Source organism: Bidens hawaiensis, unplaced genomic scaffold (assembly GCF_021521415.1).
Source record: "Bidens hawaiensis isolate Kalapana, Puna unplaced genomic scaffold, B.hawaiensis_p1.1 tig00024226_1, whole genome shotgun sequence".
NCBI classification, from domain to species: Eukaryota; Viridiplantae; Streptophyta; class Magnoliopsida; order Asterales; family Asteraceae; genus Bidens; species Bidens hawaiensis.
Window position 1 is genome coordinate 31,452 of NW_027493805.1, and position 72,089 is coordinate 103,540.

Here is a 72,089-nt window from a genome sequence, read left to right on the forward strand (position 1 = left end):
GGGCATTGATTTCATGGGACCGTTTCCATCTTCGCGTGGGAATAAGTACATACTCATGGTCGTCGATTATGTTTCAAAGTGGGTTGATGCCAAGGCTTTACCCACAAATGATGGTCGAGTTGTAGTCCATCTTCTTAAGAGTCTATTTGCTCGTTTTAGTGTCCTGAAAGCCTTGATAAGTGATCAAGGTACTCACTTCTGCAATGCACAGATGGAGAAGACGTTGCAGCGCTATGGGGTCACCCATCGGGTTGTGACCGCCTACCACCCACTGACTAGTGGGCAGGTGGAAGTGAGTAATCGGGGAATCAAACCTATCCTTGAGAAAACAGTTGGTTCGAAACGTCAGGATTGATCCGACAAATTAGATTATGCTTTGTGGGCCTTTTGTACAGCCTACAAACCTCTGACCGGTTCCACGCCATTTCGGATGATTTATGGGAAGGCCTGTCATCTTCCTGTTGAGTTGGATCACCGTGCTTCATGGGCCCTCCAGAGGGTTAATCTTGATTTATCAGCCGCTGAGGGCACTCGTTTCCACCAGTTTCACAAGTTAGAGGAGCTCCGGGATCACACGTATGCACAGTCGTTTAGGTATAAGGAGCGGACGAAGGAACTGCATGATAGAAAGTTGAAGGACAATAAGCAGTTCAAGTGGGGGGATCTGGGTTTATTGTATAACTCCCGGTTGAGGTTTTTCGCGGGAAAGTTGAAATCCCGATGGTCGGGACCGTTCACAGTCTCTGAGGTATTCCCGTATGGCACTATCAAAATATAAGATAAGAGCGGGAAGTCTAAGGTGAACGGTCACAGGCTGAAGCACTACATAGGCAAGTCGGTTGCTGATCATACAATCGAGAGTGTTCTACCTTGACTCATTCGCTGAGGCATAGACGTGTTGGATGCATCACTCGGGAGACAGCTCGAGTTGTAGAGTGTGTAATAAGATTTTCTTTATTATCTGTTTTATTTATTTTATTTTTGTTAGTTATAATAAAAACAAATAAAAAAATACAAAAACACAAAAATATGTTTATTTCTTATGTTTTGTTTTCTGTTTTGTACGCCGCTACATGCGAGCGAGTTTGAGTTATTGCATGTATTATTATGCGCATGGTAGCTCTAAAGCACGATTAGCTGAAATGTTAATCAAGAAGAATGATTCAAAAGAAGACTGAATCGAAAATATATACTAGTTAACATCAGTAAATGTTTAGAATACAGAAGTAAGGTAAATAATTAAACACAACTTGCCATTGTGCTTAGAAATTTACAATTACTTATGATCTTCTATATCATTAACTGACTGCATCAATTACATATGAAAAAACGTTAGAATAACTTCTCTTAAGAATCTCGAGGACGAGATTTATTCCAAGATGGGGAAAATGTAACATTTCCAAATTTTCTAAAAACATATGGTGGAAAATATAAAATAAGAAAATGGAAATACCCCACTTTGAATAAATGAAAAGATGGGTTCATCCCACATTGAAAGATGGAAAAATATGAAAGTTCTCACATGGGTATAAATATGGAATGGAATTTGATCCCACATGGAAACTTGAATGAAAATGGAAGCTATTTATAAGGAAATGAGTTTCCATAATAATATTCTTATATGATTGGTCACTCTCAAGTGGTCCTAGCGGAGGGTGCGTAAGCACCCGAACGCGCACGGGCACAGACTCGGGCGAAGTGCGATGGGCGCAATATGGCGCTTTGATGGCGCACTTTGCACTTCGCACGCTCGCATCTCCGCGAGCCGCTTAAGATCCGCCTTAGTATTTTTGTGGAAAATTAAAATTTTTATAAATCCATCCATTGCGATACGCGACAGGTTTAGTTAGCCTCGTCGCGTTACGTGATAACGTGTAGTTTATCCATAAGCTTACGTGTCCATCGCGATACGCGATGAACTCCCAAAGTGACCCGTCGCGATACGCGACGTGGAAGTTAGGCAGACTTGCCACGTCACCTGACACGCGTCAGAATTGGGGATGACTCATCAACCCATCGTGATACGCGACGCCCGCTTATTGAACCCATCGCGATACGCGATGGGTCAGAAAATCAGCTATAAAAGGGGGCAGAATCAGCCTTCATTCCCTACTCAAATTTTTATTTCTCTCTCAAAATTTCTTAAGGATGTTGGTATAATACCTGAGTGGTCGTAACGATATCCTATCCGATCGAAAGAAGCTTTTTATACACGAATCCAAAAGCTCTACCTGAATAAGGTAAGACATTGTGCCATTGTGTAAAGTTTCTAATCTCGTGATTATCATTATGATTATGGGTTTATATTAACTCAGTTATACTACATGGTATTTAACCTAGGTTCTTAATACCAAGAAGCTTATAAACCGTAAACTTGCAAGGTGAGACATTCAAGTTTTTGTACCACTCACATTTGCGTGAGACAACTGTTTTTCCGACAATGACATGATGATTTAAAAACTTATAAAACTCATGGCAGATGGTCTAAATGTTTTCAAATATATTTTTAAAGTATTTTAAATACATTACAGTGATTAAGTCTCTATAGACTTACGGGATGATTACTACTAGTATTGTGGGGTTTTGTATATAAGGCTTGCCTACTGGGATATTACACGTTACTTATTGGACAAGTGTTAACCAATAAGTAATATGACCACATCATAGATACGGTTGAGTGACAAGTACCTTTCGGTAATTTGTAAGCAAGCAGGTGTAAAAACATCTTAATGCTGTAATTGGATATGTGCCGTTACAAATGAATGTACTCACCAGTATCTTCTGCTGATTAAATATTTTTAAAATACATGTTTTAGGTGACATGATAAAGATAAAGGAATGGTGCCCGTGGGCCTTCCAGCTTAAATAAGTGGCTTATCACCAGAATAAAAAAACATGTTTTTTTTTGTAAAATAGGGTTTATCCCTATAAAAAATTTGTAAGGATATAAATGGGTTTTATCCAACCAGATGAAATGAAAATCATGGTGTTTTACACTCTGATAATTTTTTCTAACTACGGTCCTGATGAATTTTCCGCTGCTAAATAATAAACACCGATACCACCACTCGCATTCACGGCTCCCCTCCCGGGGTATGGGTTCGAGGACTGTGACATATGGGATATCCATTTACCTGAAAAATGAAATTGACTGTGGCGACTGTTGTGTGTTTTGTTCTTTCGCTGAAAATTATGTCGCCTACTTAAGTTCGAGGGACATATACTTGTATATGTTTGGTCCCGTTATCTACCTGTAGACATACGGGATAGCCATTGACCCGAAAAATGAAAGTGACTGGGGCGACTGAATTTAAAAAAAATGTTTAAAAAAAATGTCCCTTGAAATTTGTTTTTCTTCTAACACTTCATAAAATGCAGAATAACCTGGGAAAATTGAACACTTATGATGTGATCTAACATTGCAGAATAATTTCTAAATTGTTCAATTTTTCTGTTTAGTTCCACCACTTTTACCTGGTAATCAGCTATTTGTTTATCTTTTTCAGCAATTAGTTTGGTCTTTTCTTCTAACACTTCATAACTAAGATCAATTATTTGTATTTTTTCAGCTAGAGTGGCTTTAAGACTTCTGATATCCTTTTCACTTGCTTTTATTACCGAGTAACTATTTTCTTTAGTTTTAGAATAGTGATGTTCTTCTTTTAAGTTTTTAAATTGAGTGTCCAAACTAACAAACTGATCATTTAATGTTTTCAATTGATTAGACAGTTTTCACATTGTTCACAATGAGAGTCAGAACTTACCTCTGAGAGTTGATCGTTCACTTCTGCCATGTATGCTCGATCTTCCCCCGTCTCTCTCTCACTTCCTCCAGTTTCAATGTTTACCAGATTTTCCTGTTTGAACACCTCCTCAACTTGTATATTCCAGTTGTATCCACCGTTCTGTTGAGATACCATAGCCTTATTTTCATTACCACCCCCATTGTGTTGAGCAGGCCTGTTCTGGCTTCGTTCGACTCTCTCATTTGTACATTCTTTAGCAAAGTGACCATTTTGTTGACAATTGTAACAACGAACTTTTGACTTATCAAACCCCGGTCTTTCTCCAACAAAATTTCTACCAGTTTTCTTCATAAATCTCTTAACCCTTCTTACTATCATTGCCATCTGCCACTGCAAATCCATTTCCTCCAGATCATCAGCTTCGATCTGATCATAGTCTTCATCCAACGTTGCAGGGTCAACTATTTTACCTTTGATGTAATTCTCATAATATGCAATGAAGGATGCATAGAGAGCGAACTGTTGTTCAGCTGATTTCACACTCATAGGCATATGTGAGTAGTTCTTGCTTGTAGCACTGGATGAGAAGTTACCAGTTGTGGTTTGAGGTTTTGAGGAACTACTACCTCCTGCTACGAAACATACGTCACCATCCATATTGAGAATCACATGACCATCTGGAGTAGAGTTTGATTCTCCCTTTGAGTAGTAGGCAGTGGATTCTGATTTTGAACTTGAGTTTGGAGTGACTTTCGCACCATACATTCCCGGATCCTGAACCTAATCAGTTGGTGTCTCCTTTCGAGCCATGTTAAGTTCAAAATTTCGTAACTTATTTACCACTGTTTCCAAATCAATCTTGTCAAAGTCCTTATCTTCTCTCATCAGAACAGAGTACATCTCCCATTTTGGTGGGAGAGCATCAAGAAGTTTCTCTACTATCTCTTCTTCCTTGTGTTCAATGGAGTAGTTATTTAGCTCGGTCATCAGATGATAATATCGTGTGATGATATCATCAAGTGATTCGTTTTTCATATACTTGAATACGGAGAATTGAGTTTTTAGCAGCTTTGTCTTGGAGGTACGAATCCCAACATTACCTTCATATCTATTTTCTAGTGCTTCCCATAGCTCTCTAGCAGTTTTGTATTTCTTGAAGGTATGAAGAATTTCTTGTGGAAGTGCCATTGTTATAGCTGCATGCGCTTTACTCTCTGCCTCGTACATTTTCTTTTCATCATCTTCCATCTTACTGTACTTCTTAATCTGTTCACGACCTTCAAACATGGATGTTGGTGGAACGTATCCGTCTTGAATGTAAACCCACATCTTTGCGTCTTGATACTTCACATATTGTTCAAACCGATCTTTCCATGCAACGAAATCAGTACCTTTCAGTAGTTTTGGAGCTTTCGTTGCAGAACCAGCCTCAACCTCCATCTTTACCAGTTCTGTGATGTTTATCGAAGTCATACTTGAACTAGACGAGACTTAGAATTTAAAATTAGGATTCTGGGTGCAGTAGGCAGCGAAGTTACTACAACTTCGCCTGTAGAACTTCGCTTAAATACAACTTCGCCTGCCACACAAGTTCGCTGCTATACAACTTCGCTAGTTACTTAACTTCGCAGCTAATCAACTTCGCCAAACACTTATATGTTCGCTTAAACCCTACTTTCTGTGACGGCAAGTTCGCCAGAAGAACAGCGAGTTTTGCAGGTATAGTTAGGTCGATTGCGATGGATGCGAGGGTGATTTGAAGGTATATTTGATGAGGGAAGATGGGCAAAAGACAAAAACAAGGTATTTCAACGTAATCTCGTTCCGCGAATAGTCAAACGAAACGATCTTAACACCCGTGTGATAATCCCGAACCACACAATCACGAGCAAAATGCTCTGATACCAATTGTAGGTTCCCAGCCGGATCTACACAGGAGAATCTCGTAACACGAGGGTGCGGAATCCCCACGTATACGATACGAGCGTTGAGTCGATTAATACGTTGAATATATATGTAAAACACGAGATTATACTATAGAACTTGATATATTGCAAGAGCCAACACGTGATACTCAAGATCACCAAAACACGTCGTCCAGAAAAAACTCATACAAAAAGGCCGAAGTTGAGGTATTTATAAACCTCGACAACTTCGCCTAACATCCTAGGCGAAGTTGTCATAACTTCGCTATTCCCCAAGTTCGCCTAAACATACTAGCGAACATACTATAAACTGTGTTTAAACACGAAACAAACAAACTAAACGATTACAGACACAGACAAACACAAGATACTGAACTACTGACATCATGAACCAACAGTTTCTAACATCAAGTTCGCTACTTTAATACTCGTTTATACCCGATCTATCCTAGGTTCGGGTTTCAAGGCTAACCGTTCATAAAAACGTGAACTTTAAGGTCAAGAACATACCTTTACGTGTTTTACAGTTTAGCTTGGTTACGAACTTTAGGTCTTGTATCTATCTTGCACTATGAGGATCTATTAAGAATCGACGTTCGTTTGGCTCGGATCTCACATCTCTCTCTCTCGGCCGTATATAGTGGTGTAGGATGTGTGTGTGTTTTGAGTGTGTAGAGATTTATGAAAGATGAAATGATAGTTAGGGTTTTAGAATGGTTTAATGGGATATTTATATCTCTTAAAGCCCATGGACCTAAGGCCCATTACCCTTTAATCCACCATAGTTAATCCAAGTCCATGATCTTTCTTCATTTAATATTAATTAAATATTAACACTCGTTTTAAATCATAGACCTCTTTTATTTATCGTTACAGAATTCGGGATGTTACACATAATTAGTTTCAATGGAACCAGGCTGAGATGGGAAACTAGACGAGTATGTGGCGTTTGCTAGTCAGATTCTTCAACTAAACGGGTTTTTATCTCACCACATTGCCGTGCCTTCTGGCGAGCGTTCACATGCGTTGGTTTTAGGTGAGAGCTTTTCCCGGATCGAAATGCGAGTATACCCCTATGTGATGAATTTAGCCGGTAGGATTCGTAGCCATTAAAAAAATGTGTTTGTTATCTCATCCAACGACAATTCTCGTGTATTGTGACTTCATTTTTTCCTGAAATTTCCCAAATTACTTCATGAATTGATACATGTTTCCTTTGATTTTTAATACTCATTACTTATGGGGTTCAAATTACTTTATGAATTGATACATTAATGTAGGGATATGTTTATTCATAAGTATTTGGTGGAGTGGTTTGACATTGAATTTTCTTTGCTAATGCTAAAGAGTTTGGTGTGACTGACTGGCTTTAGAATGCCCAAAAGTGTGCACTGCGTGGCGAGAAATTTACAAGCTAGGACCCAACCATGTGGAGGGACAATGCATTCCTACCTCCAAATTACCCACTTGTCGATTTCTTGTTAACGACCTATTCACATGCGGATTGTGGTGGGTTCCGGATTCCAAAGATCCTTGTCGGGCTACTGTGATTATATGAGTAGCAACCTAGTCTCATGGTTCTCTAAATCCAAGCAACCATATCACGTTTGAATGGGATTGCTAATGAGGTTGCGAAACAAGTTAGATTCGTAATTTACTTCTTAAGCTCAATGTTATGACTAGGCGTGCTACAATTATATATTGTGGAAACATCCTCATGGTCTACCTATGCAAAAACCCCGTTGAACATCAACGAACTAAGCACATTGAATTAGAAATACATTTTGTTTGTGAATAGGTTCGTGTCGTTGACATTCAAGTTTTGCACATTATTGTTGACTATTAATATACAGACATATTTGTGAAAGGACAACCAAAACAACTATTTATCAGATTTCGTACTAGTTTGTGCCTTCGTTCGGGTACAATTCAAACTGCGGAGAAGTGCTAACCGATATTATAATGTAATTACATTAAACTAACTTTTAGCCACGTGTTATGGGTGTTTATTTAGGTTTTTGTTTCTAATTGGTTTTCTATTTTATTTTTATAATGATGTGTTATATTTTTAATAGAGTTTTATTTTGATTTAATACATATATATTAGTTTGTTACGTTTATTATATCTTTTAACATTTGATCTCTTTCAACAGAGATGGGTAGGCTTATAGTTGGGTTTATAACAGAGGATGTATATATGGTACTATAATAATATATACTTTTACTATTTTAGTGTAAAAAATAGATAAATTTTTTTATGAATAATAACACTAAAATGTAAAATCTGATTATCACATCTTCATATCTTATTTATCAGATTCAAGAGACCTTCAAGAATACCTAATGTATGCAACTTTTTCCACACCCAATCCTATTTTGACCCATTACCTGACCTAATCCGAACCAAATTGTAATCCTACAATAATCGAAACAACCCGTCTAATAAAAACTGGTGTAATACAACTTACGTAAAAAAAATAAATTAAATTCAACCAAAATGTAATGTTCACATGATAATATTTTGTATTTTGATTAGACCAGAGAGATGCAAATGTTGTGAATTATTGTTACTGTTCAAACGTTAAATAACATTGTTGTTTGATCACATTTATTTTACTTATGACGTGTGACTCTAACCCAACTCTAAACCTAGCTCATTTTGGTTCAAAGCATTATAAATTTATAACCATGCATCTTTGGCTTCATCTCATCGCCACATAATCTATAAATTTTCAGGTTAAACCCACCAAATGTCATCTTTATTAAATTAAATTTGAGTGTTTAACAAAATCCTCAAAATCAAGAGAAAACTTTTCTATAACAATTCATCAATTTCTATAATTAAATGCAGCCAAGTATATGCATGAAAACGATACTAAAGTACCAAATCGTCAATTTATTTGTGAGCGGATGAATGTATGTTGTGGCGTTTGAGGAACTCTCTAAATCCGTACTTGCTGACATCACAGTTAAACTTAAACTGGAAATACAAAGAAACCATAAGGATGTTAATTACAACCCTACATTTAATGATATTAGAAAATTTGTTATTACTAAATTTGAATTTAAACAAAACGGGCCAAAAGAGTAATTTTATAAGACAAAAATAAATTTGGACCAAATAGTAAGAAACCGTTTCAAGCCTAGATCTTCTATATATGCAAAACTTACTTACATTCAACAGACAATACAATGCATAATGATCATTAAACCACTTCACAAATATTTTAAAATATTCTATTCATTAAATAATCTATAATATATTTCATTTATTAAATTATTAAGAAAAATATTTAGTAATGTTGTAAATATGACCAAATGGGCTTAATTAAATATTTTATAATATTTAAGTTAAATTATGTTAATTTGTGCGATTGGAGCAACTTTAATCTTTTTTAGTTATTGCATTCGTACTTTTCATTGATCATTATGTATAAAAAATGGTCGATGGGATTCAGTTCAAGCACTACACACTGTCTTTATAAAGGTAGGGTACCAAAAAGACCCAAATACCCTTAAGTACCACTCGCGGATCGTAGAGAAACCCCTAATATACCACCCGTGGGATATACGGATCATCCGCATAACACGGTTGAAGAAGAACGTCCTCACACCACACGCGGAAGCATCCAGGCACCCTCAGAAGTCATCCGCAAGATAGGACATCTGTCCGCCAAAATGACCGGAAGACAATGCCAACTGGACAGCTGTCATGAACTTACTACGATTGTTACTTGAAGAATACGTGACTCGCCAGCCAATGAGCAAAGGACACCTGGCCAAGTTGTTATAACCGTGCACATGGCCAAGGTATGATCCATCCTATCATAAGGCGACGCGTGTCCAGGTTGTTATACCAATGCACATGGGACGTATAGCTCAACCTATCACAAAGGGAAACACGTCCAGGCAGTTACCAAGATCTTCTAGAAGAGGACAGCTGGCCCAATCACCTTCCTACATCCTTCGGCTATAAATATCTTGTCAACCTGCATGAGGTATTCATTCATTCACATTCACTCTGGCTCACATATACTCTGACTATACTTAGTCTGTGTACTTCAGTACTTTCTTCTTTACGAACGATACTGATTCTCATGCTGGAGGGTGGTTACAGGAAGACCCCCCCTCTTTTCCTTCCTATAACGAGACTCACGGTGTCTGTTTTGCAGGTTCCGGTCTTTGGACTTCGGGAAGTTGTGCTCATACTGTGTAGTAGTTATTGTATTTTACCCTGTGGACTCATTGGATCCAGGACCCATACCCGGGGATCGGATCCGTGTTTCTTCATTGGCGTCATCCGTTTTGGTGTTAGAACGACACAAATTTTCGTTGGTTTTTCGGTTCGTTTAAAGTATAAGTAAACTTCCTAAGGGGCCGACGGGAAATCCTGCACTTACGTTACCTGTGACTAACACTGAAATACCTGAAGGCTTTGCCTCGAGTGTTTTTGCACGTGTGATAGCTCCGGGTTCACGAACAACCGAAATAACACCAGGCGGTCGTACCCTTGAGCGCATCACTGCACCAACTGGGCCAAGTCCTACTGATTTAGGACATGTAACGGCTCCAGAAGGTTCTAATCTAGGTGACCTTGGACGAATCATGAGGGAGACCCGCCAAACTCTATCAGTATTGGACCCGGAAGATGATTCCGGTGATTTTGATATGGCAAGGTCTCACCGTCATAATTCCAGATCCGGCGGACTACTATCCCCGGAAGAATGGCTTCATGTCCAGCAAGAGAACCTGAAAGCGGAATATGAGCGTAGAGTGCGGAATGAACATCTTCACGCCCGCGCTCTGACTTACGAAGAATCTCCCCGGAGATCTCTTTCTCCTCCTCCAACGGTGAGGGGAAGTCTGATCCACCACAGTCAACAGACTGAGCAAGAATTTATTGAACCACGAAGAATGCGCCCTCTTCCTCGCATGGACATGCAGATGCCGTTTTACTTCGATGAGTATGACAGCTATGATTCAACGTATCACCCGGGAAACTACAGTTTCTACACGGGTGATAGCATAATGAGTTCAAGGGAAAGAAGCAATCGTCTGCGGGACGTAGTCCGCCACACCGAGTATCACAGTGATGCTGAGGAAGATTTCACCAAGCCATACCGTCCGGCAGCCTTTGCCGAGAAGTCGAAATTTATAGCTAGCATCGCGACAGCGCCTTTTCCTATCAATGCTAAGATACCTACAACGTTGGGTAGATACAATGGCATGACTGATCCAAGTGATCTTCTCCAAAACTTTGTGGCGGTAGATGGTGTGAGACGATGAACGCTCCCTTATTGGTGTCACATGTTCGCATTGACACTAACAGGGGCAGCGAGGGAATGGTTTGAAAAATTACCTGACGGTAAAATTTCTAGCTGGGACGACCTGGTGAAGAAGTTCTCACAACAATTCAGCCAGCAGAAAAAACACACACGTGACCAGTCAAAAATTCTGGATGTTGTCCGCCGTGATAACGAATCCATAGAGGACTTTATTACCAGGTTCAATGACAAAAGTCTGAACATTGGTGGGATCAGCAAGGACATGCTTCGTGGTGCCTTCCGCAAGAATGTCAAATGTGACGAGTTGATCCGCACACTCACTGGTAGGGATGGAATGCCAAAAGAATGGGACGATCTTATGACTGCGGCAAAGTTGGTTGCTAACACTGAAAAAATATTGGGTAATAACAATTCAAAACAAAAGTTCAAAGTTGAGTTTCAAACTCCACGACCCAATAAACAGGTAAAAGGGCCAATCTGGTCAAGACTTCAGTCGAATACGGAAGCATCAAAGCCATTCGATGCAAGATCTCTCATTGGCAACAAGAACAAAGCAGGACCCTCAAATCGAGGTCCTAACAGGTGGACTCTTCTCTCAAAGACTCCCGCTGAAATTCTCACCACAGAAAATGTAAATTTTCGGAAGCCACAGCCACTCACAAGGAGGTCATTCCTTGAAACCAAAAAACATTGTTCGTATCATAATGACATTGGTCACAACACGAACGAATGTAATGCTTTGAAAAGCGAAATTGAGGTGGTTGTGAAGTCCGGGGAACTTGGACACCTGGTGAAAGATGGAAAATCCGGGACTGGTAAAGCTCCTGTGCGGGACAACCAGGGCCCATCCAAAAACCAAGTCAAGGACTTGAACGTCCATATCATCCAGGGCGGACGTAAGATGGTAGGAAAGAGAAGAGAGTTTGACGAAGTGGAATGGAAAAATGAACCAGTAATTTTTCCACGAGTTAAGGGAGGTCCCAGTAACAAGAACCCCCTGATTATCACCGCCCTCTTCGGTCATTATCGCTCCCAATATGTTTTCTTTGATACTGGCAGTACATCGGACATCATGTACGAACAGTGCTTTGAACAACTTGACGAAGAGGATAAAGAAAGACTGAAACCCATCCATGCTCCCGTGTCAGGATTTGGAGGAGAGATAATGCACCCGCGAGGGGTGATTTCTTTCCTGGTCACTTTAAGCGATGGAATTCATTCAAGGACCGAGGAGATCGAGTTTTTAGTTTTGCCTGCAACGTCGAAACATGATATCATCTTAGGACGAGAAGCAATTGGAGAATTCAATGCTCATCTGTCTACAGCTCACGGTGCGGTAGAGGTTCCAACCAGCACCGGTGTAGCATTAATTCACGTCAATCGACATTGCTTTGCAACAGAAAGCTCAAAACCCAGCAAGATTCCAAAACTCTCTGAGAACTGAACCAGAAAAATGGGTTTTGAACAAGAAGTTTCCTGATCAGACTGTAACAATTGGACATGCTATCTCTGAGATAGTAAGGACTTTTCTGAAACAATTGTTAACAAAGAATGTTGATGTCTTCGCATGGCAACCCGCGGACATGACTGGTGTCCCACGGAACATTGCGGAGCACAAGTTGAGGGTAAACCCGATGTTTATACCGATTGTTCAGAAACAACGTAAGATGGGTCCGGAACAAACAAAAGCAATGAATGAGCAAGTTCAGGACCTCTTACAGGCTGGAATCATCCGACCAATTCAATATCAGACCATGGGTCGCCAATCCGGTTATCGTTCCCAAAAGTAACGGGACGTGGCAGATGTGCATAGATTTCAAGGATCTAAACAAGGCGTGTCCCAAGGACTTTTATCCATTACCTGAAAAAGATCTCAAGGTTGATGCTGTGGCACCGTTCAAATATAAATTTTTTTTAGATGCTTACAAAGGCTATCATCAAATCCGCCTGTCTGCGGGTGATGAGGATAAAACAGCCTTTCGTACCGATCAGGGCACCTTCTGCTATATAATGATGCCTTTCGGATTAAAAAATGCGGAGGCCACATATCAACGATTGATGGACATAGCGTTTAAAGGTCAAATTGGTCGAAATCTGGAAGTTTATATGGACGACCTTGTGATCAAGAGTGTTGAGGAAGACCAAATGCTAAGAGACATCGAAGAGACGTTCGAAACCCTGAGAAGTATCAACAAGAAGCTGAATCCAGCTAAGTGTTCGTTTGGGATGGAGAAAGGAAAATTCTCGGAGTAATTGTCACGGGTGCGGGCTTCAAAGCTAATCCGGATAAAGTCCAAGTTGTAGCCCACATGCCTTCCCCTTCCTCCCTCAAGGAAGTTCAGACGCTCAATGGTCGATTGGTTGCTTTGAATCGTTTTTTGGCGAATCATGCAGCCAAATCTTATCCTTTTGTTTCAACACTAAGAAATTGCCTCAAGAAAGCACAATTAAAATGGACCACGGAAGCGGAACAAGCTTTTTTGGAGGTTAAAAAATGTTTGATGGAACAGCCCACGTTGACAGCACCTTATGCGGGGAACCTTTAACGTTATATTTGTCGGCATCAGACATTGCTATCGGGGATGTCCTCCTAACGGATCGGAAGAACGTTCAAACACCGATTTACTACGTCAGCAGAACACTGTCAGACCCAGAGACAAGATATTCAATGCTGGAAAAACTTGTCTTAGCATTGGTCTATGTTTCCCGACGCCTCCGCGGGTATTTTCAGGGGCATCCCATCAACGTTTTAACCGGATACAAACTCAAGAACTTTCTCAGTAAGCCGGAATTGTCTGGGCGATTGGAAAATTGGGCCATCGAGCTAAGTGAACGCGCGATAGAATATAAACCTAGGCCAGCAATTAAGGGGCAGGTGTTGGCGGACTTCGTCACTGAAGTCTCGCACCACAAAGAGAAAGAATGTTTGATTGAGCAACAACCCCAAGCACCTCCTGAGCAAGGACAAATTTGGTCGTTGTTCACGGACGGGGCTTCAAGAAGTGAGGGATCTAGCGCAGGCCTCAGGCTAGTCAATCCCGAAGGCCACGAATTTACATACGCCATAAAGTTAGACTTCAAGAGTACTAACAACGAGGCAGAGTATGAGGCTTTCCTGGAAGGCTTACGGATAGCCAAAAATCTTGGGGTAAAACATTTGGAAGCCCGCGTGGATTCCATGTTGATTGCGGGACAGATCAATGGCACATATGAAGCAAAGAATGATATAATGGCTTCGTATGTATCACAGGCGAAAGATTTGATGTTTCAGTTCTCCTCATGCAAAGTGATTCACATAAAAAGAAGCGAGAACAAATCAGCAGATTCTCTTAGCAAACTGGCTTCAACGAATTTTGAACACTTTGCTAAAGACATCCGCATTGAAATATTGGACCGCCCGTCTGTTCCGCAACATCAAGTTTTGGTGATTCAAATCGGAGTGGAATCCTGGATGACACCTATCATAGCATACTTGTCATCAGGAGCTCTGGCAGAAGGAAAAGCTGCGGCCCGGAAGATAAAACAAAAAGCCTTGAACTACCAGATACATGACGGTGTTTTATACCGACGTTCCTTCCTCAGACCACTACTTCGATGTGTGAACGCCGAGGACGCGAATTACTTAATCAGAGAAGTTCATGAAGGCATCTGTGGTCTTCACGCTGGCCCGCGCATGGTCGTAGCAAAATTGATGAACTATGGATATTATTGGCCAGGAATGCATCTGGACGCCGTGCATGAAATCAGAAAGTGTGATTCAAGCCAACGTCATGCTCCTAACACGCTACGACCAAAGAACGAGCTCAATCCAGTCACTTCAGCTTGGCCGTTCCAAAAATGGGCTATCGACATAATGGGACCTTTCCCTGAAGCCCCGGGACGTGTCAAATTCTTAATAGTAGCCATCGACTACTTCACGAAGTGGGTGGAAGCCAAACCAGTTGCGTCTATAACAGCAGCAAGCGTTAAGAAATTCATTTGGGAATTCATCATATGCTGGTTTGGTTTTTCTCTGGAACTCTTTAGTGATAACAAAACTCAGTTCGCGGACAGTGGGCTACAGGAATGGTTGAAAGAACTGCAGATATCTCAAATTTTCACATCTATAGCTCACCCGCAGGCAAGTGGTCTGGTTGAGAGAACCAAACGGACAATCAAGGAAGGAATCAAAAAAAGGTTAGGAACTAAACGGACGGGTTGGGTTGACGAATTGCCCCATGTACAATGGGCCTTCCGCACCCGAAAGAACTCCAGTAATTCTGAGACCCCCTTTAGTCTAACCTACGGCACAGAGGCCATGATTCCGACCGAGATTGGGATTCCATTTGCAAGAGTTTTGTTGATCGATGACAATGATCACGAACTCCGGATGAATCTTGACCTACTCGAAGAGAGGAGAGAACTAGCATCGATCCGCGAGCACAATTACAAACGCCAGTTGCAAAAATAATATAAGTTGCGGGTCCAGAAATGCGAGTTTGATGCGGGAGATTTTGTCTTCCACAACAATGAAGCCTCCGGGCAAGAACCTCCGGGCAAGTTGGCCCCGACTTGGGAAGGATCTTATAGAATTAAAAAAGTGTTATCTAAAGGTGCCTAAAAGTTAGAAAAGTTGGACGGAACTGAGATCCCTAGAACTTGGAATGGGACCAATTGAAGAAGTGTTACATATAGTATATTTTTCTTTTTGGCCTGCGTGCCTAATTAGATATTCACAAGTTATGTAATTTCATCTTTTGTAATTCGGCTATGCCTCATTAATGTAAATTTTATTTCATCAGTTATGACATGTATTGTTATGTAATCCTTTATTGACACACAAAGAAGATCCTACAAACACTTATATTATAAAAGAATAAACAAAGTGTACCGGAAAACAAAGACTTCTTATTACTGATCAAAAGGGATTACAAAGAAATTCAAATTACAAGGAAGGAAAAAATATATCTACAATGCTGCATCTCTATGCCCCGCGTTATCGCCTTCCGCATCATCTGAGTCTTCTTCATCCTCCTCACAAAGGTCAAGAAGATCTTTTAATTGCTCAATGCTATCCTCCTTATCTGCAAGTTCAGATATCTGCTCCGCCAAAGAAAACTTCAAAGAATCAAAATCCTTTGTTTTCTGGATAAGGATGGCAGCAGTGTCTTGACCAGCCAGGACATATTCTTCCAGTAGCATGGATTCGGAAGCAAATTTATAGCCTTCCTGGAAGCCTAGCTGACGGCCAGCTTGCTTACATGCCTTCAGGAGGATAGCACACAGTTCCCAAGCTCATCACTCGCCCGGACATCGGCGATGACCTGTTGGAATAATTAAATATAAGTAATTTTAAATACTTAGATTATTTACAAAACAGGATACATACCTTGGGAATTCCTTCTGCCAGCAGCCACTTTTTATCCGCCTTAGCCTGGACAAGTTCCATCTTGTGACCGGCACACTCCAAGGCCTGACCTCGGCTCTTGGCAGCAAGGTCAGACAAACGCTTATCTTTGGCCGCCGATTCAGCGTGAAGAGTCTTTATTAAATCGGCTTGTTCATCCAACTGCTTCTGGAGAACAGCCTTGGTTTCCTCGGCGGCGGAACGAGCGGTTCTCTCAGCTTCCAGCGCTTGGCGGCTCTCTCTGGCCTCATTTATAGCCTTAAGGGCTTCTTCCGTAGCACCGGACGCTGAGGCCGTCAGTTCGTCCCACTCCTCGTTCATCGGCAACCAGTCCCGGGTTATCTCCCGACTGGTGGAAATAGTATTCGCCAAATGATAAGAGTTTGAGTTTAATAACTCTTGGTAAATACTGCGACGATGTCGCTCCTTTTCAGCGGGAGGAAGACTCTCCTGAAAATACTCGAAGCATACGTCCACGTCGCGGAACGTTGAATCTCGGCGTAAAGACCAACGTGGACGATGCGGAGTAGGATCTTCCTCTTGAGGAGACGGAGAGGTTTGAGGCCCATGAGCGAACATACTCACTCCCCCTTGATCCCTAAAGTGATGAACATTGTAGGAAGGTGACATACTAGCATGTTCAGTATTGTCAACTTCCTTATTCTTCAAAGGAGAGTCACCAGCTACAAAGATTGGATCGTTGGCGGTGTTAGGAGGCGGAGATGGTGGTGGTGGAAGAGGAGTTAAACTCTTTAGACCTGAAATATCTTCAGAAAATCATTCAGAGCCATTGAAAAATGTCAATAATGGATCAGATACGCATTTGATCCATAACAATCGATAAATTGGAAGAACATCAAACTTACCCAAGGAATGGTCTTCCGAGTCAAGCTGATGGAGGCACGCCTCCAAGTCAGCAGCAGGCTTCCGCTTTTTCGACTTCTTCGATGGGGCAACCTTAGCATGTTGAGCCTTGCGTTTTCCGACTGCCTTGGAAGCACCCGCATCAGCAGTTTGATGACCACCCTCAGTGGTGACGTCATCAGATGCGGGACGATTACCTTCCGCATTGTCGTGATCCGTCACTTGGCTGGTAGTGGTTCTCTGATGGGTCAAACCTACAGTTGAGTGCACGACATTAATAGCATCAATTGAAAAACTTCCTTCGCGGAGTGACGACTCTTCACTAGACGAAAAGAGTACAATCACCCTGCTGGAAGTAATAGCAGTCACAGGTCGGGGTTGTAGAATGCCCTCACCTTTTTGAATTGATTCTTGCACATAGTCCTCACCTTTGGCGTACATCGCTTCGGAAACCACGGGTTCCGAACGAAACGCTGTGGGAAATAGAAAATTAACACTCGTGCGTTCCAAAAAGGGCACATCCCTTGGATCGATTGGGCGACGAACCATTTATGCCCCATTCATGGTCCAACAAGGTATCGAAGGCGGAACCTTCACCTGTAAAAACAATAATAAAAATCAGAAATCAGACATCTATCAAAGAATGAAGAGAAGTAACACCAAGCTTACTCTTGTTGGTCCTCTCATAATAAGGCTCCAAGTCAGGGAATGGCCACAGGTGGCTCATCTTCGCACTCACCATCGCCCCTCATGGATGGGGCACATAGGAGTCGGCGTGGCGGTCAAGCTCATAAACCATGGAAGACCCTCATGAGCAGCGGCTGGAACCACTAGCATGACGTCCTCCGCCTTGCGATGAGTTATCACGAACGGGATAACATCCTCCCGGATCCAGAAAAATTTTGGCTTCCAGCCATGAAGGCTACGGATCCATTCCGTACCTATAACTTTCTTACCAACGGAAGCAAAACTGTACCACCCATCGCGGAAGGTCATCTTGTAGAAAACGGCAAACATGCCGACAGAGGGCTCGAAGTCGCGAACCTAACAACAGAATTCGAAATGTCGAATTCTCAACATCCCGAAGGGATGGATTTGTGAGATGTGTATCCCATAGGTCGTCAAGACCGATTGCACAAATCTAGTGACCGGGATCCGGAAGTTTCTCGTGGTGAAATGGTCCACGTACACAGCCATCTTCTTCGAAGGAGGACTGGTTGCAATGGAACCACTTGCTGGACGGTCTGGTTCCCACTCAGACGCCAAACCATATACATTAACAACATCGTCGAAATCCTTCTTCTTAAGGTTCACAACAACCTCATGAATGGCAGGAGCACCCTTCTTATCTCCAGCCATCTGTATAAGAATGATAGTAAGAGAGACGAAGAAATTTCAGAAAGTTCAAGTCTTGAATGTTTGAGAGAAGAAAAGTTCGAAAGCGATAAGAGTTAAATGGAAACCACGAAGGACCTATTTATACTCATCGCATCTTAATGCGACTGTTGGAGTGTCAGAAGAAAGAGAAACCGTGGACCGTTGGATGATTGACACGTCAGGCGGGAGATTCCAGAAAGTGCGAACAGGCTGTCAACGGCGTCATACACGTCTCGTCAGTTGTCCCTTAAAGTTCCTCTCTCCGCCACGTCATCAAAATTATCCAACTTGCAAAAGTTTCAAATTTCAAGAATATCTCTCAAGGATATTTTCCTCAAACAGTTGAATATTCACAAAAGATAAAAAGTTCATTTCCATTAAATAATCATAAGATAATTACAAAACGATCGAAGGACAATTACAAAATATTAAACATCTAAACCTAGCCTATGGGTTTGGAGCTGTCGTGTCTTCCGGAGCTTTTGATGAAGTATCCTCGGACAAGTCGTCCTCAGATTCATCACCCAAATAATTCTTCAATTGCTACACGCCATCACTGGCCAAAGCAAACTCCGAGAGCATATTCTGCAGCGGGAAGACCAGGCCATCATGCTCCTTAATCTGCAAGTCCCGCTCCTGCTTGACATCAAGGCCATGAAGCGGATGATCTCTAAACATGCGACTACTCTGAGCATAGGTCATCCCTTCATTGAAGCCTCTCACACGACCAAGCTAGGAAGAGGTAGTCATCAAGTTGGCAAAGCTGTCAACCATCTCAGGACTCCCCTTGATATGGCGGATGACCTGCCAAAAATAAAGAGATAAGTTATTTAGTATCAAGGCGTGAAGTTTATAGTAAACAATAAATGAGAAAAAACTTACAGAGTCAAGACCTCGAGTGAAGAACTACTGACGATCTTGCTCCGCACGCTCGGCCCTATCTCGGAGCTCTTGAGACTCCTCAGTTGTTTGCTGCTTTTCACTTAAGGCTTCAATGGCACGGCTTCCGCCTCTTCGCGAGCTTGCAACAGGGAGTCATAGGCAGCTTGAATTTCAACAGTGCTTTTGTCTTTAAGCTCAACCTGCTCCCTCTGCAGCTTCAGTTCCGCTTCAAGTTCTTGGATTCGAGTGCCTTGAAGGGTCACTTGATTCTCTAGAGCTGAGTTCGCTTCTTGAGCCCATGCCAAATCATCTTTTTCCTTCTGTGCCTTAGCCCGGGCAGCCTCAAGAAGGGAATTGGCGGGCAGCGGTAGCATTCCGATCCTACTCGCCATTGAGGGCGTTCTCCGCGTCTACCTGCTTCCACTTGGCAGCATTAGCTTTCAAGCGGTGGTCCTCAGTTTCCTTTTTTGAAGCCTCAACGGCCTGATAAGCTTCACCCAGCTTCCCGCCCAAAGTACGCCATTCGTGCAAGATTTCCTGGCTACAGGCCAAAGTATTAGCCAAGGAAAACGACAGATCATTGTGAAGGTCATGGCGGGAGCGGTCACGCTGATGCACCATTTCGGCCGGTGGCACGCAGTGTTTGACGAAACTCATACGGGTCCTGGGATCAGAAAATCGGGACCCATTAGTAATATCCCATGGAGAGACAAACAAATCAAACCTATCCCCCAAGTTCGCATCCCCGTAGTAACGGGAACCTGAAGTTTCAAGGCGAACAGGGATGGAGGATGATTGTTGAGGAGAGGAAGATGAGGAGATTCGTCAGTCCTAAAACCCTATGCATTCACAACAGGGATATTTTCTTGGAAACCACCGGCAGTCCCAGTCTGAAAAAGATAGTCAAAAGAACTATCATTCCCAGATTGGACGTTCGGTCTCTCCAGTGTAGTATCAACCGGGGGAGTGGGTGGCCTTTCTTCTGTTGTCCTCTCTATCAGAGGAGTTGGTGGCCTATCTTCTGTTGTCTTCTCCGGAGGAGGAGACGGTTGTTTCTCAGACGTGGGGGTTGGAGTGGGTAGCCTCTCGGACACATCGTCCCCAAAGATCAATGGATCTGTACAAAAAGCTATACTTAGATGATATTCCAAAACAGTAAAGTACAGAAACTAAAATACATACCTTCTACTTTATGTATGCGTTCAGCAAGACTGTATTGAGGCTTCTTGGGACGATGGGTTTTCCTTTTCTTCTTCGAAGATCCCTCTCCAGCGTTCGCGGTTTTTGCACCCGCATCACCCGCTTGAAAGGATGAAAAAGCTCTCTTCTTCTCCAACTCTGTCAATAAATGAGAGATAGAGGAAAATTCAAGGGCATTATCATCAGAGGTCCTCCCCTCTTGAGAGGTATCGTCATCGTCATCGCTCGATGATAAAATGGTGATCGTCCCATCAGAAGTAAGAGCAATAATTGGAGGAGGGTTTAGAACATACGCACCTGTTTGAAAGGTGGCGTCCGAAATTACAGGTTCAGCCCGCACCTTCGTCGGAAAAAGAAATTGGGCCTTGGTCTTCTCATGGATAGGTTTGTACCCCGCATCACGGATGCTTTTACGAACACAACCCTTATCCTCAAAGAGGGCGTTAAGCATAGAACCCCGACCTGAAAAGATAAAAAGTCAATCATAAAATGCTTCGAGAAAGGGAAAGGGCAAAAAGGATAACTTACGTTCATTCAAATCAATGAAAACAGGATCCATAAATTCATATGGCCATAGACGGCTCATGCCTGCCCACACTAGAGCCTCCTCAGGTAGCGCCCGCATTGGCGTTGGTTCCGCCGTTAAAATATGATACCAATCACGATCCTCGTGAGCGGCCGTGACAACGTCCGGAAGAGCGCTATTAACTGGACGACGGACCATGGTAACGGGCACCACGTCCTCGGATATCCAAAAGAATTTGTTACGCCAGTCTTTGGATCCTTTCTCGACTTCGTAGCCAATGCTCCTATCGGAAAAACCTTGGCATGTAAACCAACCGTCACGGTTGGCAAACCGATAGAAGACCGGAAATCAGTCAAGATGTGGTACCATGTCATGTGTTGTACATACGAATTCGTAATGACGAATTCGCATTACAACACATGGATGCAATTGGGATAAATGGATCCCATATGCAGTCAGCACCTTCATGAAAAATTTCGTTATGGGAAAACAGAAATTCCCATAGACAAAATAGTCAGAATACACAGCCATTTTGCCAGGCGGTGGCAGGCTGGCTATAGAGCTAGGTAATGGAAATTCCGGTTCCCATTCCGGCGGGATACCATAAGTTTCAATAAGTTTCTGATACTCAGAGAGATCCCACTGAACTTCTATTTCATCAACTTCGGTCTGAACGTTCAACATTATAGTAGGATTTGGTGAAATAGCAAGAGGACGTACGAGAAGTTCAGTAGTTTAACAGAGAGAAAGCAAGAAGATAATCAGAAATCAAAGGCGATAAAACTTCGACTAGAAGGTATCTCCCACTATTTATACCCATCGCAATTAATGCGATGGGATATGAACAATGGAGAGAGAAAGTCATCGCCTAATCAACAACCGCCACGTCACGTGGAAAATTTGAAAAAGATAAAAAGTTGCACAGTCGGGTACAATGACAGCCGTCATAAACATTCCATCACCTGTTCACGCGCCTGTGAGTGGTCAACTTGTCCTTTTTTCATAATTATCTACACCAACAGAAGATATTTTCTACCAAACTTCAAAATTCAAAAACCCCCAAAATACATTAAGTCCAAAATTTCACCCGCATAAAGACTTCACGCGGAAGAAACATTGGACTGGGGGGACTTATAGAGGTAGGGTACCAAAAAGACCCATATATACCACCCGCGGGATATATGGATCATCCGCATAACACGTTTGAAGAAGAACGTCCTCACACCACACGCGGAAGCATCCAGGCACCCTCAGAAGTCATCCGCGAGATATGACATCTGTCCGCCAAAATGACAGGAAGGCAATGCCAACTGGACAACTGTCATGAACTAACTACCCTCTAGAAGAATATTCACGATTGTTACTTGAAGAATACGTGACTCGCCAGCCAATGAGCAAAGGACACCTGGCCAGGTTGTTATAACCGTGCACATGGCCAGGGTACGATCCATCCTATCATAAGGCGACGCGTGTCCAGGTTGTTATACCAATGCACATGGGACGTATAGCTCAACCTATCACAAAGGGACACGCGTCCAGACAGTTACCAAGATCTTCTAGAAGAGGACAGCTGGCCCAATCTCCTTCCTACATCCTTCGGCTATAAATACCTTGTCAACCTGCATGAGGTATTCATTCATTCACATTCATTCTGACTCACATATACTCTTACTATACTTAGTCTTTGTACTTCAGTACTTTCTTCTTTACGAACGATACTGATTCTCACGCCGGAGGGTGATTACAGGAAGACCCCTCTCTTGTTCTTCTTGTAACGAGACTCACGGTGTCTGTTTTGCAGGTTCCGGTCATTGGACTTTGGGAAGTTGTGCTCATACTGTTTTAGTAGTTATTGTATTTTACCATGTGAACTCATTGGATCCAGGACCCATACCCGGGGATCCGATCCGTGTTTTTTCAGTCTTGAATAACTGAACTTGTATTAATCCATACATAAAGCATAAACCCTAATTAAGATAGCCCTTAGGCATCTAAACCTTAATTCACACAATCGACAACAATCAAAGTCAAAAACATCATAAAATCCTAATCAGCACACAACAATAACAAATCTATAAACTGCAGGTCAAAAGTAACGAAGAATGTACCAAGTTTTCAGAGATCGAGACAGAGTTTGATTCAGACAAAACGACGATGAATTTTAACAGACAAAAATTGAGTTGGCCGCACATCATATATGATGGTTCAACGGCCATCTTCTGATCTAAATCATAATAATCGAAAGTATGTAGGCGTCATTTAAAAGATGATGTCGCCGAAAAGTCCATATGAGTGAACACCACCGGAGTATTAAAATGACATGTCAAATCCTGCCTCATAAATCACCAAACATTTCTACACATATAAACTCTGGTCCAAAGCCCAAACGGATATGGCGAGTGAAGCAACCAACAAGGAACTGGTTGGAGCTTCCGTCAGATATAATGCTCAATATACTTCAAATACTCAGTGTGTTTAACATCCTTGATAATGTCCAATACGTGTGTACTGCTTGGCGTGATATTTGCAAGGACCCTGCAATGTGGAGGGTTGTTTATATGAATGAATGTTCAGAAGATATTCTTGGAAGGAGCGGATGCAAGGAAAAGTGTAAGGATGTTGTGGATAGAAGCCAAGGCCAGTTGGTCGATTTAACCATCATTGGTTTTTGCGATGATAAGCTTCTTCAGTACGTTGTTGATAGGTACGTGTTTTATCTTTTGGGTAATATTCTTTTCAACATGTTTCCGATATGTTTGGACTGGCTTTCGTTAACAGATCTAGTCAGCTTAGACGTCTAGAAGTCCTACAGTATGATCCTAATGACTGTGAAATCTTAGGTAAAGCTTTCAAGAAATTACCATTATTGGAGGAACTCAGCCTAATCGATACAAGCATTTGGAAAGAAGATATTGAAGTTGCAGGTCGTTGTTGCCCCTTGTTAAAAACACTCAAACTGAACCAACAAGCTGATACGATGTCTGATAGATTATGGGATGAAGTTAGTGATGACGACGACAAGGAGACCTTGACTATGAATGAGTTAGCCTTAGCGATTGGGAAAAGCTTACCTGAGTTAACTCACCTTGAACTCATTGGGAACTACATGACAAACACTGGGTTGCGCGCCATTCTGGATGGCTGCAGTCACCTTGAATCACTTGACCTGCGTCGGTGCTCATACGTTAATCTAAAAGGAGCGTTGGGGAAAAGATGTTCGCAACAGATTGAGTATCTAAAACTTCCCCGTGATTATCTTAAAGGGTGTCCATATAATAATTATGTTCTTGATGATTGGGATTCTGAATATGATGGAAACTTGGACTCTGAATCTGATGTTGATGACTTTTCTAACTTGACCTTTGAGAGTTTGCGTGAGATGATGGTTTTCGAGGCTATCATTTATTAATCTGTCATACTGAGAGGTGAGATGTTGTATCGTTTTTTAAACGTGTCATTCATTCTTAATATGATGCTTGGATGCTAATTGTGGTTATGTTTTTTTTTAAGGTGTAGCTGCAAGAACAGTTTTCTGTTGGGTGTTGCTCAAGCATTGTAAATCGGGTAATCAATACTCTGCTGATGATTTCTCTAGTTTTATGAATCTTGTCAGATGTTTGTTTGTTTGGGAATTTGTTTTGGAGTTAAAATACATTTCTTTGATGGTTGTTTCAGACAGTTCTTACAAAATATGTTACCATTTTTCAAAATGTGATTGACAAGACTTGATTGCATTCACCTTTTAAATGCCATTTATCAATTCTTAGGCATTTGGCTTTTTATTTCATTCGGGCATTGTTTTGATATTAGGCTTGCATAGGAACGATATCATTCTTAGCATGATGTTTGGTGTTGATCTAGGTATGCAGAATTAGATTTTCATGCACTCTGTTCTGTGACCAAAAAAAAAAACCCCACGTATGAGGGTTTTTATTCTAAGGTTTAAAGTTATGTATGTATAAAGATATAGGTTGTTTTAGGTTAAGTAGTGTTTTTAGGGGGTTAACATGTTAAAACTGGGAAATAAAAACCCAAACGGGTCATGATGGGTGACTAATTTCTGTTTTTGAACACTTCTGGTTATTCGTTTATCTTTGACAATTCTTCTCTTTTATTAATGTCCCATATATTACCTGAACAAGGAATTCCATGTTGAGATGCACAAATTGTGCAGTATTTTAAGTTAAAATTACATAATTGCAGATTGTAAGAGTTACAAATTGTTGCTGTTACTCTTGTACTCTTTATATCTATAAATAGATGTCTAATTCACTAGGCCTAATTCCCAACCATTTTATATCTTGTGTAATCAAATTTGCCCTATTCAACATCTTCAAACTATAACATCGGAAAGCTCCTAAAATTAACTATTCTATTTTTAGTATGTTGTCTGAGTATTTACTAGCATATATGTATTATTTGCTTCTAACAATAGAAATTGGAGACATGTAGTCGTATATATCTGTTAATCCATTTGGCAGAACCAGTATCTCTCTAGATAAATTTTAGAATTTGTCATTATGTTTGAAAACCATTATTACCAGAACCAAATTGATCATGTTATGAACTGCCCTCTTGATCCGTATCCATCATTTTTGCCAAACTTTGTTCCGAGTAGAACCATCATGACCCGTACTAACCCAAACTCATCATGAACTGTTTTTGTCAGCCTGTCAGGTATAGTTTTAAAGTTTTGATGAACTAATCCATCCTCAGATTCCCGTAATCAATAACTAAGAACCCTCTTTTAAGTAATTGGGGTTGTTCACCAGCCAAAGTGTACAAGCGGTCAGCCCGGCTCGACATTCTATACCAAGACAAAATTTTAGCCCTGTAGAAATCAGGCTGTTTACAAGTCAATCATCTACATTAATATTTTCGACCATTTTTTTTGTTGACGATCGGATGTTAGTCATGAAATACACCGTGTTCTTTAATCTGATTGAATCAAAAAGTACTTACAAGTGGTGAAAACAAAAGAACGAACTACTCCTATTTATATTAACAGAACCAAATAAAACACATGCTAAATAACTCAGTCCACTTCTTCCTGATTTTAAGCAACAACTCCCATCAACTTGTTCCCCAAGTACACATGTTCACATCCCATAAAACTAAGTCAAGCTAGTCTTGTTTTTCTGCTGACCCATTACCACCTGCTGTCCCGGGTGATCCGCTTAACCCTTTAAGCCATGGCCCGATAACGTGCTGACCCGTAAACGAACCTGATTAACCCAACAAATACTCAATACTAGGGCTGTTCACGACCCGACCTGACCCGACCCGACCGAGCAAAGGCTTTCTCGTTGCTTGGCTCGTTTACAACTGAACCGAATGGTTGAAATTCGAACCGAGCGAAAACCGAAACGAGCCAAATCGAATCGAGCATTTTTCGATCATACATCGAGCGATTTTCGAGCATTAATAATTTGTTTTTCACTCTAAATACTTCAATAAGAAACAAGTTAGAAGGTTGTAAATAATATATTTTGTAAAAAAATAGTAGTTTTTAAACAAACGTGTAATAGGTTGTAGGTTTTTAGGATAAAGAAGTTTGAAGTGAGATATAATGAACATGTAAACAAACTTTTAGTATTTTGAAACCTTGAATCGAACTAATGAAATTATAAAATTGACGGAATAAGAAAATTTTAAAACGGTTTAAAAAATTGTATACTTATATTTTGTGTATGTTGTCTATATATTTATTTGTTGATATATAATTATATGTAAAATAAATAAAAAAATATTCGAGCCGAACCTAACCGAGCAGACCTTTGCTCGTTTTTTGGCTCGGTTACAAACCGAACCGAGCAGAGTGGCTCATTTACAATCGAGCGAAAAAATGAGGGAGCATTTTCCGAGCAATTTTCAAACGAGTGGCGAGCGAGTTCGAGCGGCAAATCTTCCTTTTTATTAATGTTCCATATATTCCCTGAGCAATTTTCAGGTGCCTTATACTTGTCTAAATCACTAGGCCTAATTCCCGACCAGTTTATATCTTGTGTCATCAAAGGCGCCCTGTCATAAGACATGCTCTTTGGTCAACAACCATAAACGGACAACATCTTTAAACTTTTAACTACATCAGGCTGCCCTTTTGTTGTTACAATGATGCAAGGAAAACTCCTTTTCAATTAAGAGCTGTATGAACAATGCCTAAAAAACCTTGTCTGCTAATTGGCTTGCAAATAAACTTGTCTCCTTTTCAATTAACAAATTTGTAGTTAATAGTTGATTCAGCCCTTTATATATTAAAAGTATATGCAACGTATTGCTGAGTATTGTTAGGATCATGTTGCAAATACGTGCGTCAAACTACATAAAAGTAAGAACACAAGAATGTACAAGATTCGGTCTAATTAAGTTGATCTATGTACACGGGCTGCAACTAGGATGTATCATTATTGCTCTTTGCTCTCATGATGATAAAATTACACGCTGTATAAATATATTACACATTAGGGTTTTCTACTTGTTCGCCAAGAAAACTAACATATATGGACTTAGAAATAGAATAAACAAAATGGGCCAACCCTGCCTACTTTTTATCTTCTAATTTGCTGCTCTATGGTCCATCTAAAATTTAAACCTTAGAGTGTGATACGTCAAACGATTTCTTTTTAAACTGAGCAAACATGCTTACCCAGACTGAACTTGAAACTACCTGGACTGGACTGAAGACTGGAACTCAACAAAAGAGGACCGGCCAGTCAAGTGTCGGTTTGGGTTTATTTTCGGTTCATTGTCAGGTCAATTTGGTTTGTGAAGAAGAGAAGAAAAAAAAAAGATTCTTTCAAGAATTCTTCACATCACACGTCTTTAGTTGCCACAAAATGGTTTGTACTTGACGACAGTGGTGAGGGACGTGCCAACTATGGCTTTGCGGTAACGACGCACAACCGTAGTGTAATGGTAAATACAGACGGAGATGAAAAATCTAAGAGGTTTCTTTTGATATGATGTTAGAAAAACAATATATTCTATAACAAAAAGTAAACTGGAATTAGTTGTTACATTAGCGTCCATTATATATTTTTGACATCCATTTTCACGTCCGTTAAAATCCTTTTCACATCCACTAAATCATTTCCATATTCATCGTTCACATCCATTTCCTTTTCTTGTTCGCTTCCACTTCTTTTTGCTACATCGCGTCATCGCCCCTCCTTGACCGCGTCCATGGAAAACTCGGTTTTTTAGTCCAAAGACTAAATCCGAACCTAAACCCCAAACCGAAAATGCGTATAATTAAGACCCGATAACCAACCAAAATATATAGTTTCAATTCAGTTTCGATCATCTTCCGGGTTGGATTTTGATTATCCTCAATCCAACCCGAAATCTACTCAACCCAAGAAGAAACCGAAAACATAATTATTATCTACAGCAACTGAGAAGTTTGGTGCCGCCAAGTCCCGATTGGGCCACTTGGCGGCAACATATTGGTCATTGATTTTTTTATCTTCTTGTTTTAGTTTCGGAATGAATATACAGAAACCAACCAAATTCATGTAGATTCATAGCCTCAACGTCCACAACAGACAACGTTTCGGTTTTACCAAAGCTTCGGTTTTCCCAACGACCGAGTTTATCAACCGACACCACCCCATTGGTCCACCTCAGTTTTTTATATATATTATTTATGTGTCTTAGCTCTGGCACCATAACGAAAGTAACGGAAACCCATTGGTCCACCTCGATTTTTATATTTTTCCCCTTTTGTACCTCTTATACCGTAACGAACATAATCGAAACCGACCGAATTCGTGTCGAGTTACTGCCTCAATGGCCGCGACCGGCAATGCTTGGGTTTTACCACCGCCTAGGTTTACCGACCACATAAACGTAAAAAATTTTGGTTTTAATACCGGTACATTAACGCATGTAACTAAAACCGACCGGATTCACGTCGACTTGCCGACTCAACGATTGGATTTATCATCGTGCGGGTTTAACCAAACACTAGTTTACTAATAAGAGATTTAAAGTAAAGTCTTTAAATTCCTCATCATTTTGAGAATTAGATGAAGAAGAATTATATTAAAGCCAAAAACTTAGAACTTTCTTCACATGTCTTATCTCTCAGCTGTATTTCTTTTACAAAATTATAAAAGCGTCACACAAATACACCCAAACCAAACGCCGACTCAAGAACCAAAAACAAAAAAAAAAAACCCATCTTTTATTCTCCAATTCTGAATTCATACATAATTCTTTAAGGGTAAGCTCTCTGTTTTTTTTTAATTAATTAACTCTTGATCATGGGTTTTCAATTTCATCGATTTGGGTATTTCCCCTTCGAATTACACAACCGATTACCTAAATTTCAATTCTGTTTGTTTCAGTTTCTTGAATTTTAATATGTTTTTTGGTCTTTTAGGGTTTAGGCTACAAGAAAATGTCAAATAATAATGCCGCAACAGCAGCAGCATGTGCAGAAAGAGCAACAAGTGATTTGCTGATCGGTCCAGATTGGGCGATTAATATTGAGCTATGTGATCTTATTAACATGGATCCTGGGTATGAGTTATTTTCCTTTTTGGGTTTTAATTTTGCTTGTTAGTTCACTTTATTAATTTCAAGTTAGGATTTTTATGCATAGTTAACTAATTTTGTAGCTAAAAATTCTTTAAATGGATGAGTATATAGTACAAGTTTGATGACTTTAAATGGATTTTGGTCATCTTGCCTTGTAAATTATTTTTTTCCTGTTAAATAATTACTAATATTTTTATGGGTTGAAAGTTTAATATGATGGTAGTTTTTGTTTATTAATTTCAAGTTGGATTTTTTTAGTAATATTATTATTCGGTGGCTGAAGAAATCTTTAAAATGATGATTATAAGTAGAAAGCTGAGGGTTTCAAAGGGATTTTGTTCATCTTACCTAGTAAATTCTTTTCCCATTTAACAAATTTGCACTATTTTTATGGAGATGGTAATTAGTTTGTCATTTCTGTTTATTAATTTCAAGTTATAATTTTTAATTTGTAGTCAGTATTTTGTGGCTGAAACTCTTTAAGATGATGATTATATTGTAAAAATATTCTACGATTTTAAATGTGTTACAGAAAGAATGCAGGATTTAGTCATCTTGTCTTGTAAATTCTTCCAGCATTTTTCTTGATTTAGTGATTATATTTCTTGGTTATCTGCTTAATTTACAGGCAAACGAAAGATGCTCTGAAAGTATTAAAGAAACGGGTCGGGAACAAAAATCCAAAAATTCAGCTCCTGGCTCTTTTTGTATGTGTTTAATATTTAACCATTTTCATAATATTTGTTACTTGTTTAAAAATAACTACTTTATCATTGAACTTGTTTTTAATGTTGTAATATCTGCACTAGGTTTTGGAAACTCTGACTAAAAACTGTGGGGAGAACGTATTTCAGCAGATTGTTGAGCGTGACATTTTGCATGATATGGTCAAAATCGTAAAGAAGAAGGTGCGTTATTTGCTATTTTTGATTATATGTTACTAAGTTAACTCATAATTATGTTATATAGCAGCCAGATTTAAATGTACGGGAAAAGATTCTTATTTTGATTGACACTTGGCAAGAAGCTTTAGGGGGGCGTGGGGGAAGGTATCCCCAATACTATGAAGCATACAATGAACTGAAGGTGATTGGTAAATATATTTTGTACTCGGGTGATAGTAATTGTTGGAATAATAAATTTACGAAGAGTTATATTTCCTTGTTTAATATGTTTGTTAAGGACATTTAAGGTTTAAGAAAATTAGGGTATTAATCAAGCGTGACAAAGCAGTTGGTTCGGGTAATGTGTCAAAACAGGTTATGGTCAAAACTAGTCATTATAAAATAGTATGAGTTTGTTTCCGTCAAAACGAGTTTTAACCAAAATGGGCTCGCGTTGAAATGGGCTATTTCCTGAAAAAAAGTATCAAAATGGATTCGCGTGCTATATTTGTTTTAATGAATAAATCATGAAATAGTAACCAAGTTTCAATTAAGTCTCTCATACATTTTTTCTAACTATGAAAGCCATTCAAGTTTCAGTATTATTCCCTTTTTTGTGTAATTTTTTAAGTTAAATAACCTAAATGGAACAATTAAGAAACCTCGTTATTATTTAGTGGCTTCTTCTCGTCATATTTACCTTACACTTCAGGTAAAATTACTAAACAATAACCAAGTTTCATGCCTTCCCCATTTATTTGGCTTACTCTTTTAACATTTATAAGAAGTTTCACTACAATTGAACAATATTGAAACTCAAGTGGGTTTGTTATTGTTATAACGTGACTTTAATGGAACTCTGAAGAAACTTGTTTACTCGTAAAATATTCTATAATATTAACGTACGTTCTATTTTTGAATAATTTACAGTCTGCTGGAGTTGACTTTCCACCACGAGGAGAGAACAGCGTGCCACTATTTACACCACCGCAAACTCACCCTATTGTCCACCCTACTTCACCATATGAAGAAGCAGCTATTCAAGCATCCCTTCAGACGGAGGCTCCTGCACTCGGGTATATTACTTTTAAAATGATCAACAAACTTTCACACTTGTGTTTATGACGGTCAAACTGTTGGTTTGTGCAGCTTATCGGAAATCGTAAATGCAGAAGGAATAGCTGATGTGTTAATGGATATGCTTAGTGCCTTGGATCCCAAGAATCGTGATGTAAAAACTTATTTACTAAAAAAGTTTTTTTCACATTTTTTTTAATTTATTTCTGATATTCTGTGTTTACTTGTGGCAGGGGGTAAAGGAGGAATTGATTGTTGACCTTGTTGACCAGTGTCGTTCTTACCAACAACGTGTCATGACACTCATAAACACTACAACGTAAGCGACTATAATTATTATTTTTTTATTTAGTAATGTACCAGAATATGTAAGTTGGCCTTTCTGCTAGGCCTATAAATGAACTGAACATCTGGTTTTGAGTTTGGTGAGAAGTTCGTTTATTTAATAAAGAAACCAGCATGAGCAAACTTTTTTGTTCATTTATTTAACTGAACGAACATGAACACATATTCTGTTCGTTCATTTATGTTGGTGGACGTTTGTTTATGTTATTGAGGTTCGCTCATCTATGTTCGTTGCTTTAAGTTTGTTTAAGTTTCTTCTTTGACGTTCGTTGGCCTTTTACAATTTAGTCTGATTTTAAGAAACTAAAATGTTATGTGTTACAATTTAGGTGCTCGGTTATGTTCGTTCATATATGTTCAGTTATGTTCGTGAACAGTTCATTTACACTATTAACTAACGAACAACACGTCATTTTCCAAAAGAACGAACATGAACAAGAAAACCATGTTCGTTTATTTGTTCGTGTTCGATCGTTTGTTCATTTAAAATCAAACGAACAAACAAAAGCATGCTTCGTTCGTGTTCCTTCCATACGTTTACAAGCCTGCCTTCTGCTTCATTTTCCAAGTTTGACTGTCATATCTCTAACTTTATGTATTCTATTTTCAGAGATGAAAAGCTTCTAGGTAAGGGTTTGACTTTAAACGATACTTTGATGCGTGTTCTTAGTCGCCATGATGATATTGCCAAGGGTGTGAGCTCCACTCAGCCCGTGGGGACCACTGCAACAGAAAGTCCAGTTGCACCTCTTGTGAATGTAACTCATGAAGATGACGAGTCTGATGATGATTTTGGTCATTTGGCACATCGGTAAGTATATTTCCTTTCCTTTCTATCCGTGTAGATAGATTTAATTAATAATTCACATGTTAAAGATGATTACAATAACGTCTTTATTAATTGTGTTGTTACTTTTAGCTTCCACTATTTAACGCAAATCGATAAATTTTTAAGCATTAAATCTATAGGGGAGGGTTCATGAGAAAACCACAAAGTTACGAGTAATCAGAGAAAACGACTACCAACAAATCAATTTTTTTTCATTTCTTATAATTATACGGTTCATATTGTAAGAAAAACTAAAAAAGTGTAGGTAGCCCATGAAGTTTCATATGCGTATCTCATCGAGGTACATATATGTAGTTTACTAGTTACATATATGAAACTGGCTAACCATGCAGATTTTTTATTTTTTTGGCAAAGATTAATAAGATAATAGAAAAATGAAAAGAAAAACATTTAAGTGATTTTCTCGAAGTTTTCTTATCTTACAAGTTTTCTCATGATCCATTCTCTAAATCTATATTTTGCTATTAGATAAAAACATTAAATCAAATGAACTAAAACATGTTTTTCGTGTGTAAGGGGACAAAACCGGAACCAAAAGGCTACAAAAACCAAACCACCGCACGTGGCCCCACATCTACCACCTCCACCATCATCAAAGAGGCCTATTAGTTCTGATTCTGGCATGATGTTTGACTATCTTAGCAGCGACACATACACCTCTAAATCATCATCGCCGCCACCGCCAGCAAAACCGTCTTCCCCACCACCTATTTCAGATGATTACATTAATCCAACTGCAACACTTTTCACTTCTAAGCCCTCATATCCTGAACCCTCATATCCTGAACCTTCATATCCTAAACCCACGTATCCTGAACCCTCATACACTGAGCCCTCTTATCCTGAGCCCTCTTATCCTGAACCCACATATGCTAAACCTTCTCATGACAGCTTGGCGGGTCAGACTAAGAATCTTTCTCTTAATTCTAAACCGCCGCCCAAAAAGGAAAAACCAGAAGACGCGTTGTTTAAGGACCTTGTGGATTTTGCGAAAGCCAAATCGTCAACGTCTTCGACTTCTTCATACCCGAATAGATCGTTCTGATTGAGTGAGTTGGTACATTTGTTTGAAGTATAAATCATTTAGTTCTCATGTGTTTGATATTGTGTTTTAAAAGTAGAAAGTAAAGATTTGTGGCGAATAAGATGGATTTGTGTACTTGTGTTTTGGTTTTATGAGTGCATGTAAATGAGCTTTATGGTGTGATAATTGTATACTGAAATGCCTTGTTAATAATATCATGCTACACTACCACCTAGTTTTATGAGTGGATTTTTCATCTCTTATCTTCCTTATATCTTACCGTTACTTTGTTATTGGTGAGATTTATTAAGTATGATATTGATGAGTTGATCTCTACAGTGTGACCATAGAGACACTTTATTTATTTTATTTGTTTTTTATTTTTTATATCTTTTTATCTTTTTTACTTTGTTTACAAGATAAGAAATCACTTGCACAAATTAAGTTGATATTTACAATAGACTAAAGGATTTATCATTTATAAATATAAATATAAATAGTGATATAAGAATTGTTTGTAATTGTTCACGTGCAACTTGGTTATAATTAAGCTTTGGGTTGGAATCAAGTTTATTGATAGTTAATCATATTAACATGAGAAACATATAAAAGAATATTGAAAGTAAATCTCCTAGTTTGTTCGATCAGGTAGTAAGCATTAATTTATTGTTTTCTTTAATATTTTGCATATTAATTCATGTATGTGATATCTCTTTATTGATATTGCTGGAGTTTGGTACTTGTTTAGGAATATAGTTGGTGACTTGTGACATTAGTGTCGGTAATAATATATATATATATATATATATATGATAGTAGAGAATACATTTTATTCTAGTCAACTTAATTGCAACTTTGTGTTACTTTAGAGGAGTAGATATATTATAAGTTTTAATGACGTACATTTCCTTTTTGTGACCCACGTACGTGTGCTAAACCGTCTTAATTTTATATTTAATTTTACATAATTATAGTCTAAAAGTTGGTACAGATCAGAGTAAAGTAGTAAAGTGACCAAAAATGGGTGTCAAGTCGGGGACTTGGGGTTAAGGGGGCTGATCATATGATTCGTTTATTATAGTTCAAACAGTAGCGCATTGTTTTAGACAAGTTGTCTTAATTTCCTGTGCAAAACACCGAAGTTAAGGAGGGGTTTAATTGTGCATATGTGTTCGGGTGAGTTCTTTATGTTTGATTGTTTTCCCCTTTTAACATGTTTGAACAGAAGAACACTAAACACGATTTTGAAAGTTGATAGCATAGCATGTACTAGTTATATAAGATTAATAATTAACACTTGCATGAGTTTGTGCAGTTAACACATGCGATTTTTGTTACTTATTAGTTATTCTCATGATCACTTGTTTAACTATGTGTATTAATGTTTATTTGTGAGTTTAGCTTTCAGGCCGACGGGTACGTACTTAGCCTAGAAAAATATATGTTCAATTCATAGGGAATACGTGAGGTAATATTCCTAGTAGTTAGTGGTTTATGTCGTGACCTAGATAAATATAGTTATGTCAGATAACTTGGAATGGCATGAGTTTTGAAAGTGTTGAATATATGTCTTTTTTTCCTGTTTAGCTTAGAACTCGCCAACGTAATCTGACTTGTTTAAGTATATATTTCATGGAGGTTATGCGTCACTGTAATATTTGTTGGCTATTGGCAAATGGTGTCTCTTTGCATATGATTTAATTGAAATTTAAGTTAGTGTTACTTCTGACATTTGGTTTTTCAGTAATTCCAAATTTTCAATGTCATATGCTTGGGTAATTTAGGGTGTGACAACAACATATTGATGTCTTATATATTACAAACATTCATTTTTAACTTATATAGTTTTTCGATCTTATTGTATATTTAAAGGTGCATATATATTATCAAAAATCGATAAAATAAAAGTTGATATATAAAACTACAAAATAAAGGAGTTTCACCAATAGTTAAATTCGTCATTAATTTTCTAGTAAACGTTGTTAACGATGGTAATCGTTAGTTGAAATTAATATAGCTGTAGGTAATTTGATTTGTGACAAATTACTAACACATATGTTACCGAAAGATCACCAACAGATTACTTTACCAATGAAACACTGAAAACTTAAATTCTTTGTATATGCTCCAGTTTGATAGCATATAAAGTCGTATTTTTAATACACATGCATGATGCAGACATGTTTAGTTAATTATTCATTGTTTTGTATGGTATTTTGTTTTCTTTAACACGCAATAGAGAAAATAAAAATATAAGGACATGCGTAGATAAAGAAATTAGGACATACATAGGTAAACAAGCAACAAATTAAAAATATCATTGACTTATACAATATATTGGTGTGTTTATATAATAAATATCTAGAGAATGAAAAATAACTAGTTTTTTTAGCAATTGGAATCATATTTCAAAAGTTACTTAAGATCTCCAATTTTCTTTTTATCTCTTTCACTCCATTTTCTTGGCCCTTTCTTTTATCTGTTTCATTGTCAAAACAAAAAAATTACTTACTTTAGTTTCTAATTGTTAATTAGTGATTTGAAACACATTATGAAGATATATATACCTTTCTTTTGAGTCACAACATAATTAATAATCTTCTCCCCAAGAAGTGAATGATAAAACCTCTTTCTACCTTTTTTTTTATAATCATTTTCTCTTCGTTTTCTTCTTCTTTGAGGAGAATAATGAGGAACATCCATGACTGCAATCACTTTGTCTGCTGCATTCATGTTTCATTCATTACAAACATCACTTTATTATAATAATATTATTCAATGTAAAAAAAATCAATTAATGGTATTCAAACCATGACTGCCTACCTCATTGTACATGCATACACACGTGTCACCCGAGAAAACAGTATTTATATAGAATATAAACCATTGTTGACAAATGCTAGAACCTTACAAAATCCATAAGCCTCAGCATACTCGTAGTCAACATCTTTCATGAGTATTAAAATTTAAATATGTTTTCTTAAATCAATTTGTATTCTTTACTATTAATATATGTGTTTGCTTCTAATTAGACTACCCACAATGTCTTTCAAAGTCGGCATTTTTTAAGGTCACAAAAGAACGGTGAGCCATAAACGTTATGAATGATGACAATGAACTATAAAAAGAGGTCGATCATTAAGTATTAATAATGTAAAATAAGTGGAAATAGTTGTGCGAATAAATGTATATATGAGTTTTGTAAATAGAAAATAATGATATTTACAAACTAAAGTAAAATTACGTGACAATAGTACTATACATGAATGCATGTTTGAACCATGCATTACGGATGCTTCTAGCATGGGAAGTTAATATACAAACTAAAAAACTATATTAAATATGCGAATCAAATACTGTAATTATATATACAAGTAGTATAATTATGTTTTGTATGCAGTGTTTTATATTTAGTTTAATTGCACTACTTGTATATATAACTACACTATTTGGTTCGCACATTTAGCATGTTAATTTTATTTGTATTTGATCTTAACTCGTAATTATTTTTATGTAACAAATTAATTGTTTTAAATACTTGTTGAAAAAGTTAAATGATTTTGAATTTATTTCGCGTGTCATCACATCAATCTAGCTTTTTTAATAATATTCTCTGTGTCTAAATACGAGTTTCGGCCATTTTGATTTACGGGTTTTAACTCATTTAAGAAAATAAAAAATTTCCATCACACAAATATTTTTAAAATGAAACCATATATGACTTAATTAATCACATACTTATACGGTACAAGTAACTAACCATGGATGATATATTTTTTTGTTATCCGCAAAGTTCAAGACACTCGGAATTACCCTTCTATCCCTAATATCAGAACATAATTAACGACTTATCTACACAGATCAAGGCCGGAAACTCATAACTGAGAAAACCCATGGCCCAACCATCACTACAGGAAAAATACCATGTAGGGACGAAACTTATAGGGACTACACAAATTGTTTCTATAGTTTATACTATTGGAACAACATGTTGTCTCTATAGGATATTCCTGTTTTTAAGTTTGGTAACTCTATAGAAAGGACATGTGGTCTTCATAGGGTAAAAATAATTTCTTTTTTATTTTCCTTAATTCAAGTTTGATGAAAACAAAATATTAAAAAAATGCTATAACTTGTGGAGACAATATGTTGTCTCTACAACATTTTATATTCATATATATTTTATGATTTTCTTTTAATAATGATCAAAATAAAAGAAAAATAAAAAAATATCAAAATATTATAACTTGTAGAGACAACAAGTTGTGCCTATAAAGTTTAAGTGAAAAAAATTTGTATTTATTAAGCGGTAGAATTTCCCACCATTTCGGAAAAAACAATATTAAAAAATAATCTACTCTGTAGAGACAACATGTTGTTTCTATAGGCCAAATTAATCTTTTGAGATTTTATTAAAAAAAATATATACTGAAACTTATAGAGACAACATGTCGTTTCTAAAAAGTTTGACTAGTGAAATTTAGGCGCTAAAATTTCCCACCAATCCACCAAATTAATATTTTCAAACTTAATAGAAAAAATATTTATCATATAAACTATAAAGACGGTAATCGTCTCTAAAGGGTTTTATAATAAATCGTTTTTTGTTATTAGTTGATTGGTAAATATCAACAACTTTATAAAAAATTCACATAACATTAGACATAACTAAAGATGTTCAATTGAATTAAACCAGCAATCTGAATGTGTTAAGTGTTCGTCTTTCATGACTATGTGTTTGTGTATGTTCGATTGAATCATACAAGTAATCTAAAACCATTGACCACACTCAAGAACTCGAATATCCAAAGTAAGTATGGGATACACTAGTCTAGAAACCTTATTCACGAAGAAGAATGATGCTCAACTAGAACTAGTAGAAGGTGAGTTGATGACGGTTTCCCAATGAGATCTCCTGATTTCACAATACTTTCACAAAGTCAAGAATCTGTGGCGCGAGATTGGATAACTCGATCCATAGTCTTAAGTTAGTGATGCTCGTGTGAAGCTGATACTCATCCACTTTTAAGGCTAGAGTATCACAACTTTGTTACAGCTATCCAAGGGTGGGAGACCCAACCTAGTATTACATAGTTTGAAATATCCTCATGAGACAAGAAGCGTGACACTGCCCATTTCGGTAAGTTCATCGCGTAGCGCTACACCGCCAATTTTTCAGATATATTCATACCCACTGCGTATCACGATGGTCTTGTGTTTTATCAGTTGCGATGCACGACAACCAACTGAAAATTATTTTCTCGTTTTTCGTACCGGTTCTTGTCGTACGTATTTGGGTGTTGCTTTCTAATTATTTTGGGAATACCTTTGGTCCTTCAACGTTTGAAAGTTGGCAAAAGTAGCGTGAAAGTTTCAGGATGTTACATTAAAACAGTTAGCCGGGTGTCGATTAAAACCGAGATCGAAACCTTGTATGTCAAGTATAAGAAGAATGATCGTTTCCATTACAATCAGAACTGTAATGGTGAGAAAGACAGGGGTACGTACTAGGATAACAAGAAACATGACCGCCCCGATAATAAATAACGAAACATAGGCTGAGATGACAACTCTAAAGAATCTTGTCGTACGTATTTGGGTGTTGGTTTCTAATTATTTTGGGAACGCCTTTGGTCCTTCAACTTTTAAAAGTTGGCAAAAGTGGCGTGAAAGTTGACAGATAGATCAGAGAAAAATAATCAAGAATATAAACGAAGCGACTTCCGTATAGGTGCAATATTTGTTGATGAAAATGGCATATGGCTAAAGACGGTCAGCAACCTAACGAGCAATAAGCATGTTTGTTATTAGAGAAATAGAATCTAGGACGTGGAGACGAATATGGCCGAGGTTTTACGAAAATATGCACCCGTCATCGAATCAAAACCAAACTTTTTAGATGAATGGTTTCAAGTAGGCTCCTGTTAGTGGATAAGTTGCGAAGTAGTGCCACAGTCGAATTAATTGAAGGCAACCTTAGAATCATTTACTATGATTTGGAATATAGATGATGAGGGAAATTGTGGTAGAAGAAGAATGTACGGAAGCAGATGATTAAGATGTGACCGTGATAGTAATCATAACTGAACAAGACGTGAAAGAAATCGTGTTGGATAAAGTGAACGAGGAGGTAGCTTGTGTAACGTGTTTATAAAAATAATGAATGGACATGAACAGTTATTTAACGAATAAACACGAACACAAAATTTTGTTTGATAAAGTGTTCATGAACTGCCCTTTTGTTCGAAAAAACCTAACGGTCGAGAACATAAACAAAATCTTATCTAATTTAATTCAAAGTACAATTATCTTTTTGTTGGATTGTTTTAACTTTTAAGAAATAAATGAATTAAGTATGTTGTCCCTATAGAGTTAGACTGGTAAAAATCAAATTTTCAGAATTTCCCCCTCTTGTTTTACCCAAATCAGCGCCAAAATCCATCCTTATCTCTTTTCCCTCCAACATCTTCACCACCATTCCTCACGTCATTCATGGCGTCCACATGCCGGCTGCCTTTCCAGTTGGTTTAAGACTAAAGGTGTTGTCGGGTTCTGTTTCTTGAGGCGACCCGTAGGTAAGCCTAAGCTTGCCTTATTCATCGTGTTTTCTTGAGTATGGCTGATGTGTCACATTTCGTTGGTTGCTATCTTGATTTGAGTTATTATCTGAGGTAATAAACGTCTAGCTAACTGTTATCTTCTGTTTTTTAATTCAATTATTGCTGATTTTGCATTTTGTTAAAACCTTGAATCTGTTTTTAACTAACTAATTTGTAGGTTGCTCGTGGTATCACACTACCCACCGGGTCAACTAACTTGTATACCGTGAGTCAAGACGAGATGGTGCGAGTTTGGTATTGTCATTCTGGACAGGTTGTTAATTTCTATATGTTACTCTCTGATTTACCTTAATAATTTGTTTAGTTTGAATTTGATTACTTTATGGTTTTTTTTTTTGGGTTTTGTAGTGTGCAGAGGTTATTAAACTGTGGTGTTAAGTGGGGTGTACGCTGAGTGAAGGTTCACGAATTTATGTGGGTTTGCCTAATTTTGTTAAGAGTAAGTGATGTAGTGTTGTTGTTTATGTGTTATTTAGTTTTTTTTATTATGTTACAATTTGTTATAGCCATTAAATCTGCTAACTTATGCAGAGTTGTAGTTTCTCACTAATCATGTAAGCTTTTGGACAAAATTAGATTGATCACTCTTACTAATGAGGAGGTACTTGATGAAGGTATTAAATATTACAAGCTAAACTATATTATTATATTATATCGTTATTATTTGTATTTGTAACACTTAGGATATTATGGTTATTCTTAACCTTAGGTTAGATAGACACGGTGGATGGCTGGGTGCTTACCGTTATAAACGGTTATTAAAGACCGTCAAACGGTGTAACCATCATCAACACACCATTTCGTTTAGTATATATATGAAACCATTGCAAACGATTATGTAACCAACATATTATATTATTCAATAATATCCATTTTTGGTCTATCATTTTGTGCATTAACTGTTATATGAACATACAATTTAAACACACAATTACGATGACAACGATTATGATACTGGATTCCGCTAACAGAAAGTTCTAATTAAATTTGACTGTAATTTGATGAATTGCAGGCTAATAAGACAATTTCCTAACAAAAACTCAATACTGCCACTACATGCAGCATAACATGGGAGGTAAAAAGTGCTAATATAAAGTTATAGTATAGGTAGTAGAATATCAATGTTTGATATTATAATTTTATTGTGTGTAGGTAGTAGACTACCAAGGTGCATTAAGTAGAATACCAAGGTGCGTACAGGTTTCAATTTGTTTCCTTTACACTTTGAAGTAATTAACTAGAGGTTATAAAATGAGCACACACATCTAACAGATTACGGGTGTGACAAAAAAGGACAAGACATCAACATTTACTATAAGAAAGCATCGATCCATGTTTATATAGAAACTTACACGCCTGTCGTAGCGCGCAGCAACACACGGGTTAAACCAAAGAAGCATTTTAGGCAGAGGCTAGTTTTGCAGTGCTCTCATTATAGTTTTGCAAAGAAGCTTTTTAGATAGAGGTTAGTTTGACCAATATTGGTTGAATTATAGTATTTTGTTTGTTTTGAACAGATGTATGCTGAACTCAAATGCTATTCCCACTTGTGCCAACAAGAGAAACTCATTTTCTGCAAGCGGAAGTTATTGCGCACAAAATGACAGAAGATGGAAGTTGAACTTTCACCAGTCTTGTTGCATTATACAAGACGCCTAATGGCTTATTCAAGGGTGAGAAATCTATATCATTATATATGTACTTGTGAGTTTTCATAATTTCTATTTCTCATTGTAGATAAATCACAAATGATATTGTATATTGATTGTGTATCTAATATAGTTTTATTGACCTGAAAATTATATTATTTCCATTATAACATCTTATTTGGTTGAAGTGATTTGTTATATTTGGGTTTGTAGTGTTTTAGCAGGTTTAAATTTGTTTGATTTATTGGGATTTTCTGGTTTAAAAACTGGATTTTTTTTTAATTTTTTTAAGACCTATAGAGACAACATGGTTAAAATATTTTTTTTCACATAAAACTTATAGGGACTACATATCGTTCCTACAAAATTTCCAGAATTTTTATTTTTTTATTTACTTCAAATCTATTGGGACGACATGTTGTTCTTATAGACTGAAAATATATTTTTTTATTATATGCTTATTGGGAGGACATGTCGTCACTAAAAGTTTATCTATGGAGACGACACCTATAGAGACGACCTAAGAATCTGTCGGTACGAGCCTCTAGTGACAAAACTTGTGGGAACATGTCGTCCCTGGAGCCTTTGGAGGCCTATAGAGACAACATGTTGTCCCTACAGGCCAAAAGCACTTGGTCTCTACATGTGTATTTTCTTGTAGTGCATACATGTTAATCATTTTCCGTTTACACAGAGGAAGAAATTATTATACCTGTCGCTATGATCACTGTTGGCACTGCTACTGCCACTGCCACTGCTGCTACTAGTAATCCCAATACTTTCCCTATCTCCGGATTGGTCTCGTATATCTGACTTCGAAACAGATTTTACAACGGACTTCTTCTTTGATCCACTCAATGAAGGGTAAAACATATTAATTAAAAGGCCTTTGTTATTATTCATACTTCCATTGTTCATAATAACCCTCCTGGTTTTGTTACTCTCTTGCCGTCTCACACTGCCGTCTTTCTTTAACCACCACCCTTTACTTTCTTCACCTTCCTCCATGCTTTGTCTCAACTCTCTTCTTTGTTCAACAATATCTTTCAACGTTAACTCGTAGGATGTTTCCGGCATTTCCTCCACCATCTCCCTCAATTCTTGTTGAGCTCGAGCAATGGCTTGAGCTCTGGATGCCGGTGAAATTTCCCCAAACGGACTATCTGGGGGACTAAAAGTCCCCCATAGCGGAGGCGAACAGACCTCTGAGTCTTGGTCTGTTGCTTCTAACCTAAACTGGACACCTCCAGCTGGTCCTCCGCGACCAGAACCACTACCACCATCATTATTCATGTATCGGTGATTGGTGTGGTGATTTAAGTTATGAGTTGGGTGTTCATTCAACATGTTGTGGAATTGAGGTTAGGTTTGATATCAAACATGCTTTGTTAGGCACTAGATTGGGTGTGAAATGTGTGTGTGTGAAGACGGGGTGTCATTGTAAAGGAATGGCTTAAATTGCCCGTTTGTGTGTTAAAATAGAAGGAACTTTATTTGATGGCAATTTTGTATGATTTGAAATTAAGGACTTCTAGATGCATGGGCGTGAGCATGAGCATGAGCATGAGCATGAGCATGAGCATGAGCATGAGCATGAGCATGAGCATGAGCATGAGCATGAGCATGAGCATGAGCAATAAGTCAATCAGTGGTCATGCTAGCTTCTCCATCAAAATTTACATAATGCACGGATTTTTTTTGTTATTAAAATCTTTTAATTTATTCTTTTTTAAATTATAACATTAGTTTTCTTTATAGGTTTTTAATATGGCAAACTCTACAGGCACACCATCTATACCTATTAACTAGGCATATTTACACACCATTCAGTATATGTTTCGTATGCTTAGCATACGACCAGTATGCTGTAATACTTTTCAGACGTAATACGCTTCGTATGTAATGTTATACGGTTCATATGACTTTTGTATAAACAATACGAATAATATGAAAAGCATACGATTCATATGAACAACTTTTAAGTAAAATTAATAAACGCTTCATATAAAAAGGATACATTTCGTATAGCTTAAATACGAATCATCTAAAATGTATACAATTCGTATTTGAATGTGTAACAAAATAAGTTTTACTTGTAACAACCGTCTAAAACAAAGGCGTAAGCTTTGTCTCCGACAATAGTGATTGCATGTGAGCTTCTTGCACCAGGACCAGATCCTTTTTGGTTCAACTGCAAATAATAATATTTTGCAGTTAGTAAATATGGTTTATTTGGTAAAATCTGAAATCATGAACCAGTGATCAACTATTGATATAACTAACATCTAAAGATGAATAAACCGGACAATAATTATGGTTTAAATGAATTTGATAATGATTTAGCTTGAATTCAAGAACACTAGAACACTAATTCCACAAATCCCTTTAAATAATTACTTTTATGTCAATGAATTTTGCAGCCTGCTTCTACTGGAGAACAAAGTGTAACCTAACTAGGGCTGTAAATGAACCAAATGTTTGACGAAATGTTTGGCGGGCCGTTCGATGATGTCTGCTCGTTTAATATATGACGAACATGAGCAAGGAATTTCGTTCCATTAACTAAATGAATGAACACGAACATAGGCCATGTTCATTCAATTGTGAAGACTTTGGGTCGGTTTTGGGTTTGACCTAAAAAAGACGAAACCATGAACATTTCTAAGTACTAAACTCACATAGTTGTATAACAAATACATAAAAATATAAACATTAACATTCATCAAACCCCAACATAGTTTGAAAAGGAAATTACTACTACATCCATCCAAATTACTAGAATCCAAACATACAAAAAAAAAAAGATAACGTTTATGTGCGTCAACTTTAAAAGATAAACCATAATAGCTAAATTGGGCATTTATCATACTAGGCATCATCATAAACCATGATCCCCATCACTACCATCACCAAAACTATCTTCATAACCAAAATCATCATCATCATCAACACCACTAGCATCATCATCACCTACATTAGCCAGGAGTGTGAAAAGAACCTCCATCGGAGACTTATTCCGTGGAGGGATACTCGTTGCCTTTGTTGTTCGTTGTATACATTTTTTTACCGTAGACACACAACAAGGGTCCTGCTTTCTTATTATTGATATAATGTTTTGGGGATCCACGTTCTGGTTTGTCAGATCCTTAACCAAAACTTTTTGCGCAGAGTTCAACCTCTTTGCAAATTCATGACCTTCCATATATACTGCAGGCGGATGATTATGTGTACCACACACAACTTTTAGTTTCCAACCATCTTCCTCTTTGTGGTACTTTGCAATCAACTGAAATGGACAGTTGATTTTCTTGGTACCACCAACGTGTCTGACAGTTGCCTTCCCCTTGTATACACCACCACGATCACATCTAAGAAACACTTTGTTCTTGTCGCTAGCAACATTTGTCTTAGACCTTTGGGTCACTATCAGATAGCCATTGTTAAGTCCGGTTTTATACGCCCATTGCTTCAACTCATCGAAACACATAAACACCTAAAATAAGATTCATTTTTGTTAATAACAGGATAACGTAATACAAACATGAATAGAAAACCTGTACCTGTTCGGTTGCGAAAAAATGACCAGATTCCACAAAAACGGTGGCGAAAGATTCATCAGATTCCACAAAACTTTCTTCAAAATTATGAATTTCATCAATGAAATTTATCAATGTGATTGGAAAAATAAATTTAGGTTGGTAATATTTTTAACAACATTTGGAAGGGATGAAGGGGGGAGAAAGAAGTGAGTAAAATATACACAGACTTCATTGTTAGATTTATCTCGTTCAAAGAAGTAAGTGGGTAAAAAACGCTATGAGATCACACAATTTAGATGGTTGAGAGATTTTTTTTATACCTAATATTCGTCTTACAATATGGTCAAAGAATCAATTACACATAAATATATGTGAGAGATTGATGGATTAAAGATTCTTTTTATACCTAACACGTTTCACGCTTCATGCAAAAGTAATTGTACAATTTTAAAGATTCTCCGTCATACGTTTCGTATTATTTCCTATACAGTTTGTATAGATTACTTTTCATGATTTTTCAAACACCTACATGCATACGATTTGTATTCTTTCTTATACGGTTTATATGTTTATGTTAGATTTACATGCTTCGTATGAAATCTTATACGTCTCGTCTTCCATATAATACGAACTGTATACAAAAGAATATGGCTTGTATTGTTTCAATAGCATATGACTCGTATGGTTTTCCATATGATCGTATGGCTTCCTTGATTTGACTAACTTAAGTTAATATTCTATATGTTGCGTATGTCAGCATACGTTGCGTATTAGGCCTATGATTAGATGGGAGAATGGTGTGTAAATTGCTCAAATGGTGTATCTCTAGCAGACCCCTTTAATATATATATTGTTGTATTAAGTTTTCATGTACTAGTTTTTAGCAATTAACTCTGTGCATAAAACTGGAATTTTGGTTAAACCGGATTGATTTTAAAACTCTAATCAAGTCAAGCGAAGTCAAAACTGGTTTAGCCCAAACCGAATCAGTACAAAACCAATTTTACAAGTGGAGAAGTTCATATTGGTTTAAAACCGAACATACTTAAATGTCTGTCTCTAATTGAGTTGTATGTAATATAATACTCCCTCCGCCTCATTAAAAGTGTCATGGTTTGAAAAACATAAAGTTCAAGAGAGGTTGAATGATTTTTTTTTGTTTACCAAATGACAATAATGCCTTTAAAAATTGGGTCCATCAATATTGTTTAGTTGTATGTGTTTAAGGGTAAACTTGAAAATTGACTAATAAATTTTGAATATGAACATTTGTAATTGAACAAATAATAAAAAAGATATACACATTTTTAATGGGACGGAAGCTAATATTTTTTAAAAAAAGAAAAAACAATAGAGTACTATGATAAGGCTGAGGGGTGTGGGGGGCTCTAACGGGGGCGCGAGTGGGGGCTCCAGCCAATAATATTGTGACGTGTGGCAGAGAGAGAAACTGGATAAGATGGGTGTTGGAGCCCCCGCTGGAGCCCCTGGCCCTGGTGTGGAGGGGCGCGAGCAGGGGCTCCAGCGGATTTTTTTTTTATTTTTTTATAAATATATTCAAAAAACGTATTATTAAAAAAAACTCATAAATTATTAAAAAAAACACACATTAAAAAAAACATTAATATCTAAAAATAAAATAAAAATTAAAGTACTAAAAAAACATTATTCTTATTCTTTGGCTTGGTCTTCTTCGATCAACCTCTTTCGGATACGTTCCTTTTGCTTTTCCATCAGCATTTGATCGACCGGATTTAGGTTACTGAAGTCTCTTGTAAGGAAGTCCAAATCTCTCATTCGACTTTTTTCCTTTTTGTCATTAGAGACCACCTCCATGGTTTTGTTGAATTTATTGAGGGATTCAACAAGATCGACGATGTTTACGGCTCCCCCCTCAGCCGGTTTTTTCCCCTTGGCGTCCCGTCCCAATGGCCGCCTCCTCGGCGGTGAAGACGTTTCCTCCCCCGCAATGTTTAGGTCGAATCCAACGCGGCAATCCGACGCGGCAGAAGTGCTATACGCTCCAGACGAACTAGTTTTAGTCCGTTTCGGCCCTACTTCCGCATCATGGTCCGGCGCCACCAGCTCAACCCACTTGGAACACCTTTTCAACCTCTCCCACAACTTTACATCGTCCCACGTCTTCACCGTCCCATACCTCCGCAAACACTCCTGCTTCCACTCTTCGACAGTGAAATTGTAAACCGCCAAATCATCACTGCCACTTGGTCTCATACGACCGGCGTTCCTGTTGAAAAGATTAGTAAACAAGCCGACAAATTTTCTGATTTCGGACCACCGACCCGAAATCATATCGGCGTTCCGCTCTGTACTCCCAACGAGCGAATAGAACGTCTCCCTAACCTTTGTCCAAAAGACCTTGCTCTTTTGGTAGTCGGCTGCAAAATGCATAAATAATTTGTAAGTCATTTAACTTTTTTATTTAACTTTTTTATTAAAAATCATTTTTAAAAACGTTAAAACAATTACCGCAACGCCGATCCTCAGAAATGACTATCCAAGCCCGACACAGGGCTTCCTTCTCATCCGATGACCACGGAGTGGTTTTCCGTTTCGTCCTCGGAGTCGAAGCCGAACCCGACCCGTCCGTTGCAACTTGTTTTTTCCGGTGGACGCGTCTTCTTTGTCCCGCAGCTTCACCGTGTGATTCTTGTGTCTCCGGAACAACAAAGTTAGGAGACGGTTGTATGTTGGATGGTTGAAAGCCGGATGATTGTTGCGGCTCCGAATAAAACATCGGTTGGTCCGGTGACGACCATAAATCGTCAAGATAATCTGAATCTAGGTTTGGGTACCAATTTCCAGCCATGTTTTTAAAAAAAGGTTTAGAAGATGGGTTGATTTTGGGTTTTTTTTGAAGTTGTGGTAATTATTTTATGTGATTTTGGGTGTGGTATGTGATATTGGGTGTGGTAAGGTTTATATAGAGGAAAAACTTTTTTTTTTTAATAAAATTAAAGAGCCTAACGGCTCTTTTCTTCATCCCAACGGCTCCTTCACGCATTCCCAAGCCACCTTTACGCCATTTTCCTCCCGCTACCGGCCTTGCGCCCGCCTTGGTTCCCGTGCTCGCGCCCCTCTCGCGCCCCTCTCGCGCCTCAGTGGTGTGGTGCTCGCGCATCCGCTCGCGCCCCCGCTGAAGCCCCGCACCCCTCAGCCTAAGTAGTACTTAGGCGCCTCGGTGGTGTGGTGCTCGCGCCCCGGGGCGCGAGCGGATGGGCTCTCGCGCCCCCGCTGAAGCCCCACACCCCTCAGCCTAAGTAGTACTTAGGCGCCTCGGTGGTGTGGTGCTCACGCCCCGGGGCGCGAGCGGATGGGCTCTCGCGCCCTCGCTGAAACCCCACACCCCTCAGCCTAAGTAGTACTTACATTCACCACATCCATATCAATTCATCTATTGATAATATAAGAATTATTTAAAGTGTGATACGACGCTTTCTAATAATTATGTTAGTCCATATTTATATATTTTATTCGAGTGGATGTTTTCCAACCACATAAAAAGATAATAATAAACTTATACTAAAATACAAGAAAAAGTAGACTAATGACAAGCGTGCATTCAAATTATATAAAACATTATAATACAAATTATAAATCATGAATAGACTTATATTTTGGAAAAATTACACGGACAGTTCACATAGAATACTTATCAGATTATGATTTTTGCCAGTTTTTCAGAACTTACATATTTAGTCCTAGCTAGTTGTTCACTCGTGTCATAAAAAAAATATTTAACATGTTGTCCAGAATGACCATCAACGCAAGAGGGAAGACCATCAACGACCAGCGGGTGCAGACCAGCGCATAAAGCCAATTTGTTAAACCGTCCTCCTATTTAACTGATTTATACAGCCCCACAGCTATATATTATACGCTAAATGTGTTAGAAGTTGTAGGGGTATGGTATTAAACCCGGTTTTACGACCCTAAATTTATTATGTTTTGGCTTATTTTATTATATGGACTAATACAATGTTATTGGGCTGAGGGGGTTTTGTGGAGGTAACCCTAACTGGGCTAGGCCCATTAGGGTATCATGATGGTGGCCATGAGGCTCTCTATATAAGGAGGTCTCCACCTTCTTATCAGAGGGTCATGCTCAATAAGAGCCACCACCTTTTTTTTTGTGTCTGTAAACAAGAGATCCTTGAGATTTCTTAGCAGTCACCTCCACACCCCCGAAAAGCCATTGCAGGTCGCAAGCAACCGGAGAAGAAGGTCAAGACGTGGTTCGTTCATCTCGAAAATCCGTGGAAACATCGTCATGGATCAGGTCAGATTCATTTCATGCTTCGACATTGGCGCCATCCGTGGGACGGCAACGAACTACCCTTCGATCTCCCTCTCGGTTGTCATATCTCTCCCAGGAAATACCCAGATCTGGAAGTTTACAGAAAAAGGCTTCAAGGCTTGTTCTATTAAAGCTCAAAAAGATCCATAGATCTAAAGGAGGCTTCCAGATCTGTGCAAAAAGAAACTGCCTGATTCGAATGATCAGGTCTCCGGATCTGTGATGGTTTTAAATCTGCTCCGAGCTTCAGATCTATCTAGATCTGATTTACAGATCTAGATCTAGATTACAGACCTGGATTTTAGGTTTAAAATTGCAGATCTAATTCTTAAATTGCAGATCCAGAAATTACCAGACTTCCGCCGCCATGTACGCGCGCCCGCGGATTCTCACTCCGCAGCCATGCATGTACCACCGCGGAAACCACCATGTGGGTTTTGCGCAAGAGACCTCCGCCATGCACGCGCACTCGCGAGTCACCACTCCATCGCCGTGCATGCGCGCATCAGGCCTCGCGCCAAACTTAAAGGTTGGGAATCCTCATAATATCCCATATGGCTACGCGCCAAACTTAAAGGTTGGGAATCCTTATAATATCCCATATGGCCTCGCGCCAAACTTAAAGGTTGGGAATCCTCATAATATCCCATATGGCCTCGCGCCAAACTTAAAGGTTGGGAATCCTCATAATATCCCGTATGGCTACGCGCCAAACTTAAAGGTTGGGAATCCTCATAATATCCCGTATGGCTACGCGCCAAACTTAAAGGTTGGGAATCCTCATAATATCCCATATGGCGACGCGCCAAACTTAAAGGTTGGGAATCCTCATAATATCCCATATGGCTACACGCCATACTTAAAGGTTGGGAATCCTCATAATATCCCATATGGCTACACGCCATACTTTAAGGTTGGGAATCCTCATAATATCCCATATGGCTACGCGCCATACTTAAAGGTTGGGAATCCTCATAAACCCATACGGCTTCGCGCCGAATACAAGACCGAACGCGGCTCCGCTCCGTTCAACATGCACACCACCATGATGCTTGAGCGCAGTCGCATATCATACGCTCACGCATCACATATGCTCGCGCATATTACATATGCTTACGCACCACATGCTCACACATATCACAGTCTCCGCGCACGCGCACGCAACATCTGCGCATGGCGCATGACATATAAGTCTACGCGCACGCGCATGCAACATCTGCGCGTGGCGCGGGACATAAAGTCTACGCGCATGCGCACGCAACATCTGCGCATGGCGCATGACATATAAGTCTTCGCGCACGCGCATGCAACATCTGCGCGTGGCGCGGGACATAAAATCTACGCGCATGCGCACGCAACATCTGCGCATGGCGCATGACATAAAGTCTACGCGCACGCGCATGCAACATCTGCGCGTGGCGCATAACACAAGCCAGAGCCTATGCTCACGCGCATGCAACATCTGCGCGCGTCGCATGACGCACAGTCTACGCGCACGCGCAAGCTTCATTATTATTATAGCTCGTAAGCCGCAACTCGCGCAAGCTTTTATTATTCTTATAGCTCGTAAGTCGCCTCACGCGCAAGCTTCATTATTCTTATAGCTCGTAAGCCGCAACTCGCGCAAGCTTCATTATTCTTATAGCTCGTAAGCCGCAACTCGCGCAAGCTTCATTATTATTATAGCTCGTAAGCCGCAACTCGCGCAAGCTTCATTATTATTATAGCTCGTAAGTCGCCTCACGCGCAAGCTTCATTATTATTATAGCTTGTAAGCCGCAACACGCGCAAGCTTCATTATTCTTATAGCTCGTAAGTCGCCTCACGCGCAAGCTTTTATTATTCTTATAGCTCGTAAGTCGCCTCACGCGCAAGCTTCATTATTCTTATAGCTCGTAAGACGCAACTCGCGCAAGCTTCATTATTCTTATAACTCATAAGTCGCCTCGCGCGCAAGCTTTATTATTCTTATAACTCGTAAGTCGCCTCGCGCACAGTTTTTTATTATTCTTATAGATCCGTAAGTCGCCTCGCGCGCAGGCTTTATTATTCTCAGAGATCCGTAAGTCGCCTCGCGCGCAGGCTTTATTATTCTCATAACTCATAAGCTGCCTCGCGCGCAAGTTATGTTACATTATTATCGAGATGCGCGCTCCATCTTTTATCAGGCCTCGCGCCACTATGATGCGTGCTATATCTTATTTATGCCAGGGCACCATCATCATCACAAGGACCGCAACATGTCACCATCATGAAGAAAACCTCCCAAAACTCAGACAATAAAGACAAGGCCGAAGAAAAGGGAAAAAACCGCCTCATGGCCTAACACACCTCATAAAGTCCAGCGCTCCACCTAGACGCTTGCGGGCCCAGGAGCAACGCTGGACTTGGGGGGCTTGTAGGGGTATGGTATTAAACCCGGTTTTACGACCCTAAATTTATTATGTTTTGGCTTATTTTATTATATGGACTAATACAATGTTATTGGGCTGAGGGGGTTTTGTGGAGGTAACCCTAACTGGGCTAGGCCCATTAGGGTATCATGATGGTGGCCATGAGGCTCTCTATATAAGGAGGTCTCCACCTCCTTATTAGAGGATCATGCTCAATAAGAGCCACCACCATATTTTTGTGTCTGTAAACAAGAGATCCTTGAGATTTCTTAGCAGTCACCTCCACACCCCCGAAAAGCCATTGCAGGTCGCAAGCAACCGGAGAAGAAGGTCAAGACGTGGTTCGTTCATCTCGAAAATCCGTGGAAACATCGTCATGGATCAGGTCAGATTAATTTCATGCTTCGACAGAAGTCATTTGTATTATAGTATAAGAGATGAACCAAGTTTAGGAGTTTTCCAACACTGGCATGGAAATCTCCACCATCTTCAGTATTTTGATTGCTGGTTTCTTGTCAATCGAAAATAGAGAAAGCGCTTTTAAAAAATCACTTGTTTCTTTGTTTTTATAAGGAAATTTTGTGACGAATATCAACTACGAAAAGAAAAGAGCATTAATAATTTAGCCCAAAAAAACTGGTAGGTTTATAAGATAGAAGAGCAATGACTAGAGGACTGATGCAAGAGAATAAGCGATGGACTGATTGGAGAAGAAAGGTTTGTTTGGGGTTGAATCATGATGATGGAGACAACGAATATGCATTCGAGTACATAATAAAAGTCTTTTAAAAAAATTGACACCTTAAGGGTTATTACTGAGTAGCAATGTTTGAGAAAGGATTGTGCCTTCCAGAAGAAAAACATTCTCCATGAAAACAATTTTCGGTACTATGTAAATTTTTTGCTCTTGTGGTTTGTTAATAGATACAGGAAGATAAACGTCATTAGTCAGGTAGAGTGTTACAAAATCCTCTCATGAACCATGAGTTTTTTTTATAGCTTCTTGCTAGTAATCGGTTTTAATATTATTCAGTTGTTAAAAATAGTACTCACATTCATAGTCGCATTTAGCTTGATCAATAAGGCATGAGTATGCCATCTCTTCCCTCCAAAATTAATGAAGTACTCGGATTTTTTTGTTATTAAAGTTTTTATTTAAAAGCAGAAAAAATGTAACTTCATTGTCCTTTATGGTATATAGGTTTTCATGTGCTATTTTCAGCAACTGAGTTTAGAGGTTTACAAAGCCAGATTTGTTGGATCTAACCAGATAGGTTTTAAAATGGTTGGTATATAGTCAAAGAAAGTCAAAACTAGTCCGACCCTAAGCCAGAGTAGTTCGAAACTGATTTTTAAGTAAAAAATCCAGATGATTTGAAACCAAACCTATTAGGTTTTAATCGGTTTCTATATATATATCAATCAATCATACCCAGTTAAGTCCCACCAACAGCAAAGCTATAAGTAGGGTCTGGGGAGGGTGAGATGTAGGCACACCGTACCTCTATCCAACGAGATAAAGAGGTGGTTTCCAGAGAGACCCTTAACTCTGTAATAAATATGCATGATGCATTATAAAGTAAATGACATAAAATAATAATAGTACTAATAAAAACAATAATAGTAATAATAAAATAATAATAATACACATACTATAATAAAGTAAATAGAAGCCTTAAGGTGCTCATTTCTCCCTAAAAATCTTTAACTTTAATCCTACTTCTCAAAGAATTCCTATCTCCAACCATGACTATAGAAGGGGGGGGGGGGTAGAGGACGACCGAATATATATATATATATATATATATATATATATATATATATATATATGTATATTCTTAAATCAATTTCAAACTAATGGTTCAGATCGGATTGAACCAGTTTAACCCAAACCTGTTTCAAAGTCTGTTTTGGATTAGATCCAATGAAACCCAATCGACCCGGTTATAACTTGTTTCAGCATATATATTCTCGAACTAACTTTAACTCGTGGATCGGATTGAAAAGTGATTTCGTATCCTAAACCAATTTGAATTTACACCTCTAATTGAGTCGTATGTAATATGATACATTTTTTTTTTCTCAAACGATAGGCTATTATTGAACAAGTAGTTACTTTCATAAACGATAGGCTATCAATCAAAGTGTGATACCAACGTGTTGTTTTATTATAATTTATATGTTAGTCCTTATTTATATACCATGGTTTTCTAGTTCATATATCAATATGAACTACTGTGAGAATTTTGTACATACATATCTATAATCTAACCTACTAAAGAACATGTAAATGCAAAAGTTATTTACAATAATAGAGAATACTTAACTTTAAACATAACTTTATTAATTTTCAATTAAACTTGTGATAACAAAGCTTAAAAAATGTTAATTAATCTTTTGTTTTGAAAATGATCAAGATTTAAGATTATAAATCTTGTGAAATTATTTGTTTATTAAAGATGATTACATACCAAATACATGTCTATACACTTTATTAATTCTCTCAAGTCACAATGGTTATCAATCATACAAACAAACATATTGATCTTAAAGAATCCATCCAAGGAAGCAGGCATCAAAGAAATGCATTCATGAAGATTGAATGCCACAACATAAATTTATTGTAAAATTAGAGATAGCAAAATCAACCTTAAACAAAGATAAAACTTTTTTTACAATTATGAGCTTTTTATAAAATCATGACGCCTTCCAAGTTTTAGCTAAAGTTTTGTAAAATGATTTTAAAATATTTGAAGTTCAAATGAATAGTAGGTGAAACCTACATTACGAGGAAAGTCGATCTTCAAAGTATTTTATTATTGGGGACAACAAACAACATAAAAGAGTTTAAGCCAAAAATAAAAATGGAATGCATCATGCATACTTTACAAAATATAAAATGTCATATTACCATTTTGATGAAATATCTAAAGCTTGTGTGTAACAGTCAAAGAATACTTTTGAATATCTTAAGATATGGCCTAACTAAATGGATACAAGTTACAAAATTAGTGAACACAGTGCATAACATTCGCAACCCAAAAATCAAGTTTGATGCGGATTGGTCGTCCACATCTTCCTTGTTATGTGTTTGGTCTCTTGCTCAACTCACTTCTTCACCCCTTCTGATCATAATTTAATACACACATCTAAGTAATCTCTCTCTAACTTCCTTCATATTTAATATCATTGAAGAAGAGAGATCAAGATGATCAAGAGCAAAAAGAAGAGTTGTTCTACAACTAAACATAATCAATATTCTTGTGGTGTTGATAGGTTATCACTCTTTGTAACAATGATTAGTTTGTGAGGGGTTCACCTTTTTTTTTTTACGAACACACAGGTTCTGATATCCTTTGTTACGATCGGGCTCTTCACTTAGAACACACACAAAATGATTTTACTAAGTATTAAGATTGGTGAAAGTAATCTTAATACTCACACTCAAATGAATTGTTTTACAAATTACTTCAACTTTAAGCTCCAACTGAAAGCAATCTTAGTAATTTAATAAGTTTCCAAATAGACAAAACACTCTTACATGCATAATATAACCATTCCTAAGTGGGCTATTTATACATGGGGCTGAAGAGCTAACACACGCATATAGCAATCTCAATTCTCAAGATCACAAAACCGTTAATATTGAGCTCTAAAATCAATACAAACCATTGTTCTAGATGAGAAGTGCTGAAGTGCAAACACTAAGACTATACGCTATGGTGAGGGGCTTCGAAGCCCCTCCCCAGTGTCACGTCAGCGTCACGTGTGCACTGGGGGCTTCAAACCCCACCCCAAAGATGCCCCTCAATGGTGACGGGGCTTCGAAGCCCCTTAATTTTTGTTTTCTTTTTTATAAATTTAATAAAACTAACAAACTTAATATAACTTAATAATAAAATTTTAAGTAATGAAATGAAGGGACTACCTTCACATTCATAAGAGATTGACTTGTCTATGCCCTGCTCTGATGATGCGCTCCTTGTTCGCGGAGCTACATACCGGAAAAAGAAAAGGATCTCTCTATTACTTTGAGATACAAACTAAATTAAACTAAATAATAAAAATCAAACTTAATTAAACTAAAAAAAACATAAAAAAAAACATACAAATAGAAAAAAAAATACAACTAATTTTCCGCGTCCGAGTCCTCGTTTGCGTATTTTGCCATTATCCTTTCTTTCTTTTTCTCCAAAAACGCCCGCGTGGCCGAATCTAGATGCGAGAGATCCTTTGCGAGGAGCTTAAAGTCCTTCTCTCGTTGCCGTTCCGATTTAGCCTTCTTTCTTTCTTCATGCATGGCTTTGTATTCCGCATGCATCGCTTTTCTTTCTTCGTGTATTATCTTGAGTTCCTCTTTCGAGTGTTTTTTTTCCTCGCGAAACTCTTTAAGTGCAAGCTTCAAGTTGTCAAACCGCGCGCTCACGTCAGAACTCATCGAGGATGTCGTTCTAGACGAAGACCCCCACCTCTAGCCGCTGCCTTGGCCCTTTCTCTTCCTACCGGACGTGGCAACTCATCCGGTTCATCAAAAAGAAAATCGGGATCAATCTCGTTTAAGTTAAATTGAGAACGAGCATCCGACGTGGCTTGAGACGGCGATTGATCGGCCGAAGTAGACGTTGTGTTTTACCGTTTGGACGGTCGCGGTGAAGATGTCGGGATCGGATGCCACTTTGGTGAGCTCGTGCATTTCTTCCAAATTTCAAACATCGCCATGCCGAAGTGGTGACCATGAAGGCCCTTGTATTGTTTCATCATATCCTTAAGAAGGTCGGCGTCGTTCGTGCCGCTTTTTCTGTTGTTCTTAAGGCGAGTGTGAATTGTGGATAATTGGTTCATTTTTAAAATCATTGCCTTCCATTTGTTGGAGATGTAATCATCCCCACGGTAGCGACCTCGATCCATTATCTCAAAAAACTTATCACGTATTTTTGCCCAAAATATCGTGGTGCGTTTACCATCACCTAACACCGAGTCTTCGGATGAGTCGATCCACGCTTGCGCCAACGCTGCTTCCTCATCGTCATCCCACCTTTTCCTGTCGTACATTTCGGTTGGTGTTTGAACGGCACCAACCTTCTTTTTATGGCTTTGCTTGCAACGAACTAGGGGTTCGTCGCCTTGGGTTTCGGGAAACTGGGTTTCGACAACTTAGGTTTCGGGTGTTTGGGTTTGGGGTGTTTGGGTTTGGGGTGGCGGAGGCATAAACGACATTGGCATTCGATAAAACATATCGTTTGGAAATGATTGTACGTTTGGAGGCATTGCGGGTACATGCTGGTTGACAAAGTAAGGGTTGGTAGGGTTATTGTTGTTTGCGAGTAAACTAGCCCACCACCTTTGAGACGGATCCCACGGGTTTGGGTTGGTGTTCGGTTTTTGGTTAGGGTTTGAGCTCGAGCCGGTGAAATTTGAGAAAGGATTCATGGTAGAGAGTTGAGAGTTTTTTGTTATGAAATTTGATAGTAATTTGGTATTTGTTTGAGTATAAAATGATAAATTGAGTTAGTATTTATAAATAAAATAATTAGTTTTTTTTTTAAAAAAACTAGCCGTTCAAAATGAACGTTGGGGTGGGGTGGAGGGGGGGGGGGGGGGACCCACCAAACCTCTCCAAGCGTGCCGGCCGTTTGAACAATCAAAATAACAGCGCCCAAGGAACCACCGCGCCCCACTGCGGTGTTCCACGCCCATCGCCCCACGCCACCTCAGCCATGGGCGCCCCATAGCGTATAGTCTAATATAATTAGTTTATAAAAAAATAAAAAAAGTAATTACTTGGAAAACATGAACAACTTTTACTGTTGTGAAACAGTTAGGAACGTGTTCCATGTATTGCAGTGAATCATAGGCGCCCTAACTATGACCTATTAGGGCAGTGGGGGTGGTTATGATGGACCATTCATCACGAGTGATGGGGGGTTTGCGTGATGGCCATCACGTGTTTAGTGGGTTTGAGTGATGGAACTCTCTCTATATATATATATATACACACACCCCATAAACACTCCTTTCACTCACACAAAAACCTATATATATATATATATGTATACCAAAACCCATTACACTACCACCACCCCACTAAAGTCCATCACTAGTGATTGAATGTGGTGGGATGAGGTGACACACCCTCATTGGGTGTTGCAAGTGATGAAAAAACAACCACCCCTACCCCCTTAGTACTAGTCCCCGTTTCAGAATTAAGGGTCTGTTTGATATGGGGTAATGGAATGAGTGATTGAATGGAATGAGTGAGGGAATGGAATGGACGAGGGAATGGAATGGATCATTACCATACATTGACATGTTTGGTTACCATGTGTGAATGACATGAATTATTAGTTTTTATTTTTTGGTAAGCTAGAAATAGTCAGAATAAAATAAAATGGTAGTGAGAGGCGGAGGGATGGTGGTGGCGAGCGGCGATCAGTAATGGTGGTAGGCGGCGAGAGCAATTGTTGGTGGTGGCAGGTGGTGCTGATAGTGGGCGGTGGTGGCGGTGGTAAGTAGCAGGTGATGGTGGTGATGGCTGGGAGCGATGGTTAGTGGTTGCGGCGGTGGGCGACAATGGTAGGTGGTGGTGGGTGGTTGGTGGCGCGACGGAGGCGGGTAATAGTGGTGGCAGAGGCGGGTGGTGGTGGTGGCTAGCGGCAGAGGCGGATGTTGGTGGCGACGGGCAGGTGTTGGTGGCAACGGGTGACCGAGGCAGGTGGTGGTGGCGAGCGACAGAGGCGGTGGTGGGTGGTGGTGCCCTGCGGAGGCGGTGATGGTGAGAGGGCAATGGGTAGTAGTGGTGGGTGAGTGGTGATATAATGTGAAAGAGGGATTTAATGAAAAAAAACAAGGAGGTGGGAATTTGGGGTGTTTTAGAAGAAATGGAATGGACAAGGTAATGAGTGGTTTCATTCCATTGATCAGCCAAACACATGTTTTTTTCATTCCATCATAATGATCCATTCCATTCCACCTCTCATTCATACATACCAAATGCACCTAAATGTGAGAAGTTTTAACTGAAAGTGTGTGAACTTGTGCGTGCCCGCACGTCCCGCAGACACGAATGCAGCTCCGACAACCATTATGATAATGATTATTATTTCTGGTTTCAACTGCTACACTAATGACCATTATTTAAATATTATTATATTTCGGTTATGGTTTTGTGGTTATAAAACTAGGACCAATGCTGAATGCAGCTTTAAAAACCATTATGATAATGATCATAAATTTCGGTTTCAACTGCTACACTAATGACAATTATTTGAATATTATTATACTTTCGAACTTAAGCGTGCCCGCATGTCCCACATACACGAATGCAGCTCCGACAACCATTATGATAATGATTATTATTTTCGGTTGCAACTGCTACACTGATGACCATTATTTGAATATTATTATATTTCTGTTATGGTTTTGTAGTTATAAATCAGGGTCAACGCTAAGTGCTGCTCCGAAAAGAATTATGATAATGTTTATTAATTTCGGTTTAAATGCTACACTAATGACCATTATTGAATATTATTATAATTTCGAACTTGTGCGTGCCCGCACGTCCCGCAGACACGAAAGCAGCTCCGACAACCATTATGATAATGATTATTATTTTCGGTTTCAACTGCTACACTAACGACCATTATTTGAATATTATTTTATTTCTTTTATGTTTTTGTGGTTATAAAGCCAGGACCAATGCTGAATGCAGCTCCGAAAACAATTATGATAATGTTTATTAATTTCGGTTTCAAATGCTACACTAATGACATTATTTGAATATTATTATACTTTCAAAATTATGGGTGCCTGTACGTCCCGCAGACACGAATGTAGCCCCGACAACAATTATGATAATGATTATTATTTTCGGTTTCAACTACTACACAAATTACCATTATTTTAATATAATTATATTTCTGTCGTGGTATTTTGTTATAAAACCAGAACCAATGCTGAATGCAGCTCCGAAAACCATTATGATAATGATTATTATTTTCGGTTTCAACTGCTACACTATTGACCATTATTTTTTTTAAGCTGCAAATGCATTCTTTATTTATTGCTAGTACTTTTACACCGGGACAATTTCATACTAACGGCAGATAGACGGGCAACAAGCTGCGCCGCTACCCCTTCTAAATAGCAAACCCTACCCTACTAAACACAACGTTCCCTTTAGCATGGGCGGAGTTACTGCTGACCATCTGCTGAAACCGCTTAAGGAACTGAACCCCGTTAGGGCCGAGAGCGCCAAAGGTGTCAAAAGCAAACGGTACGAACACGTGCTGATTCTCAAGGCAAGCTTTCTCGTGCTTAGCTACTTTACCCGCCTCTGCCTTGTTTATCGCACGACCCACCACAAACCCGTGGTCCCGTAGCCCAACGAGGGGGGACACACCTGTCAAATCAACGCACGCGTGCTTCCCTTTTTCCCATCCAAAAACAAGAATGTCAGCGGGTCGTAGGGTTGATCTCCCATCTAAAGGGTTGGTTAAGAAGTTCACCGGGGCTTCCTTTTTTGCCGAGATACCGGCGCGCTTAAGGACGTCGTAAAGCACATCTCGAACTAGATCATGTCGGTATTTAAAGCCCGGTAATTCTTTGCAATGGACTGCATGCTCCCCAAAAGAATCCAAACAAGCCTTTTGGCATACGGGACACGGGTCATCCACCGGGAAAAAGGGGTACCATAAACCGGTATTTGAGGATGCCCCGATATTCCACTGTAGACATACATTGCCCTAAACCTTCGATGGGAACAACTGACAGGAAATCTTGAGCGTGAGGGGCACGTAAACACTCAAACACGGCTCGCTGCTGCGGGGACAAAACAAACTTCTCTTCAACTGTCTTGACGATTTCACCATATAAGGCATTCGCTAAAATTTTATGGGCTTTAGGAGGGGCGGTGTCTTTAAAGTCGAAATCGCCAAGATCAAGATCAGGAAGAGAACTATGCAGGGTATCCAACGCACCCCTATACTTATAATGACCATATTTGAATATCATTATACTTTCGAACTTGTGTGGGCCTGCACGTCCCGCAGACAAAAATGCAGCTTTGAAAACTATTATGATAATGATTATTAATTTAGGTTTCAAATGCTACACTAATGACTATTATTTGAATATTATTATAATTTCGAACTTGTGCGTGCCCACACGTCCCGTAGACACGAATGCAGCTCTGACAACCATTCTGATAATGATTATTATTTTCGGTTTCAACTGTTACACTAATGACCATTATTTGAATATTATTATATATTTGTTATGGTTTTGTGGTTATAAAACAAAGACCAAAGCTAAATGCAGCTCCGAAAACCATTATGATAGTGATTATTAATTTCGGTTTCAACTGCTACAATAATGACCATTATTTGAATATTATTATAATTTCGAACTTGTGCATGCCAGCACGTCCCGCAGACACGAATGCAACTCCGACAACCATTATGTTAATGAGTATTATTTTCGGTTTCAACTCCGACACTATTGGCCATTATTTGAATACTATTACATTTCTGTGATGGTTTTGTGGTTATAAACTAGGACCAATGCTAAATGCAGCTTAGAAAATCATTATGGTAATGATTATTATTTTCGGTTTCAACTGCTACACTATTGACCATTATTTGAATATTATTATAATTTCGAACTTGTGCGTGCCCGCACGCCCCTCAAACACGAATGCAGCTCCGACAACCATTATGATAATGATTGTTATTTTCGGTTTCAACTGCTACACAAATGAACATTATATGAATATTATTATATATCTGTTATGGTTTTGTGGTTATAAAAATCATGACCAATGCTGAATGCAGCACCGAAAACCATTATGATAACGATCATAAATTTCGGTTTGAACTACTACAATATTGACCATTATTTGAATATTATTATACTTTCGAACTTGTGCGTGCACGCACGTCCCGCAGACAAGAATACAGCTCCGACAACCATTATGATAATGATTATTATTTTTGGTTCCAACTGCTATACTAATGATCATTCTTTGAAGATTATCATATTTCTGTTATGGTTTTGTGGTTATAAAACAAGGACAAATGCTGAATTAAGCTCTGAAAACCATTATGATAAGGGGGTTGCGGCGCAGCTTGTTGCCCTTATGCCTGCCACTTTATTGTAATCGTTTTATAGTAAATTATAGATGGATTTTGCAAAAAAAAAAAAAAACTATTACACTAATGACCATTATTTGAATATTATTATACTTTCAAACTTGGGCGTGCCCGCACTTCTCGTAAATACGAATGCAGCTCCGACAACCATTATGATAATGATTATTTATTTTCGGTTTCAACTCCTATACCAATGACCATTATTTGAATATTATTATATTTATGTTATGTTTTTGTGGTTATAAAACCAGGACCAATGTTGAATGCAGCTCCGAAAACCATTATGATAATGTTTATTAATTTTGGTTTCAAATGATACACTATTGACCATTATTTGAATATTATTAAACTTTCGAAATTGTGTGTGCCCGCATGTCATGCAGACACGAATGAAGCTCCGACAACAATTATGATAATGATTTTTATTTTCGATTTCAACTGCTACACAAATTACCATTATTTTAATATAATTATATTTCTGTCATGGTTTTGTGGTTATAAAACCAGGACCAATGCTGAATGTAGCTCCGAATACCATTATGGTAATGATTATTATTTTCGGTTTCAACTGCTACACTATTGGCCATTATTTGAATACTATTACACTTTCGAACTTGTGTGGGCCCGCACGTCCCGCAGACAAGAATGCAGCTCTAAAATCTATTATGATAATGCTTATTAATTTCGGTTTTAAATGCTACACTAATGACCATTATACGATATGGTAATGATTAATATTTTAGGTTTCAACTACAACACAATTGACAATTATTTGAATATTATTATATTTTCGAACTTTTGCGTGCACGCACGTCCCGTAGACACGAATGCAGCTCCTACAACCATTATGATTATTATTATTTTTGGTTTAAATTGCAATACTAATAACCATTATTTGAAGATTATTATATTTCTATTAGGGTTTTGTTGTTAGAAAACCAGGACAAATGCTGAATGCATCTCCGAAAACCGTTATGATAACGATTATTATTTTCTCTTTAACTGTTACACTAATGACTATTATTTGATTACTATTATAATTTCAAAGCTTTGCGTGCCCGCACGTCCCGTAGACACGAATGCAGCTCCTAAAACTATTATGATAATGATTGTTATTTACGGTTTCAACGGCTACACTAATGACCATTATTTGAATATTATTATATTTCTGTTATGGTTTTGTGGTTATAAACCAGGACCAATGCTGAATGCAGCTCCAAAAACCATTATGATAATGATTAATAATTTCGGTTTCAACTACTACACTAATGACCATTATTTGAATATTATTGTACTTTCGAACTTGTGCGTACCCGCACGTCCGACAGACACGAATGCAGCTCCGACAATCATTATGATAATGATTATTATTTTCGGTTTCAATTGTGTAAATGACAATCATTTGAATATTATTATATATCTGTTATGGTTTTGTAGTTAGAAAACTAGGACCAATGCTGAATGTAGCTACGAAAACCATTATGATAATGATTTTTAATTTCGGTTACAACTACTACACTAATGACCAATATTTGAATATTATTATACTTTCGAACTTGTGCATGCCCGCAAGTCTCGCAGACACGAATGCAGCTCCGACAACCAATATGATAATAATTATTATTTTCGGTTTCAACTGCTACACTAATGATCATTATTTTGATAATGTTATATATGGTTTTGTGGTTATAAAACCATGACCAATCACTACAACAAAAAGGGCTTTTTAGTACGCACAAAAACGTCCTAAAATCCTATTTTATAGGACCTATTTAATAGGACCAACGAGAAACGCGTTTCATGTAAAGGGGTCGGAATAAGTCTCAGAACTTAAAAAACGTCCTGATATCCCAAATAAGATTATGAAACCAATTTTATGGTCGCATAATATATTCATTAACAACCCAAAAAGCGTCCCAATAAAAACATATTATGACACTTTTACTATGTTTTGACATGTGCTTATCTAATTGTATAGTTTTAATACACATACAAGCGTCCTTAAAAATTTATTTATAGAACTCTGATGATGGAACATTATAGTACCAAGAAAAGGGTTCTAATATCCCAAACAAGATTATGAAACTAAATTTTATGGTCGCATAATATATTTATGAACTTAAACGTCCTAAAAAAACATATTATGACACTTTTACAATGTTCTAATGTTTAGGACAAAAATTAGAAGTCCTAAAAAACAATATTATACAACCATTTTTTAAACGTGCACACACACAATTTTACTATACGGTTATGGACATCTAAATATTGAAAGAAATAAAACTTCATTATAACAAAAAAAAACAATACATAAATAAGTTATAGCATTATCAAATAAACTCTTGTAACATTCAACAAAAAAAAAATTAAAAGCAATTAAAGAAACCAGCACCATAAAATCCCGAGTCATCATGCGTACGTCCTCAATCCTCACAGACTACCTACAAATAAACCATCCATGCATAAGCATTAAATTCCATGTTATTAAAATTATTTGTATCACAAGTTTAACAAATACATACCGAGATGAATGGACAAGGCCATTGGCCATGCGATGGATGCACCAATACAACCTTGAATTGTGGAAAATAACCTATATGGTCTCACCAACTTTTCAACTATTTTTATTGGTACTTGAACATTTACCTCACACAATTTTGGTCCAATTTCTTTACCACCAACTAGCTCATTTAGGTCCAAGCTCTTCACCCATCCTCTTGCTACTAGCTCAGTATGGTTTAGAATACTTTTGAGGAAAACTTCATCTCCGATCTAGATTTTAGTTTTCAACAACCAATTATATATTAAAGTCGAGTCATTATAGCGCAAAAATCATTTCACAAAAAAAAAAAGTTTTTACACTAGCAGGCTAACATTTTATAGAAAAAATTACATGAAAAAAAGCATCAATACATATTCTGCAATATGAAAACAAGTATCAAAAGCAAGTGATGAGCTCTTGTGAACCTGCAGGTCCTGCACCATGAAAAATTATAAGGTAATCACATATAAACGGGCCAGTTTTGGCTATACATTGTTTTAACGGGTCAAAATGGTAAAGGTGAAAACTTTGACCTGCTATAAGTGGGATGGGTTGGCATCTGCAAAGTAAATAACAAAATTAGGAGAATAATATAAATTTCTAAATTTAGATACTAATTTAAAGTACCTAATATAAGATTTCAGATTCAGATAGATCAAGAAAGAGCAAGAACATTATGTTTGGCCAATAATACTTAAACTACATGACCTGCTTGCAATTCAAGATGCACATTGAATTAGCCTTTAGGTTTGTATAAGAACAAAGAACAGTTTAATCATACTAAAAACATTTCTTTATAAACATGCTATAAAACAAAAACTAAATTAGCCATATGAATCAAGTGACACTTAATTACATATAAATTCAACATGACTTCTTTTTGTCAAAAAAGACGTGTCATTAATTATATCAAATCCAACTGAACCTGCATCACAAAAGAGATCATTTTATATAAAGTTAGTTTATACATATTATTTGAAATGTAGTAATAGAAAATAAAAAACATCACGTACACGCAACAGTCCAGTAGCCATATCTACCATCATGCTCGCTGTGGCAGGGTTTCTGTACTTGTATAATTGCAATCCAATTTGCGATATTATCCTACAACATGTAAAACAAATGAATATGGTTTATTTGTTCTTTCAACTCGTGTTCTTTTAAATTCACGACTTCATTAACACAATTCAAATGTAATTTGGAACCTTGTTAACTTTCACCGTGGATGGATTTTTAGAATTCCATCTGTATTACATTCAAAAGATATTAAACATCATAGATATAGTTAGAAGTTATACAGATAATATTGTCTTTAATGTTGTCTTATTCATTAATAATTAGATTTTATACTTAATTAATTTATATTATTTGCTATTTCAATAGAAGAATATGTGAGTGCTATTAAATATATCCAAAATACACAACAATAAAAACACTCTTACAAAAATCAACAATTTCTGTAAGTTTTGGTTGTGTATTCCGGGGGTGTTTGGGATTCCTTATTTTTACCTCCTTATAACTTATTTTTGAGATAAGTTATAAGTTATAATATTGTAACTTAACTTATCCCCTCACACAATAAGCAATCCTAAACACCTTTTTAGCTTTTCAAAAGTTATAGATTGACTAAAATAAACATTCCCAAACACCCCTTCCCTAAAGTAGATAACACTCTTCCTGAAAAGAGAGTAAATGTTAAGCAAAAGTTTATACAAAACCTAAACATCTACTTATAAATTCCACATAAACATGCATTCTCCATTCCACATAAGAATTAAATTTGACTATGTTTTTGGTAAAAAAAAAATAAAAATAAAAAAGGGCATCAAGATTTGAGAGTATTGTTGCTAATGATTGATGAATTCATTAAAATAACCTCACATCAGCTATAACTTAAATATTCACAGATTATAACTGGCAAACTAAATCCATCATATGCCCCAATTCCAGTTAAAAAAAAGGAAGAAAGTTAGCTACAAAAATTACAAGACAAATGATACTGACTAATTGAGTTGCATACCTGGCTACAGTGTAGCTGATAATCAATCAAAAAGCGATTAAATAACCAAAATGTCGAAGCTATATACATCGTTTTTAACTGTCGACAAAAGATCGGAGAAATATAAATTAGGGTTTGTACGAAGAAGACAAACAGATTTAAATTGAGGAGAATGATACCCTAAGAAGAGAGATGAGTGTGTGTGTAGTTGATGAATTTGAATCCCCTCAAGATAAACACAACCCCAATCAAACCAAGAAGAGATCTTATGATGGTGGAGAGCAGAAGTTGACCCCATGAAGCTTAGTGGTCGTTCGTGAACCTGCTGCTTGATACGAAACATCGGTCGCCATCTTTCGGGCTGTTGCGGTGTCGCCATTGCAGGCTTCGTCGTGCAGTTTTGCTGTTTAAACCAATTCAAGGAACAAAAGAAGATAAAAGCTTCAAACCAAAAGGACAAAATATTAACTGTCACTTGTAAAGAGACAAAACTGAATACAATCATTAGAGCATATGCTACAAACAAACAAAGCACACAAAAATCAATACTAAGTATTGTGAGAATAACTAGGGTAAAAAATAAAAATAGAAGATAACAGATAAGTCAAAGACGGTTTAAAGAATCGATAGATATTAGTGAGATTGGTAATCGGGTAATTAGTTAGAATGATGTGTTTATGAAACCACAACTAGCAATATACAATATTACAATTATTATTATTATTTTTTTCTGCCAAGCAATAGTATTATAGGAATACAATACTGAAAATTGTAAATGAGAATCTATTGTGCTCCTGTTTTTGACGGTCCCGATTTATTTGTAAGATTTACATATATTTGTAAATGTTTGATAAAAAAATTTGTTTGAATATATGATAACACACAGGGCCGGATATAAGGGAGGGCCGGGTGGTCGACGGGCCTCGGCCCGACACCCCGATAGGCTCGGATTTTTTTTTAAAAAAAATTTATATATATATTTTTTATGAAACACAATATGTATATATGATGTTTTATGACTCAAATATCAAATGTACTATTAAGGTGTATTATAATAACACCACAATGATTAAGCGTCTTATAAAGGTTAAATTGATAAGACCATAGTGTAAAATGTCCTATTAAGTTATGTTCTTATGTGACATTGACTAGAAATGGTCATATAACACCGAACATTTATGACTTAACTACAAATGTCCTCTTAACTTATGTTATAATAAGACCTCCAGTGATCAAGTGTCCTATTACATTACTATATAATGAGACACCAACAACTACATGTCTTATAGATTACTTTATTAGGATTAAGATTTAAAGTGTTTTATTAAGTTATACGATAATACGGCCCCAAAGAATCATCCATCCTATTAAATAACTTTTTAGGACACCGGTTCTGTGGCATACATTGTAAAAAGGACCCCAAATATTCATTTGTCATATTAAATAGATTTTAGGACCCTGTTTTACAAGCGTCCCAAACAAAAGGTCCCAAAAAGCCATTGTTGTTGTAGTGAATGCTGAATGAAGCTCCGAAAATCATTATGGTAATGGTCATAGATTTCGGTTTCAACGGCTACACTAATAACAATAATTTGAATATTATTATACTTTCGAACTTGTGCGTGCCCGTCGTCCCACAGACACGAATGCAGCTCCGACAACCACTATGATTATTATTATTATTATTTTCGGTTTCAACTGCTACACTAATGACCATTATTTGAAGATTATTATATTTCTGTTATGATTTTGTGGTTATAAAACCGGGACCATTGCTGAATGCAGCTCCGAAAACCATTATGATAATGATTATTAATTTCGGTTTCAACTACTACACTAATGATCATTATTTGAATATTATTATATTTATGTTATTGTTTTGTGGTTATAAAACCAGGACCAATGCAGCTCATAAAACCATTATGATAATGATTACTAATATCGTTTTCAACTACTACACTAATGACCATTATTTAAATATTATTATACTTTCGAACTTGTGGTGCCCGCACGTCCCGCAGACACGAATGCAGCTCCGACAACCAATATGATAATGATTATTATTCTCGGTTTCAACTGCTACACTAATGACCATTATTTGAATATTATTATATTTTTGTTATGGTTTTGTGGTTATAAAACTAGGACCAATGCTGAATGCAGCTCCAAAAACCATTATGATACTGATCATAAATTTCGGTTTCAACTGCTACACTAATGACAATTATTTGAAAATAATTATAGTTTCGAACTTGTGAGTGCCCGCACGTCCAGCAGACACGAATGCAGCTCCAACAACCATTATGATAATGATTATTATTTTCGATTTCAAGTGCTACACTAATGGATATTATTTGAATAATATATTATATCTGTTATGGTTTTGTGGTTATAAAATCATGAACAATGCAGAATGCAGCTCCGAAAAACGTTATGATAAGATTATGAATTTCGGTTTAACTGCTACACTAATGACCATTATTAAATACTATTATACTTTCGAACTTGTGTGTGCCCTATAAGGCCCCGTTACCGGTGCCCTACTTTGGACGTTGGATTTACTCATAAACACAGTTAATAATATCATAATTAATAAAAACATTCAAACCATTACGTTACGTAACCATCCTTTCTTGTCTTAACAGGTATTCAAATTATTTCAACATAAAACATTGTCTTTAAAATAACATAATATTTCTTGAGATGCTAGCTTCTTCAAGTTCATGTCATGTGCTTCCTCTTATGCAAGCTGCCTCAATCTACTCACCTGCGTGCATACTAAAAGTCAGCTACGCTGAGTGAGTTCTAGTTAATCATACAACATACAATCTGTTCTCATACTTGCACACGTGCTCGAAGGGGTGTACATTAATCATACTTACTCTTCATATATAACTATCCATCCTATTTAAAGAGTCTTCCGCCCTATAACCTCACAGATATTATAAGGGTTTGATCCCTAACATCACAGATATTATAAAGGGTTTGGTCCCGACATCACAGATATTAGTAGGGTCTGGTCCCTACCATCACAGATACTATTAGGGTCTGGTCCCTTTGTTTCATTCAACTGCACCATACCTGTTCTTACATACTTTCCTTGACAATACGTGCAATCTCCGAAGAGCGTTCATGTACCATCAACATATCATACATACATTATGCATACCTCATATATATTCATACATACAACATATCCTACATCATACATATCAATCATATCTTTACTACCACCTGACGGTATATGCAATATCCGAAGATCGTTCATGCACTGTCAAGCAATCATCATACATAAGTCATACAAGGCATACACTTACCACTAAAGATAAGTGTATTAACTATCACATCGAGTATGCACACAACCACGAACACATAACAAGGAAGTGGGGCTAAAAACTCACCTCAACGCGATTACGTTCACCGTTTATAGTTAATCCCTTCTTGAGCTGGGCACGACTAACTGTATAACAATTACTCATATTAATTACTATCACTATCCATATCATATTTCTATTCCAATTATAACCCTCAATGAACGGGGGTACGGGGGCAGCGCCCCTGGTAGCGCGGTCTAGGGGCGGCAGCCTCTAGCAGGGTCTAAGGGGCAGAGCCCCTGGCTGGGGTCGAGCTGCCAGGTCAGCTTGGAAAAATTTTATTTCTATTAAATGTCTTATCACATTTTCCATTAGAATTTTGAATCATTAATTAATTGGCTAACTTAAAAGTTCAAGGGCTTCTTTGTAATTAAATCATTCTTTTTTCTAAGTCCAGGGACCATTCTGTCATTCTGTTAAACTTCTAATTCGTTACTTATCCTTAACGAATTGACTTTTCATGACGAACTGGTTCTTGTAACGAATTGAACCCTCTAACGAACTGGACCCTTAACGAATCAGTCCATATCGAACCAGTCTATGTAGCGAATTGGACCTTCCAATTCATTATCTTTTAACTATAGCGAATCAAGGGTAATTCGTTATCTTTTTCCTTAACGAACTGAAGCTAGTTCGTTATATTCCCTTAGACGAATCAGCTAGCGAATTACTTCTAATTCGTTAGTTACCCCTTAGCGAACTAGGGTTAGGTCAGGGAATGTTAGAACATTCCCTCACATTCTTACCTCGTATTAACTTTTCTGGCGCCGCCGCCGGAAAACCGCGGATTCGCCGGAAAAACGAGTTTTAACTCGTTTTTCACCGTTTTTCGTCCCGTTCGATCTAGATCTGAGCTAGGGTGACCACTAAGCTCATCATAGGTTCAGTTTATACCCGATTCCACCCGGATATCGTGACTTAAACGGTTTAACGGTGTCAGCTCGTCGTTTTGCAACTAGATCTAACGGGTTTAACATAATACAATATCATACTATCATTACCTTGGATCGGGATCGGTTTCCTTGGTGATTTTGGCTTAGAGAGAGAGAGAGAAAGATGAGAGAGAGCTAAGTGTATGTTTTGGTGGTGTATGGAATATGTGTGAAATGAATGATTAATGGGTGATTAAAGGTTTATATATTTATGGATCATGGGCTTAAGCCCATGGTCTTTTTACCTTTTTTCATAACCCAAGTCCATAACCCATATCCATTAACCCAACACTAGCCCGACTCATAATAACTCATATTTCATTTATTAACCGGAACCCGAAAAACGGGATGTTACATGCCCGTACGCCCCGCAGACAAGAATTCAGCTTCGACAACCATTATGATAATGATCATTATTTTCAATTTCAACTGCTACACTAATGACCATTAATTGAGTATTATTATATTTTTGTTGTAGTTTCGTGGTTATAAAACCAGGACCAATACTGAATGTAGCTCCGAAAACATTATGGTAATGATTATTATTTTCGGTTTAACGGTTACACTATTGACCATTATTTGAATTTTATTATACAATCGAACTTGTGCGTGCCCACACGTTCCACAGACACGAATGCATTTTTGACAACCATTATGATAATGATT

General features: G+C 38.0%; 3 protein-coding genes and 1 pseudogene across 6 annotated transcripts; 2 read left to right on the forward strand and 2 right to left on the reverse strand.

The window, feature by feature from the left end:
• Positions 1-23,506: 23,506 nt before the first annotated feature.
• On the forward strand, positions 23,507-24,652 carry LOC143568763 (putative F-box protein At4g05475 pseudogene; annotated as a pseudogene).
• A 4,665-nt stretch (positions 24,653-29,317) lies between these two features.
• On the forward strand, positions 29,318-33,955 carry LOC143568767 (TOM1-like protein 4). 4 transcript variants are annotated; one of them, XM_077054834.1, is made up of 10 exons: positions 29,318-29,415; positions 29,575-29,714; positions 30,361-30,439; positions 30,542-30,640; positions 30,705-30,818; positions 31,547-31,692; positions 31,766-31,847; positions 31,927-32,012; positions 32,649-32,849; positions 33,405-33,955. In XM_077054834.1, the coding sequence occupies exons 2-10, from the start codon at positions 29,593-29,595 to the stop codon at positions 33,931-33,933; spliced, it is 1,458 nt and encodes a 485-aa protein (XP_076910949.1). In that variant the 5' UTR covers positions 29,318-29,415; positions 29,575-29,592; the 3' UTR covers positions 33,934-33,955. The 4 variants fall into 4 exon arrangements, with proteins under 4 accessions (XP_076910949.1, XP_076910947.1, XP_076910950.1 ...); XM_077054832.1 differs by having other exon boundaries at positions 29,339-29,415; positions 29,582-29,714; positions 30,702-30,818; XM_077054835.1 differs by having other exon boundaries at positions 29,361-29,415; positions 30,702-30,818.
• A 10,315-nt stretch (positions 33,956-44,270) lies between these two features.
• Positions 44,271-46,832, reverse strand: LOC143568764 (uncharacterized). The gene is made up of 4 exons (XM_077054830.1): positions 46,766-46,832; positions 45,742-45,815; positions 45,249-45,674; positions 44,271-44,372 (listed from the first exon to the last, which is right to left on the reverse strand). The coding sequence occupies exons 1-4, from the start codon at positions 46,830-46,832 to the stop codon at positions 44,271-44,273; spliced, it is 669 nt and encodes a 222-aa protein (XP_076910945.1).
• Positions 46,833-57,060: 10,228 nt separating this feature from the next.
• LOC143568765 (glutathione S-transferase T3-like) lies at positions 57,061-57,483 on the reverse strand. Its single transcript, XM_077054831.1, has one exon. It carries the CDS (start codon positions 57,481-57,483, stop codon positions 57,061-57,063), a length of 423 nt encoding a protein of 140 aa, XP_076910946.1.
• Positions 57,484-72,089: the final 14,606 nt, after the last annotated feature.

What these genes read in the sequence shown, in the direction of transcription:
- LOC143568767 (XM_077054832.1), top strand. Translation starts at nt 29,593, where the DNA reads ATGTCAAATAATAATGCCGCAACAGCAGCAGCATGTGCAGAAAGAGCA. An exon ending in TTCAGCTCCTGGCTCTTTTT is followed by an intron (nt 30,440 to 30,541) that starts GTATGTGTTTAA and finishes TATCTGCACTAG; the next exon opens with GTTTTGGAAACTCTGACTAA. An exon ending in TCAAAATCGTAAAGAAGAAG is followed by an intron (nt 30,641 to 30,701) that starts GTGCGTTATTTG and finishes TATGTTATATAG; the next exon opens with CAGCCAGATTTAAATGTACG.
- LOC143568764 (XM_077054830.1), bottom strand. Translation starts at nt 46,832, where the DNA reads ATGACACTTTTAATGAGGCGGAGGGAGTATTATATTACATACAACTCA. An exon ending in ATTTTTTCGCAACCGAACAG is followed by an intron (nt 45,675 to 45,741) that starts GTACAGGTTTTC and finishes ATCTTATTTTAG; the next exon opens with GTGTTTATGTGTTTCGATGA. An exon ending in ACCCTTGTTGTGTGTCTACG is followed by an intron (nt 44,373 to 45,248) that starts GTAAAAAAATGT and finishes TATTATTTGCAG; the next exon opens with TTGAACCAAAAAGGATCTGG.
- LOC143568765 (XM_077054831.1), bottom strand. Translation starts at nt 57,483, where the DNA reads ATGTACGACAGGAAAAGGTGGGATGACGATGAGGAAGCAGCGTTGGCG.